We start from the raw sequence: 72,089 nt of genomic DNA on the forward strand, positions 1-72,089 counted from the left end.
GTTGCTTTTTCTTTCTAGCATTGCCTCTTTGTGCTTGCATCAAGCCTATGCCTGAACCAACTCTCAAGAGGGAGCCTTCCAACACCAATGCTATTAGACAGTGTTGCTATTCCTTCCACCATATGCTTCTCATGAGGATATTTGACCCCTCTTATTCCAGTACCTTTCCATCTATGCCTAGTTTATTCTAAGTCCAAAACTGAAACACAGCATACACTCTTGCATGCCATTACTGATAACTCATACATTAGGTGGGTTGATTGAAGTTTGCTTACTTTAGCGTTTGGAAAAAATGAAAAGCTTATTGATTGGAAATAAAGCCACTTGATTGAATGTTTAAAGACTTTGTAATTGCTCAAGGCAACATCCTGGGCTCTGGGGCATTAATAAACATTCTACTCCACTTGGAATATCAAACTATGTAACATTAGCCAACACTCACTTTCCCCTTGCTCAGTTACTGCTAATACCTCATTGCTTGTTGTGGCTCTTTGACACTTGATTGGATGATTTTGTGCCATTGTCTATTTGTTTGTTGTTAAATTATTTTTTCATCTAGGTTTCCAAACAATTATAACTTCAATGAAGGTAGTACAAGTCTCATTCTCCTTTTTCCCTGAAGGACCCAGTACAATGCTAGGCACTTGGATTTCATTCATTTGAAATACATTGAGTACCTACTATGTGCTGTACCCTATGCTAGAAACTGAGTATATGATAGCGATATAGAGAAGCTTACATTTTAGTAGGCAGATTAAATCATTTCTACATTTATAATTGAGACTGAGGGCTATTGGTAGTGGTGATAGTAGGGGGATTAGAACACCCTCATAGTAGGTTTGGGGTAGGGGCTTTAAGACCAAACCCACCTGTGGGTATTATCTTGAAACTTGACTTTTGCAAACCATGAGCCCACAATTTGATTCTTTTTATAAGTAGGTTGGATATTCTCTAGTTTTATCATATTTGAAAAGCTTTTCTCTCCCAGCTTCATCATATTTCATAACTCATAAAATATATGTGAAAATCAATGACATTAGATCACTGTGTCTTAAGTCTTAAGAGTTTTCCTGTCTTCCTAATGATGTAGTGAATCAGAAAATAATTAAAAATCATTTAGAGTGCAACCTCCCTTTCCCTCCCCCTGCTCCACTTCCCCCCTCTGCCTGCAAGAAACAGTATGATTTATGTCTTTCCCTCCACCCTGATTGCTCTTGATAGCACAGGGACATCTTCACTGATGGGAGCAATGCCAGCACCAGCAGTACTCTCAGCCTTGCTCAGATTCTCCCATGGGACAGTGAGTGGACACACAATTGCTATCACTATGGGGAAACTTCCACCTTTGGAATCACTGCTCATTTTTTCCAACAGCAGCAACAACCACAAAAAAATCACAGCTGATATTTACGGGATGCTTGCCCATCCATTTTTTCATTTGATGCTCACACATGCCTTGGGGCACAGATATTACTTTTATTTTGATTAATATCAGCAAAGTATGACTCAGATAAAGCCACTTTTCCAAGGTCACTCTTCTTATGAGAGGGTAGAAACAGGATTATTGCCCTAAAGCCATTTCCTTTACCTTCTACTCTGCCTTGTCCACAGAGAGGAGGGTGGCAGAAGAAATAAAGGTGAGAGAAAGTTAAGGGAGGTGGGATAGATTTTGGTAAAATTTTGTAGATCTAATCCCATGAGGAGGGATTTACCATATTCTCCAATCCCTCATTCTACATAAGCCAAGTGAGAATATGGGTTAAAATATACTCATCCAAGTCAAATTGACTTAAGCAATAAGAACTTTATTGGCTAACATATATCTACAGGGAAGACTAGTTTCAGGGACTCTGCTGGCATCACTTGGCCTCTGCTGGCATCACTTGGCCCATATTAGATCACATGCCTATTCCTCAATGACCACTGGAAAGGGCATGGTTGTTAGGGGGTCAAGTAATCTTTAGACTGCTCAGATTCATACTCGGAGCCAGAAGTGAGGTCAGCTTGCCTGGGAGCACTTGGCCTGCGTGTTTGGGTAGAAGGTGGATCTCTACAGTAAATATCCCCTAGAATGTTTGACAGAGAAGATTCTGTAATTACTGAATTTGGTCACAGAGGGCAGAGCTGTTCATCAGTATAGATCCTGATTCTCAACCTTGGCCTTACAATGACACCACCTAAGGAGATTTTTAAAATACCATGGCTGAGACCCGCCATCCCTAGAGACTCTAATTTGATAGGTCCAAGGGGGAGCCTGGCGTTGGGGTTTTCAACATTCGCTTGCCAGGTGATTCTAATGTGAGGTCAATGTTGAGAACCATTCTTCTAGATACTTGCTACTCCCAAGTGTGGTCCATGGACCAGCAGCACTGCACTCACTTGGGAGTCTATAAGATATGCAGAACCTCAAGCTCTATCTGGGACCTACTGAGTCATAATCTGCAGACTAACATCTGCGCAGGTGATTCACACGACACTAAAGTTCATGAAGCACCAGTGTTATAGATGATCATGCTCAAGGCCTTGATCATGCCCCATGTCTTTACCCTGGTTTTCAGATCTAGTTTGCAATTTATTAATTAGTAATCTTGGTGGGTAGTCCTCACAGATCTACTCAACTTCTTAGTTTTCCTCAGAGGGAAACCTTGCAAATCAATTAATGATATGTATGATTCAGGATCACTTGAGGATTTTATTATAAATTTATATGCCTTATTCCCACTGTAAAACAAGTGAAATAGACTCTCTGGGGGTGAGTTTGGATCATGTATATCCTAAGCAAAAACCATCTTCAGGTTCAGATACAGTCCGGAGTATGGTAAAACACTGTGTTTTCCCAAAGTGAAAACCAGAGAGAAAATAACCCAGTTGGGGATTTAATGATTATGTGAAAAAGAAGGTTTTAACTCAACTCATTTCTAGATGCTTGCTTTTCAGTCGGCTTGTGGACTTGGCCACTGAAGACCTCAGCAAAGAGAAGAGATCAGAGGCCTCAGGCTCTTAGGCTGACTAGAAGAGGGGTGGTGGGGATGATGGATGGGGAGCTGGTGCCATAGATAGTTGCAGCATCAGCCCATCCTGCCACTTCCCAGAGTAATAAATCCTGGAGGGAACACCAATACATTCCTGATAGCAGAGAGAAGTCACTCTTTAATGTGGGCCTGATAATGTCACTGAGCTCAGTCTTCTTAAATTTAAATGATTAGCAATGACCAGGCTTGCTCCTGCTTGATGCATCGCTTAACCTGGTAATCGGGAAATCTATTCCACTTGCCTACTTAGATTGATGATGCCACGTTACACTGGGGCTTGCTTTCTCCCTGTAATGGGGGAAGAGCATGTTAGGATGCATTGGCCTTGAGCATTCTGGACTCAGTCTTCCTCATGAATTTGATTAATATCACAGGCTCCCTGAGCACATCTCAGAATTGCTGAATCTGGCATCTCTGGGAGGACTATGTTTAGAGAGCATTGAGATGTTACTAATGGAGTCTGCCATTGGATGATTCTATTCATTTCCTGACTTCTGGACTTAGTGAGAGTATTATTTTCCAAGAATAAAAAAAGTATGTTTTTTGGTTGGGCCCTATCTAGTAAGGAAAAAAACTAAATCCATCAAAGTAGGACTGGCCCCCTATATCTACCTGTTGTGTTAGGTGAGGGAGTCACAACTTGTGGGCATGAATATCTTTAGGGATGCTGGAGTATTGTTTGGTGAAGCTCAAAGCTGATTGTTACCATAAGGTCCCCTATTTCCTGTGCAGGTCCCTATCCTACCAGAAAGGACAACTTTTTCAGTGGTTTCCACTATTACGTGACACACTGTTCACCTCGATCTATGGCGCTGAGACCTCCGTGGGGCTGCCCTTGCTTAGAGAATTTTGCAGTGCCAAAACTCAGAACTGATGCTTTGTCTTGCCTGAGGAGCTGAGCAGTTCCTTCTCAGCACTCCCCTTCTCCTTCATCCTATGCTGTTGAGAAATTTCACTGCTCTATGCCCTTCTTTCTGGTGATTCCAAGGGACGGCAAAGGACTGAAAATAGCGTTTCTTCATGAAAGGGACTTTTTATTAGGAAATACCAATGGGAGCCACCGGCAGACCCAAGGACGAGGCTGGAAAAGCAGGAAAGAGGGACAGGAAGTTAAAGTGACAAATGAAAAGGAATAGAGGAAAGTGCCTGAAAAAGGAAGAGGCAGAGGACCAGAACCAATGATCTCCAAGGTAAGGTGATGCCCAGATTGTGATGGTGGACCAGGGAAAGAAAATGGAAATCAGAATGAAATCCCACTTAACAAACAGAATTAGTAAATATTTCTTGCTTACGTGCTATGTATCAGGACTGTGCCAGGTACTCATGATACAGAGCTGAGTAAGCCTTGGACCTGTCTTCAAGGACTCCTATTAAGGAGAATCAGTCATGCCACAGAGTTACAAAGCAGGGTGACAAATGCAGCTGCACCAGTGAAGCACAGGATACCAAGAGAAAATATTTCTTCAGGGAGATGATATCTGAGTTGAATTCTGGTATAAGACCGGTTTTCCAAGCTGATCTGTGGGTAGGAAATGAGAGACAATGGAGCATCTGCCTAAAGTAATGATTCTGCAGATAAACACTATTCTATTAAGTCTGTTTCTCCTTCAGAATCAACAAAGAAGTGAGTGGATAGATACATTTTTCAATTCCAAACTGGTGTTTCACTCCAGTTCGGGCTAGATTATATCTCATTATGTTATTTGTATAATACTGAAAACTCATTCACACCTTACTGTTTGTTTATGTATTTATTTTTGATTAAGCCATCAATATCTGGTTCATACAGAGTTCTCCGACCCTTGAGTTAAAGCATACCCAGAGATCCCAGCTTAGAGTTTCTTATATATCCTGATTTTGCAAATCCGCATGTGCTTGTGGATAATAATTCTAAAGTCTGAGTTCATTTGGAGCCAGATTAGCCAGAGACACAAGCTAAGACTTTTATCTCTACCCCCAAACAGGCTATTTCTTGGGCCACTAGCCCATCCACTCATCTGTTTGCTTTTAGAAAGTCATTTGTGTACAAACTGTGGACATTACCAACTGCAGATGCCACTACCTCCCCTTGTTGCATTTCTTCTTGGGGTATGGAGGAAAGCCCCACTCTAGAAACTGCTCAGCTCCTCGGACAAGACAAAGCATCAGTTCTGAGTTTTGGCACTGCAAAATTCTCTAAGCAAGGGCAACCCCACGGAGGTCTCAGCGCTGTAGATCGAGGTGAACAGTGTGTCACGTAATAATGGAAACCACTGAAAAATACATGGAGAAGAGAAACATATATTCCCATACTGGAGGAAGATTGAAGGGTTAGAACCCAGGAAAAATATCATTTTAGAGGAGAAGCATTTTCTTGGCTCCATGAATAAATCATTGACCAGACAAGCCTCTTCTCTTTTGCTTCCTTTATTTTGAAGCCAGTAAATTGCCCCTGATTTGGAAAGGAAGTGAGAAGCACCCTCAGTGCTGCCTGCCTCATGCTGCAGACAAATGAGGCAGTCGTTTTAACTTTTCATGAAGATGTTTATTAGGCTCTTGCACTCTTCTGATCTAATGCTTCTTTGTTTGTGGCAGTTCATTTTTTTCCCCCTTGTAAAGCATTGAACAAGTCTGCAATAGCCATTCTTACTTTGAACACTCAATTTTTTTTTTTTTTTGGTAGGCTGACCCAGTCTTAACCAAGAAGATGGGTGTCACATAGATTTTTTTTCTCATGTTCTAGAAACTAACCACAGATTAGCCCATTTTAGGACAGCCTGTGTGAGTGAATGAATAGTAAGGTCCACATTAGTAACCCAGTGGGCCAGAGAGCTGTCATGTTCTACCACTGCCACCAACACCAGCCCAGCAGGGTCAGCCGAAAGAACCAACCTTCTTTCTAACCCCTCCTCTAGGTAATGCCACTGTTTGTCATCAGAAATGAAACACTGTCTTTGGGGATTATGTAAACTGAAATATTGTTTTAGTCAACAAATGTTTATGATACATTTTTTATTCTGTGTTATAAATGTGTTTCTATCCCCTTTTGTCTTTATCTACCTGGCTTATTTATGGGAATTACTGTTACATGTTTTCTGAGCCATTGAAATACAGCTGATCACATTCACTAACATATTCCTGTATTTTTCTTCATTGAAGATACTTAACTGCAGCCACATATTTCTGTCAATTTTGAGCTTCCAAGGAAAATAATTATTTCTTGATTCAAAATGCTAAGAAAGCTTTCTCCTGCCAATTTCTGGTGTTTTCTTTCATTCCTTTGCCATGAGGTAAGTTGTCCAGGTGACTTATTGCTCCAGAGAGCAGCCAGTGTCGTCATTGCCTTTGCAGCCCCTGGGACATTTGAGATATAACTCCATAGCCAGTACTGGCATAAATAGCATTTCATTATTATATTAGTCTAGTACAGAATATATAGCCTTACATGGCAATGTTCATAAACCTACCACAAAGTGACTAGAACTAATAGAATGTATATATTTCCATTTCCTTTTTTAAAAAATTATTCATATACTTGAATCTACATAGGCTGAGTCACTTCCAAAGTCCAGTCCACTGGATCCATGCTGATTAAACTTTGGGGGTCATCCTGATTTGTGGCCCACAAGGGAAGAACAAAAATTTAATCATTCCTGGGTGGTGTTTATAATGTCAAGAAGACCTTTATAATTGATTTTGATGAAAGTCCATTTGAGAGCCAAGAATGAGTGTGCTGGTCCATCTGAATCCATGATTTGGGATTTGAATTGGTTTGTTCTCTGTCACTCAGGAACCCACTGAGATGGAAAACTGGGTGTGTGTCACCAACAGGGCAGCTGGGTATGGTTGTTCAGTTCATATACTGCCACTCCAAGAGGGGTATTAATATAGTCTTTGTTACAGAGGGCACTCCCCAGAGGTGTGTAATGCACAGCACACGTGGTCATTCATGAGAACTCTTCTTGGAGAATACTTTCCTTTCAGAAATAAATGCACATGCTATAACTCATTTAGCCTTCTAAATGGTACTTTCCTCTCTGACTTCTAGTACTAGCACATGCTAATTAATATCTAATGTTCTAGTCAGATGCCTCAAATTCACAGGCTATATCTACCCCCACACAAAAGTTCTGCTTTGTCCACAAAATATTAAAAACAAAACAACAAAAACCCTAGCTTCCATTCCTTTAAAATGAGGAGATTTTATATTAAAATTCCAACTTGCAGCTTTGCTTGATCAGTTCTGGCAATGTGTCAGCCTTCCAGTGAGGCAACCATTCACTCAAGCTTAGGATCTGCTGTTCCTTAAGAAAAGGCCACAACCTTGTCCCAACATGCCCTATTATCTCAGTCCTAGCCGGGCTCTCTAATTTGTGTTATTTTGCCTGTCTCCTGTAGGCGTGTCAATATGTGACCCCTGTGTCACATATCTCCAAAGGATGTTCCCACCATTTTGGCCTTGGAACAATTTATTCTCATGAGTGGGGAGCATTTGCATCATTTCTTTAAGCAGCTTTCAATGTCCTCAGGATTCCAGAATTCTTATTTGCCTCCGCACAACCATGATGGGAGTAAGTGACCTAGATCTACTGTGAACCAAATGTCAAAAACACCTCCTCTGCCCTGAGAAGCCTGGTGGACTCCAGCCTGCATCAACTGTGACATCTCAGCGCTGCTGTTGGTCTGTAAACCAGCCTTCCCTATAGCTCTTCTTTACCTTCTAAAGCCTTTATTATCATCAGGTTCTATTCTGGGTGGAGTGGAGTTTTAGTCTCCACAGTGAAACTGAGCGGGGCCACCACACTGGGAGAGTGGTGTTCTGAGGATAAAAACCAACAATGTAGTGCCTTCTGCTTTAATGAGTTTATCTTTGTTTCTCCTCTTCAGAAAATGAAATGCCCTTGCCCCAAATTTCTCTCAGTGTTGGCTTTGCAGGGCTCCTCTCCTCGTGTTCTGGGCTCATTAAATTAAGTTTCTGTTGATAACCTTTGGCCAGACCCATCTTCAGGAAGACTCTAATGCATGTTAATAAGCCAGACTTTAAAGGCAGCAAAGATCTCCAGGCCCATGGTCCCTTTCATGCCTCAGCGGCTTCTATGGCAAAAGGATGACACGACTTTTATCAAGGCTTTGGCTACATTCATATCTCATGACATAGATTTTTTTTGAAAGCAGAATTTCAAAGAGTCCTCTTTATCACCATATCTTTAGTCTTTCTTAACGGTTCATATGGATATTTCCTTAGAAGTTGTATAATCAAAGTCATAAAGTCATTTGTACATTTATATAATTTTTTATCTTCAGGGGCTCAGAGTTGGGAGAATTGTGTCTTTAAAAGCAATTGCTGATAAAAAGACTAACTTCAAATCAGCTCTGACCTTTTGTTCAACAGCTCCTCCTGTTACAGAACACATTCAAATAGCTATTTAGATATTGGAGGGGAGAAAAATCCATTGATTTTCATAGTTAGGGGGGTTGGTTGTTTCTGCAGAAAGGATTGGTGCTGAGAGGGGGTTTGGGCCCTGCTTTTCTCAGCCCACACTCTAATTGAGGCTCTGAGCCCTTATGCCTGTGGGGTGGCACAGGCTGCTGTCGGGCCCTTTTGCTTTTTGTGGCTCCAGCTGAAGGGTTTGCTTGGAACAAAGTGCCCACAGGTATATGAATTTGTCTGGGAGCAGGAAAAGGACAATTTCAAGAGCTCATTAGACCTGGCATTTGCTGGGAAATAAGAGAATGCATGTCATGGGAGTTCCCATGCTGTCTTAGGATCCAGGAGTTCTGGCTCCCAGGCTCTCACCTGGAAACCTCCCAAACTATGTGCCCTTCTTCTGCTATTTAGAATGTATAATTCAGCAAACTGTTTATTGGGTTCCTGCCGTGTACCTGGCACCATGATCTGCACTCTTACATATATTATCTAATTTCATGCTTTACACTCAGTGAGGTAACTGTCTTTATCCATGTGTTATGTAACGAGGAAACAGATTCAGAATGGTTAAGAAACATACCCACAGTTCGTCACCTTGAGAGTGGAAGAACTGAGACTTGTAACCAGGTCTTTGCAGAGTCCAGTCTTTTCTCTATCAGAGTGTGTCTTGCCGACTTCTAAAATAAGCAGGTATCCTCTCAACACTCATGGCCTGCAGCCATAGGCCAGAGGAGCATGTGCTTTGGATTCATGGAATTTCTTATGAACAGCTGGCTACTCTGTATTCCATCCCTTGTCAGAAAATCCTTACTGACATATCTACTAGCCAGCAACCTAAAAAATGTTTATAAACTGCCTAGAACTGTGCCTGGCTAATAGTAGCCATGCAATAAAGCACTATTATTACCAGCTGCTTTCTGGGTTTATTAAGGAACTTGCACAAAATGCTCACAGTTCCTTTAGCAACTTTGAACAAGTACTAGATACTAACTGGCTTATGATTTATTTTCCTCTTTAACTAGTTAATAATCATTGATTAGACAAACCATTTTTCCACTTATCATATTACAGGCTAAGCTCTTTATATATTGTTTTATTTAATGCTCTTACGACTTCTGAGGGAAGCATCATTTCCTCAATTTAACAGAGTGGAAAACTCAGAGAGGAGTATTCCTTTGCTTACTCAAAGTAAGCGGGAGTGCTGAGATTCGAAACCAGACCTGTTAATTCTAAGCACGTTGCTCCCTCTACCCTTCCTCTCAGTGATCAACAGCTTTGCCAGGAACAGGCTCTGCTCAGATTCCAGCATCTGCCACAGGGCTCAGAGATTTTTGTTTACCTTAAGCCCGGGGCTTGGGTAGTAGAGTAGTGATTTTCCAATTTTGCTGCACATTAGAATCACCTGGATAGAGGAAACTAAAAAATCCTAATACTCAGATCATACCCCACACAGATGAAATCTCTGGAGATGAGAGCCAGAAATGTGTATTTTTAAAAGATCCCCAGTTGATTCCAATGAACAGCAACTTTAGCAATCTGCTGTCCTAGGATCTTGGGGACCCCGACCTCTAGAATCCCAAGTCATTTTGGATAGTTGTAGACCAGTGCATATATCTTCAAAACTACTGGCTGCTGGGGAGAGAAAGAACTGTGCTGAATCTAACAGGTATCCCTCCAATTGGAGTGCAGGCCCATGAATTCGTCGTTAAGTTCCCAAGCACTTACTCTCTGTTAAAGCTTTAACACTCTGCTGAAGGTGGCCCTGACTCTATCAGGCAAAGCCCAGAGGTGTAAGCAACAGCTGTCTGCCAAACAAAGCTGCCCTGGAGTTTGCATGGCAGACCATGTCTTTACTACCATGAGCACCATATATATGAAGAGGCGTGTGCTTTCACACATTATTCACAGCCATCTGCCCTGCTCTCATACACAAGTTCCAAATTCTCCTTTCTTTTACCGACGGTCACCATGTGGCCTTTGCTGATGATTTATACATCATACCCTCCATTAACCGATGGGAAAGATACTCATGGTAATTTCCTTCCATCAAGTCTCATTCCTTATAGGCTCCCAAATAATTTCACAAAGTATGGTCTTTTGGTTAAGTTGTTAATGAAGCGAGCTCTAATTAACATTAGGGATGTCCTTCATACACACTCTAAGAGAATGGCAAGATCTTAAAAAGCTCCATCATCATTAAATTAGTACATTATTATCGCAGCAGCCTATGTGTGCTCTAACTTTTGATTTAAAAATTATCATGGTGGGTTGATATGTTGTGTTTATCTTCCGCTAATTGAACGCTACCTTGCATTTAATCACGGTAAATTGGCCTTCCCTGTAAATAGATGTAAGGAATTTTAGCGCTTGTTAAATCTCAGTAGCTCTGGGAGTGATGGGAAAGAATGGGGAGGAGACTATGGAGGAGGACTGGGACCTACCTGGCACCATTAGCCTCCACTGTGCAGGGTTTGCTTCAGAGGGTTGAGTTGCAGCTCTCTTCAGGTGTCAGCGATGCAGCTAAATGGCCAGGTTTTTGGTTCTGGGTTTGGTACACCCAGGAAATCTAGAAAAAGGTAGTAATGGCCCCAACCACACACAGATAAATCCCTTTTTGAAATAGAGCAATAAATAAAAGGGCTCAGGGAGATGCCAAACTTCAGAGTCACTCTTGTCAGTGTCTCTGCAGGAGCTGCCAGCTTGGAGAGCCTGCTGTGAATTTGGCGGTGACAGGAAATGAACAGGTAAGACCCAAGCTGATGGCCACCACATTGTGTCCAGGGGGAGATGGTTGATTCTCTCTGGAATGGAAAATGGGATCAGAATGGAGTTTTCCAATGGGAGAGGAGTTTGGAATGAAAATGTTAGTCTTTACCATGCCAAAACAGATTTGATTTTTATCTTTAATATAGTCCCTGGTTGCCTTGACTGACTTCCACTCTTCTGCATTGGCTCACATTTGCTGTCTTGGTGGCCATTTCTAGCAGAGCCTATCCATTCCCTAGCCATTGCACCTGAACGTCTCTTTTGCTGCAAGCTTTGCTCCAATCAGCTGCTATTTGCCTTGATCCTGTATAATAACTCTCATACATTTTAAACATCTTAAAGAAATGGTCACCTTTCCATTGGACTCCAGAAGTCAGCTAATAATAGTAATAATAGTATTACTATATAATATAAATAGCCATATTTATTCAATGCTTATATGTGCCAGGCATGTGCTATAAGCTTTATACATCTTTTCTCATTTGGTGCTTTCTGCAAACCTCTGAGTTAGAAATTATTAGCACTGTAATTTGACTAAGGTCAAAAAGAGGGCAAGTGCACTACTATGAACTCAGGTTGTCTGACGTAAAATAACCTGCATTTAAGGACTATTTTATACTGCTACTTTCAACTGTAAGATGCAATTCTTTCCTCCTCTCAACCTACCACTTTATCTTATATTTCTTTTTCCTTATTGTTATCACCATCATCAAACATTCGCTAAGGGCTTTTCTAAATAAAAGACACAAGACTCTGCACTAAGAAGATGCAAAATATATAATATAATCATGGAGCTAGAGAGGCTAATGGCCAAGTCAGGAGGGGGGAGGGGAGTATCATGTTTAATAAGTTTTTTTAATTTAAAAAGTCATGCATTTTGACTTTTTAAATGTCACACACTTCTACTCCCAAAAATATATCTTAAAGGAATAATGAGAATTTCAGCCTGAATTTTGTGTACAAAATCTTTATCAAATATTTATAATAGTGAAAAACTAGGAACAATCCAAATATCCTTCAATGGGAGAAACATTTCTCAAACTTTTGCAGAAAATGAGCTCCAAGAGATACTTGTTTAAAAAACAGTCCAGAGTGAATACTATCTGCTATACCCTCATTTTGAAGAATCAAAATCCACATGGGACTCTTTGAAGACTTATGGAATCCAGAATAAAAAGAAATATGTTAACTTGGTTTAACCTGTTAATGTATCTTTTATTAGCATCCCAAAAAATTACAGTTAGAAAATACTGAGTTACACAGAGACTTGAATATTTGTATATTGGAATAGTATGCAGCCGTTAACAACCAAGTTTTCAAGAAATATTCAAAGATGTGGGATTGTGTTCATCATACTCTGATAAGTGACAAAAATAGGATAGGAAGTTATACACAGTTGGCCGGGTGCAGTGGCTCATGCCTGTAATCCTAGCACTTTGGGAGGCTGAGGTGGATGGACCACCTGAAGTCAGGAGTTTGAGACCAGCTTGGTCAAATGGTGAAATCCCCTCTCTACTAAAAATACAAAAAATAGCAGGGCATGGTGGCATATGCCTGTAATCCCAGCTACTTAGGAGGCTGAGGCAGGGGAATCACTTGAACCCAGGAGGTGGAGCTTGCAGTGAGCTGAGATCGCGCCACTGCACTCCAGCCTGGGCAACAGAGTGAGACTTGATCACAATAAAAAAAGAAAAAAATTGCACAGTTTTAATTTCAGTTTTATAGTGAAAAAAGTGGATGGGGGAAAGAATTTAAGGATTAACCAAAATGCTAACTAGTTATTTCCATATGGTAGATTTATGGGTAACTCAAATTTTACTTCCTTTCTGTATTTTCCAAATTTTCTCCAACGAAAATGTTTTATAAAGAGAAAAATGTTGCTTTCAAAAACATATGTAGAGCAATTAAAAAAAAAATACATGGCAGTATATGCTAAGTGGTCTAGCTGAGTTGGTTCAGATCAAAAAAATTAAAGGAGTTCAGAGGAGGAGGAGAGCTAAGACCACCCGATCTGTATTTTGGCTGAGTCTCTCACATTTCTGCATGAAGTCTTCCTCTGAGCTAAGCCAAACTGTGTTACTTCTCATTTTCTCTATATTCTCTTCCCATTCCTACTTTTGTGCCATTGCTCAGACTCTTCCCTTGGCCTGGCCTTCACTTCTCCACATCTGCAGTCCTATCCACACTGTCAGGCTTTGCAGAAAATGCCAATTCGGATAACACCTTCTCCAGTTGCCTCACGCCCTCTCCCTTCTCTAACATTTTTATTTCTTTTATATTGTACCTCTTATTATGGTTGCTGATGTACAATGTCTTATCTCCTTACTCAGCGTTAAAGCTCCTCGAGGGCAGGAACCACACACTGTCCTTTGCAGTAGACTGAAGACACACAGCCTTTCAACACCTGTCTCAATAATTCATGTGCAGAAAGTTCGAACTGAAGTGAGCTTTGAGGGAAGAATAGGACTCAAGTGGAGACAGAGTGTTCCAGGAAGGGGGAGCAGCATGAGCAGGATCTTGATGTAGAACCTGTGTGTCATGTCTGGGGAGAGGTGAGTATGCCTGCTGGCATGGCTGGAGGTGTGGGTCATGGAAGAGTTGGGAAATCAACTTGGAGACAAGGAATTGGAGACAGATTGCTCAGGAAGGGTCCTAAACAGGCTACGAATGCTGGCCCTTCTTTTGTAGGAAATGTTTTCATACTTTACCTTGTGTAAGAACCACTAGCAATGCTATCCAGAAGTGGAGAGCCCCTGAGCCTACACTCAGAAATTGTGATTTAGTCAGGGAATCTGGGCAGCTGAGAAGCTGCCTTGTTGATAATAATCAGAGGAAAATCTTTGGCAGAGGTCTGAGTGCCAGGCATGAAGGAGCACAGCTCCACTGGCAATGGGAGAAGCAGAGGGATGCCACAGGAAAGGCAGCGTCATCGTCCTTGTCCTGGGGCATAGCAGAGTGGGAAGAGGGAGAAGGACAGCAGGCAGGGTGAGGCCCCATGCAGCCCCAAGAACATGCAGGAGTGAGGAGTACACTTCAAAGGTCAAAGCTGCAGTGAGCTGTGATTGTGCTACTGCACTCCAGCCTGGGCACCAGAGCAAGACCCTGTCTCAAAAAACAGACAAACAGAAACCAAACAATTTCGCAAAAGCTCCCTGGATTTCTCAGGCTCTGTTTCTCCCTAAGCTCTTCTGGTGCTGGAGCATTGAGTCCCTCAATCAGGTAGTATGTAGACAGGAGGTAGGGGCCACTCCCAGATGCCGCCCCTTCGTTGATCAGGCACAGCTGTCCTCCGTGGAGAACTTGATCACATTGAGTTTGGTTTTTTCCCTCAGTCTTTGCTTTGGGAGATTGGGCTCCCTTGGTGATGCTTGTGGAGAATTTTCCTGCTTCAATTGAAACCAAAATTCAGATGACCTTGTGGGGTAAATATCCCCATTTCACTTACCATATGTTTCTCCAAGACAGTTATGGAAGATATTATGGGTTTATTTGTGCATTTAGGACATACACAGAAAGGACAGAGACCCAGAATTGCAGGACTTCTCTGCGCCTCTTCCAGGATGCGAGTGCGGCATATCGAGGAAAGGGAAGCCTGCTTAGAAACAGGACCAACAACAGAAGGCTCCAGGTAAAGGTACTGAGGAAGGGGACTAGAAGGAAATAGTTGCTCCTGAGGGGAACAACTCAGAAGCTGGTTGTATCTGTTAGAAAGAGAGACAAATCTAAATGACTAAAATTTCAAAAGCATCTAAGGCATCCTTGCCCCATCAATGGAGTTTCTTGCTACTGTTATTATTTAATATTTATCTGCATTAAGTTTTTGCTTACCTTTTGCAATCCTCATAGTGATGCCCTGAGTTAGGTAATACTACTACCCTGTGCAAACACTGCGCAGACAAGGAGACTGAGGCTCAGCATGGCGAAGCCTTTGCCGAGTGCACACAGCTAAGATTCCTGGAGTGAAAATCTGGGATGGGGGTGGTGAATAGAAAAAAAGGGGAAGGATAAAAAACTCTTTAATTAGGATTCAGTGATCTGTGGAGATACTAATTTTTATCTGCAACTGCAATGTGGTACGTCACCAGAAAGGACCAGCCAGGGCTGTTCATCTGCAAACCGGAATGGAAGTAGACACAAAGGTGGGGGAGCGAAAGACAATTAGAGACGAGTGAAAGATTCTGAAAAATGTTGAGGTACAATAAGTTTTTACTAAATAAAGGCTCTTTGCCTTAAACTCGTCCCCTAGAGTAAAGGAAATGCCTGGGTTTTCACCCCATTGTAATAAAAACAGTTTTTGCATCCTGCCATATTGAGCCTGCTTTATACTGAACCAGCCTCTAGGAGCTGACAGAAGGTAAACTCACAACTGCAAAGGTGTGTCTTAAGATGGCAAAACCCCTCAACCCTTTTGGAGTGAAGTTTATTTTCAGCACCATCCCCATTCTCAGAAGCCCTTGACTTCTGCTCCCCACTGTGTATTTAGGAGATGAGGAGGGAAGGAAAACTCTCTTCTTGTGGGTTAACCTGAGACCCTAGTAGAGCTTCCTAACCTGCCCTCTCAGGTCCATGTTTTCTACTTGAACTCCTGCCTTTCAATCACATAGTGCTCCTCTCTCTCATTCATTTATTGAAAACTGAGTTGTACAAGCCCCAAGCACAGTGGAAGGCATGACAGGGATGAATGAAAAATAGCCTCTGCCTCCTGAAGAGCTTCAACCAAATGAGGAAAATAGGCATGTTAAACAGTTGCAATGCAGTGCAATATATGCTATGATATTACAAGATTCCATGGGGACTCAGAGGAGAGAGTCATTAGCCATGTGCAGGGGAGCTATGACTCAGAGGAGGATGTCACAAACTGGATCTTGAATGAAAGGAGTTAGGATTGCCAAGAGGAGTGGGGAGAAGTGCCCTTTCTGCAGAAGAAATGGCATATACTGAAGGGATGAGGTTTGAAGGAGAAAGACGTGTTCAAGAGCATATTTTTGCTCATGCAGAATGCTCACTTTGTTATCTGGACATACTCATTACTTAATATCCAGTAGTTGTTTTTATTGTTGTTGTTGTTTGGGGCAGACTTGGCACCAGGTTACCAAAGGCCTTGTAGGATTGGCTGTGTGTGTGTGTGTGTGTGTGTGTGTGTGTGTGTGTGTGTGTGTGTGGAGACAAGTGAGGGTCATTGAATGGTTTTTCTGTGTTTCCTAATTGCGTTTGGTGGGTTTCATAATTGCATTTGCTTATTTACATACTCAGGCAGCAAAGCCAAGAATGGGTTTTCGAGAGCAAGATTGGCACCGAAAAGTCAATTGGAGAGGCTTCACCAATCCTTCAGAAAGCAGTGCTGAGGGCTAAGAGGCAGAAAGGATGGAGAGAAGTGGACAAATTTGAAGAAACTAAGAAATTAAGCTAACAAGAGTCAGTGACTGATTGGATGGGAGGTGAAGAAGTCAAGATCACTCTCAGACACTACAGAAGTTGGGGCTCCCATGACTGAAGTTATGAAAAACAAACTGTCCTATCCATGGATAAAAGACTTGCTTGAGTAAGCAAGGGAAAAAAAAATATGAGCCAGGAATTCCTGGCCCCTCTCTCTTGTGTGCACTGCCTCTGCTGGCTGGAACACTGTGTTTATACTTAAGAGCTCTTTGACACTCTCCAAACCATGGGTTTCAGCAAGACCACCCAGGGGAGAGCTCAGAAAGCAATGGGATGCTGTGTTAACAGGATGCAGAAGTCTCCAGGCAAGAGAGTGTTTATAGTTTAGCTTTGCCCTGTGCTTGATCTAAGATACTGCCTACATTTGACCTTGTTCCAGCTCGACTCTGACATCATCTCCTGGTCCTTATTGACCTTTCCGCTCAGATCAGGCATGGAGGAGGAGGCAGAGGGAGTTGGGTGCCTCATCTGCAGGGGAAAACAGAAAGTAAGAGTGATTTGTAGATCAAGAGATAGCCTGACTAGGGCCACCTAAATTGAATTCCCAAATGGAAACTGGGAGTCCGCTTGAGAATGCAGATTAATTAACTGTAATGTTCAGTTTGCTCGCCATCTGAGTGAACATGATGGACGGCTCTGAGAGCATAGCTTGGCAGGGCTGTGGTGCAGGAGCTGAAAATTCATCTTTCATGAGGAAGCACAGGGTCATGGACTCAAACCAGGAGCACAGGCACCTGCCTTTGCGACCTGGCAAAGAGAAGGTACACAGAAAAGGGGAGGGGTTGCAAGTATTTCACTCTTGGAGTCTATGAAAGAGACAGGAACTGGAAGTAGAGAGTGGGAAGCCCTCGGAGGTTTTTATGCCTGTGATATAGCAGAGCTTGGAGTTTGAAGAGAACTTAGACAACATTTAGTCTGATTCCTCCATTGTGCAGAGGTCACAAGTTGTTAATTGGCAGAGCCAGAACACAAAACCCAGTCTTTCTGACTCCAGTGGCCTTAGAATATAAGCCCTGTGCCTCCTGCCCAGACTCAGGAAGTGGAGAGCTGAGCAACAATCTGGTTGATTTCATCAGGATCATTGTCCGACCCAAATAACAGCCTTCCAATTCCTCAAAGACAATTATTTTCCTTTAATAGCTGACTCTTACTCCTCTGCCCTCTGAACCTAGTTTCCCTGCTGGAAATCGTTTAGATTATATTCATAATAAGAGGACCAAGTAAAAACATAGGAAAAGAGAGTATTTTCTCTTAGTTGTTCTGTTTTTCTTTCCCCTAGTCAGGTGGTATTTTCCTGTCAAATGTCAGGGCCTCAAATAGATCAGTAGCTCTCCCCATCTTCCTAACTCTCTGTTACGCAACACTCTGTATATGGGCCTTTCCCTTTCCACACCGTTCGTGTCAAAGTTTACCTGTTCAAGGGTTTCTCTCCTCTGAGATCATTGTTATTGTGAAAGAGATACCTAATATCTGCCAAGATGTTCATAATGACCAATGATGCCTTAATTCGATCACTTTCATATGTTTTTTAAAAAAATTTTTATTTAAAAATCAATATATGATATTGATTTAAAAAGAGAAATAGTACAAAAGAGAATACAGTAAAATGTTAAATGCACACCCCAAACTCCAAGTCACAATTTCCAGGCCAGAAATTATGTATCTTTCCCAAACTAGTTTATGCACACACAAGCATATAAATGTATATTTTAAACACATTTAGAACCACACCATAGTTACTCTCCTGCTACTTGACTTTTCCATTTAATGAGGTGTCCAGATTTGTTTCCACATCAGAATATATAGGTCTAGCTTTCCTTTTTAACAGCTTCCTTGTCATTTCACTGTGTGGACGTACTATAATTTAGGATGATAGGCATTTAGGCTGTTTCCATTTTTTTTCTACTCTTACAAATGATTTTTAATATTCTGATGGTAAAGTACATTTTCTGTAAATACTTTTGCATTGAAGCTCCTTAAACTTATCAGGGGGAAAAGTAGCTCCTCTTATTGAAGCTGGTGGTGCTGGTGGTATTGGTGGGCTCAGGGGCTGGTGTGTCCTGCTCTTTCTGGTGCATGTCTGAGGAAATGTTCAGGGAACTGCTAAGCATCCTGGAAATTTGGTTCGAAAGCCTTTGATGTAATTGTATATTTACTTTGGCAATGGCATTTATTTATATTTAAAAATAAGGTTTCTAAAGAATGAATTGCAAGTAGAAGAATTTGGGGCACTACACTAAACTATTGTTGGAGATGACTTTGAGTGATGGAGTCTTTCCTTATGCTTCTTGAATTAAATTGTTCACTAAACAGTTTAGACCCTGGTAGGTAACTCTGCACTTCCCAGTTCGAAACCACACCAGGGACACTCAGTTCACCAATGGGAGGCCAAATAAAAGAGCTCTAAGCTGGGAATAACGACTGCAGGGCTCATGCCTCTGTCTCTGTGTGAATTACACATCATCTTCAAGTCTTTGTTTCAAGATGAGTAAAATGGCCAGAAAACTCTTGCCCCTCTACCAGTTATCATAGAAAATATAGGTAAACTTCTTGGTATTCTAGTCCATGACATGCAGATATAAAACATGATTCTCATTGTCTTTCTTGATCCTTTAGATAATGGGAATTTAGGAGAGAAAGTTAATTTGGAGATGGAAAGAAAGATGATGAATTAGACTTTGTATATATCAAGTTCTTAAGAGGATTTTTAGGTGTAGTTCTTGGATTCAGGAGTGAGATCATAGTTGGAGCAATAGCAGCAGAAGTCACGGTGGAGTCAATACATAAATGAATAAATGAATGCCTACCCAAATGAATAGAGGAGAGGGAGGGCAAAGGGCATCCAATTTTTGGTCAAAATAATCACGATTTTTCTTGCGCTTAGGAAAAAATATCTTTTTTTAATGTACATTTGATTCATTGCTTTTATCCCCTGCAGAATGGCTTAATTTCCCCAATAGTCCAGAGGACTGGAGGATTTCATCTTGTTTTCTGAGGCTCAGAATCCTAGCATTGCAGTTGTGCTAACTGAATCCTAGGGCCTTAGTCTTCCTCTGATTAACTTTCCGAGTGACTCACTTTCTCTAGCGTTGGGATCTGCCTTGCCATTGCCTGTTTCTCTACACTTAAATTTCCCCAAGCGTGATCCTAAAGTCATCCACATCAGAATCACCAAAGAACTTATTAAAGTTGTGTATTATACTTAATCATTAAAAAACTCTGTAGATGATGACTGACACTCTCCATTTTTAATTAGGACTCAATGTAGTTCTTATACACAGCAAACAACTATTGTCCCACACAAATAAGGGCTGAAATTCTTATTCCTGTCTCAGACCCAAGACCTTTTAATCATCCCATAGCTGACTTCCTGTCTACCTGTCTGCTTGTTTCGATCTCCATGTGGAGACTGATGCTGTCTGTTGCCATAGCTTCCAGATAAAGAGTGCCGTCTGCTGGACTGGACTTCTTACTGAGATGTGTGGCTGGATGTATCTTTCTCCTAGGGGCTGGCTCCATCTCCATTAGCTTGTTTTCCTAGGTTCTGACCCTGTTCAATTGGTTCATTTCCCATCTTGCTGATTAGGGTCTTTAAAAAAGTGTAACACTGCAGTCAACATATGTAAGCAATTATTATGTACCATTGTCTCATTTAATCATTGCAACCCCAACAGGTATTATTATTTTGTTATGTTTGCACATATGCTCAAAAGAGTTAGAATATGACTGTTAATTTCCTGCAAGCATATATCATGGTGATCTTTCTTGCCATGTCCTTCTAGATGGTCACATCTGAGTCCGTCCATCCCATCAGATCCACAAATCCAGCTTCAGGTTGCTTTCTGGGCAGCTCCATAAAAATGCTATTGGGAATTCTTCATAGATAGATAACCAGAACTGGCCCAGGCAAGAAGCTGGCATCTGTGAAATTTGAAATTGATTATGGACTAATAAGGAGTCCTAAGTCAGAATGTCCAGGAAATCCAAGTAAGAAGAACAGCAGACAGGCTATTGGCAACAGGGAAGGGTCCCCAGTTGTAGAGCTCTGAGCCTTGCACCATAACTCAGGAACTGATGGAAAAAGCTGCCAAAATAGTGCAGCTTCCCAGTTCCAGAGTTAGTCACATGGATAAGAGCTCACATCCAGGGATATAGTTATCGGAAGAGCAGTGCCCAATGATGGAGCTTTAGAAATAAGTCAAAGACAGTGTGATCAGACTTCAGCCTCCAGGACAGATCCATACTGGCCCCAAAGACAACTGAATGGGGAGTTGCAGAATAAGGGGCTGGAGCTCCTTAAATCTCTACTAAGTTCAGTGTCTGTGGGGTGGGGAGAGAGTGTGGTTAGTAGCCGCAGTTACAGAAAGCATCAATAAGGCTGCGAAGACTGGGACACAGGAAGCCTAGGTCAGATGCTTTGCAGTTACAACAAAGCAGGGTTCTTTGTGTTTTGGAAAAATCCACAGCAATTTCTTGATTTGCTGGGATTTAAAACCAAAATCAATTTGTATTAGATTAGCTGCATGTCATTGTAGGCCAGGCTTTCAGGCTCCACCAGTTTTAGGTAAATTGAATTGGCAATTCAGTATCCTATTCAGGTCTGAGGGTCATGCGGCTGACTCCAGGAAAAACATCAACAACAACAGAAAAACACAAACAAAAAACACACAGATCAGACAGGCAGGAAATGGAGCCAAAGGGCCATGACTTCAGAGGTTCAGACCAATAGCAGAAGGAGTCCCTCAGAGGCCATCTTGTCTGACTGCCTGCTTCCAGAAAGGGCAAGCTCAGAAAAGTCCAGACAGCTGGGAGTTTAAACTATGTTAACCGTTTGCAGAGGAAGAGGGCTGTGCTTGATGCTGATTCAGAAATTTCCTGATATAATACTATTGCTAACTACTGCCAAGCACATTCAATACGTGTAGTATTTGACTGTGCTCTGTTACAGGTATCACTTCATTTAAGCATTACCAGGTTTGAAGCAGGTACATCATTATCACTACCATGCATGAGGAAAGCAAGGATTAGAGAGGCTGAGCATATCACCCAAGGTTACCCAGCTAGTAAGTGGTAGAGCAGAATCTGAGAATAGTTCTTTTGAGGTCAACCATTTTTCCATGTCACACTGAAATTCAAAGACAGAAGCCTGAACCCCTCTGCATTCCTTGCAGAGACACTTTCCCTAAATCTATCTTTTGTCTTTTATGCCTCTCATCCTTTCAAGAAATTCATTTTTTTGTTGTTTTTCTGTCCAGAAAATATTTTATTTGGTTTAAGATTATTTTAACCGTAACAAGTAAATATTTTCTAAACAAAATCTCTCTCTTAAAACGTTGCTCTATCCCATTCCTAATCCCAGGGAAAACCAACTCAACTAGTTGGAGGCCTTTGAACAGAAATTTCTTTATGATACATATGATATTCAGTGTGAAATTCACTGTCTTTTTCCTCTCTCCTCTACCATCCCAAGTGCATGGGGAGGCAAGATTTCAGCACTAGTAAATTCAGAGCCTTCTTCTCCCTACTGTCACTGCCCGTGAGCCCATCAGCCCATCCACAGGGACATGTATGCCACTATCGTCAATTATTACTTCTCAGGCACCCACTGGGTGCCCGGCGCATCAGAGAAGAAATGAATTGACTCTGCTTTCAACAATCACCCTGCAAACAGCCAAATAATTTTGATGTTCTTCAAACAGATTATAATTAAAAAATTACATGCTGGGAGAAAAATTATAAGCATTTAATCAGAAGAAAGGGTCAAGCTGATGTAATTAGGGAGGGAAATGTGCTGGCTTTTATCAACAGAGCCAGTTTCATCACTATCCTGGTGAAAGCAATCGGATTTGAGGCTAAGATGTTTCTATCAAGTTACCTTTGAATTGAGAAAATATAACTCATCTTGTGTGTGCAAAATTGTCTTTAACCTCAGTGCTCCTCTCTGAGGTCACTCTCTTACAATCTATTTACATGGCCACAGCTTGCTTCCCACTGTGGATCTCAGACCAATGGTGACCTAATACGTAAATGCATTTAAAAAGCAGTTAGCCCCAGTGACAAACTTACCAATACAGGATAAGAGAAAGCCCTCAGATGGTAACCACTGAGGTATCTGCCAGAAAGAAAATCTGTTTGTAAGCTGGAGTGCTTTTCAGAGAGTCGAATCGTTCAATGAATCAGAAAATTGCCTGGGTCTGGGAGCCATGAATGAGAGACCATGGAAATCCAAGAAGAAAACAAAATAAGTAAATGTGATTTTTTTTTCATTGTCTCCTCTAACAGATCTCAAGGCTGGCTTTACAGCAACTGGATGTGTAGGTTGCACATGCTTAAAGAAGTCTTGTACTTCTTCTCTCTGGCTCAAACTGACTACCTATTCTATGAGTCACTGAGATGGAGAGAAACTTAGCTTGCTGCCCTCTTTGGTGGAGGAAGCCCTGCTCCTCCACCCAGAAGCAGGGAGACTTTGAAAGAGAGAGAGAGAGAGAGAGAGAGAGAGAGAGAGAGAGAGAGAGTGTGTGTGTTTGTTGTGTGTGTGTGATTACATTTGTACTCTTTCTCCTCAAGGATAAAGAGGTGACTTAGGGTCCTCTCTCAGTTCTAGTATAGGCAGCATGATGGGGAGAAAAGCATTCCTGGAACGGGAGGTAAGGAGTTGAGTTCCAATCATCAAGAATTGTTGCCCTCCCTGGAATTTGGCAATATATTATATATAATAGTAATACTTTGATAATAACAATCCCAATCTCTTTTAATTTTATAACACTTCATGTCTTCAAAACTTTTATATAAACTATTTTATGTGAGGCTTATAACCATGTGAGATGGTTAGGCATATATTTTTACATATACTTGTTTTAACCTGAAAGGTTGTTATTTGTCACTATTTAAAAGGTGCGAAAAAGAGGTTTGGGGTAATAAGTGACTTTCCCAAAGTCACACTAGCAGATAGGAAGGGCTCAAACACAAATGAGATTTCCAGTGCTCTTTTCAAAATCCTGATGTATTGCTAGAGGGTAATGATACCTGCCCTACATTACCCTTGTGGGCCTCAAAAGAAATAATGCTTTTGAAAGTACTTTGAAGAATGTAAACTCACTGTATAGTTTTAAGTTTCTACAGTCCCCGATGGGGACTATGTAGCTGGGTTCAAAACCAGTGACATAAATTCCTAGTTCCACCATACATGCTGTTTTCTTTTCTGAAAGCAAATGCTAAGGACAAGGCCTCATCCAAAGATGAATTCAGAGAGAGAGAGAAATACAATAAAAATGACAAATAGATATTGGACAAAGACATAAAGTAAACATGGCAAGAAAGCAAATTGTTGCTGCCCTTCTCTGAACAGAGAGAAAATGCTGAGCAATGACCAAAGAGAAGACTCTGGAAGGATGGAGACCAATGCCAGAGATGGAGATGGGATCTCAGAGCATGCTCCAAATTCGCATAGCTTATATTGACTGTGACAGTTCAAGAGATGATGAGCTGGAACTGTTGATAGCTGAAGACAGGAAATGGAAGCAGAAGACCACCTCTCCTAGGATTATGTTCAACAGCACAGAAAGGTCTGGCCCAGGGATGAGCATCAGAGGAGCACAGAGGGAGTCTATGGGCATAACTGTTTGGACATATGTGTGCATACATATGTATCAGCTGCACACCTAACCATTCATCCAGTTATTTGTATCTTTCCATTCACCTATCATTATCTGCTGTGAGCTGGGTACTGGACTAGGTACTAGGGTTGCAACGATGAAAGACAAGAATCCCTGTTCTCCAGAAACTCATCGTCTAGTAAAGAAGAAAAAGAAGTAAACAAATGTTCACTCATATACTTGTGCCACAAACCAAGTAAGGGCAGCTGCTATGGGTGCTCAGATGGAGGCCACCAAAGTCAGAATGGAGTGAGGGTAGGAAAGGGGAAAGAGAAAGGGGCTAGAGACAGGAACAGCTCCCGTGAGGAGCATGAATTCCATTACTAGTTACACCACAGCATTTAGGGGCTTGCTTTTGGAATTTCTATGAGACGTTACACAAAGTTCAAATCAGGAGCTTTATCCAACTCAGCCTGTGCTTTTCAGTAGAAACTTCTCCTTCCACTTTGCCCCTGCCACACAGAACTCTGCTTTACCAATTAAAGGATTATTACAGTTTTCTCTGAGTGCTCCTCTTTGCCACTACCCACTAGTTCCAGCATCTTCTAAGACTCAGGATTTCAGGGTGTCTGATCTGTCCACTCTGAGCCAGCCTACCCATCACGTCATTATCATCATCTGATCATCCCACTCATGACACCTGTTTTGGTGCTGAGGAAAAGAAGAGAATGTTTTCTGTTTGGCTATTGACTACCGTTTTTTACTTCTGGTCAAAGTCACTCTAAATTTACAGCTACATTTTCTACCAGAATAGCAAAGGGCAGCTGGTTTCAGCTCTAGTATCTCTCTGCTTGCACTGCCTCTGCTCTCTAGCATCTCTTATCAAGAATGTCTCTTTTCCTTCCTTTGTCTCTTATCTCTGATCTAGGGTATCTTTTATGGACTCTTCCTCTGCAGTTTGGATTTCCTATCATAGATTCTGTTAACTCGCCTGTTATGCTATTAGAGATTCATCCTGAGTTCTTTTATACTTTGTCTGAAACTGACTTTCTTCTCCTATATCCTCAGTTTGATTGGCGAAAATTGTTAAATATTCCCAATTCTGCCCTTATCTGGCTCAGTTGAAAGAACTGTCATCTCTGGACTAGTTTAGCATTCTTTATAATACTCTCCTGTAGTCTACTTACATTCATCATATATTGATCTTCAGCACACATTTAAACGATTAATACTCAATATTTATAGTGTAAGAAAATTTCACCTTCATGTAGAAGTGAGTTGATTATCAGTTTGCCTAAAAGCAATTTGGCTAAAGCAAATTATCTTGATAATCAATATTGTAGTTTGCCTAAAATTCAACTCTTATAAAAACCCTCTTTACATCATTTTAAAATGTTTTATTTTATAAAAACGTTTCTGCCACATTTAGTAGTTTTTTAGGTAATTTTAAGCAATTGTCCAAAAAGTATTACTAACCTAATTTTGTATTTTTAATTAGTATGGATTAAATTTGCATCATTTTACGAATGGTAGGAGTGTTTGGAATCCTTGTGAATAGTTTTTTTAATATTGATTTTATTTCTGGATACCCAGGATTTTTACCCAGATTTCCTAAAGACTTTATTTTTCAAATTTTTTTCTTCAATAAATATGTACAAAGTCTGCATAAGACTGATTTTTTGTAACTTTTTGTTACTGATAAAAAGCTTCAAATTACCTATCTTTCTCCATTTCTCTATCATGAAGGGAGAAGAACATAATTTTCTCCAGATTCTCATCCTCATCCTAGTTCTTGTTACCAGGTGTTCTCTTTGTCATGTGTTATTTTGGGGCCTAGAGTAACTCCATAAAGAGGAACATACTGTTGGCCAATTTGTGGGAATTAGGCCAGATGGACCTGGACTAAAAGTATAAATCACTTAGGGCCTGGGAAAGTCATGAGATCTGTTGTATATGTGTTGAGATTTTAAAAAATTAAATTAACTAAACATCCAAATTCCTTTCTAAGAGAGATTTTTTAGACGGATTTTTAAAAGCAGGTGTACAAATTCTCATGGCTACATTGTTCCACAGGAACATTTTAATGGGGTCATTTTTGTCCTACTTGTAACATATCAGAGGAAACCTGACATTTGTTTTACTTAAAGCTCTCTTACATTGTGTTGATCTTTCAAGTGATTCTCAATTTCCCATAAAACATTTTCCAGATTCACCAGGTACCCTGTAACTATACACAGATGAGTCAACTTTCTACAGTTCCTGTTTCTGTGTGCATGCAGTCAAATATATGAGAATTCAGAAGGAATGGTGAGTATATACCTTGGTCATGAAAATTAATCTTTTTGCATTAGAAAAATATTGAATTAATGAGCTTGAAGATACAGCTACAAAAATTGGCACAGTGATTTGTAGAGAGACAGAGAGATGGAAAACGTGAATGAGAGATATAAGGAGGAATAACTAAGATAGTTCAAAGTCTGTGTAACAGAAATTCCAGAACAAAAAATAATGGTGATATAATAATCAAGGGAAATTTTCCAGACCTAAAGGAATATAGTAGTCTGCAAATTGAAAAAGAATTTAGAATCCAAAGTGGATACATTAAAAATCCTACATCTAGGTACATTGGAGAAGAATTTTAGAAGAAGAATTTTAGAACAGCAAGGAAAATATCTTAAAACCAACTAGAAAACCATTAGATCATTTACAAAGAAGTTACAACTATATTGATGCCAATATCCTGTCAGCAACAAAAGATGCTGATGAAATAATGCTGATGAAAATAGTATAATACTGATTCTAAGTTAATTTATAAATTTGATTTAATTCTAATAAAAATTCCTTCTTTATTTTTTTAAAAATTTGATAAATTTATTTAGAAATGTTTATCAATATATTTGACAAATAGTTAAGCCAACTCTGAAAAATAGTAAAGAATGGAGATTTTCGTTACACAATGTTAAGCACCCTCAAAGCCATATGAAATGAAAACCAGTGTGGTGCTACTATAAGAAAAGTCAAATAGATCAATGGAAGAGAATAGAAACTCAGAGAGCCAAGGATACTTGGAAATTTGATAGACAGTAGTGGAGGCACTGAGAATAAATGTGTTGGCAAATGTGGCTCATGAATGAAGAAAAATAAGACTGATTACTACCTGAAAACATATACACAATAAGGACTTCCAGGTCACTTAAAGATTTACAAGCACAAGGTAAAACGATTAATTTAATCATGGTTATCTTTGTGACCTAGGAATTATTGCAAACTATTAAAATTTTAGGAATGAAATTTATAAAGCCAAAAATTGAGAAATTTGATTACACAAATTTTAATAATTTTGTTTAAAGAACGACACCATTGCAAAGTTAATAGGCGACTGATTATATCAAATATACCAAAGAATTAATATCTAAAATATATCAGAAACACCTATAAATCCACTAGAAAATTACTGAAACCCAAGAGAAATTGGACAAAAGGTATGAACAGGTAATTTACAGAAGACAAACTCATTTATTGATTAGATAAATGAAAATTATTACTATGATATATTGCTTAATATACATCAGATAGGGAACTATTAAAAAGCCTGGCAATTCTAAGTGTTGGCAGAGATGTGAGAAGCAATAGACCAGAGGCATACATAGCTACATTGATAAACCTTACAAACATGGTCCAGGAGAAAAAAGTAGTATACAGAAAGAAGTCTAGCACAGTATCATTTATGTAAGTTAAAAATACATGCACAATAATTATTAATGTTTTACAGCAACACATAAGAATTAAATAATACACAAAAAACAAATGACAGTGGACATGGGAAATGAGAGTGAGAAATAAGAATAATGGATACATATATTGCATAAATGCATAAAACAATATAGCAGCCTTTAATGGATTAATAGTAATAGTATGCCATAAACCAAGATGTACTATTAGCTCATTTCTCTGCACTGAGCTTTATTTATTTATTTTTTCTAATAGGGTAACAATTACATGAAGAGAAACAAAATTAATAACTATTTTTAAAAATGAAAGGGGCTAAAGAACACTATAAAGGACAGAAAAAAAGCATAAAAGAACAAATTTTTTTAAAAAATGGTAATTTGAAAGCCCAAGATACAATGATAGAAGTATGTCAATAAGTAAGAATAACACATATAAATGATTTAAATGCTCCTGTGAAAGACAGATTTTTCAGAAAGAGAAAAAAATCCAGTTATTTGCTGTTTGCAAGAGACAATACCTAAGACACACGAGACAAAATAATTGAAAGTAAAAGAGAAAGAAAGATATTAGACAGAATGCTTACCAAAGAAAGGCAGTAGTAATAATTTTCTAATTAATATTATTTTAAATTGACAAACCATAATTTTGTGCATTTACAGGGTACAAGGTGATGTTTTGATACATGTATACAATGTGGAATGATTAAATCAGCTAATTAACATAGCCGTCACCTCACTTGCTTATCATTTTTTGTAGTGAGACATCTAAAATTGACTAAGTTATTTTAAATATGTGATACATTATTGTTGACTAAAGTCATCCTGCTGTGCAATATATATCAACACTTAATAATATTTAAAAAGCAAGGGGTGGAGCAAGATGGCCGAATAGGAACAGCTCCAGTCTCCAACTCCCAGCGCGAGCGACACAGAAGACCGGTGATTTCTGCATTTTCAACTGAGGTACTGGGTTCATCTCACTGGGGAGTGCTGGACGATCGGTGCTGGTCAGCTGCTGCAGCCCGACCAGTGAGAGCTGAAGCAGGGCGAGGCATTGCCTCACCTGGGAAGCGCAAGGGGGAAGGGAATCCCTTTTCCTAGCCAGGGGAACTGAGACACACAACACCTGGAAAATCGGGTAACTCCCACCCCAATACTGCACTTTAAGCAAACAGGCACACCAGGAGATCATATCCCACACCTGGCCGGGAGGGTCCCATGCCCACGGAGCGAGGCTGGGGGAGGGGCGCCCGCCATTGCTGAGGCTTAAGTAGGTAAACAAAGCTGCTGGGAAGCTCGAACTGGGTGGAGCTCACAGCAGCTCAAGGAAACCTGCCTGTCTCTGTAGACTCCACCTCTGGGGACAGGGCACAGTAAACAATAACAAACACAGCAGAAGCCTCTGCAGACGCAAACGACTCTGTCTGACAGCTTTGAAGAGAGCAGTGGATCTCCCAACACGGAGGTTGAGATCTGAGAAGGGACAGACTCCCTGCTCAAGTGGGTCCCTGACCCCTGAGTAGCCTAACTGGGAGACATCCCCCACTAGGGGCAGTCTGACACTCCACACCTCACAGGGTGGAGTACACCCCTGAGAGGAAGCTTCCAAAGCAAGAATCAGACATGTACACTCGCTGTTCAGCAATATTCTATCTTCTGCAGCCTCTGCTGCTGATACCCAGGCAAACAGGGTCTGGAGTGGACCTCAAGCAATCTCCAACAGACCTACAGCTGAGGGTCCTGACTGTTAGAAGGAAAACTATCAAACAGGAAGGACACCTACACCAAAACCCCATCAGTACATCACCATCATCAAAGACCAGAGGCAGATAAAACCACAAAGATGGGGAAAAGGCAGGGCAGAAAAGCTGGAAATTCAAAAAATAAGAGTGCATCTCCCCCGGCAAAGGAGCGCAGCTCATCTCCAGCAACGGATCAAAGCTGGACGGAGAATGACTTTGATGAGATGAGAGAAGAAGGCTTCAGTCCATCAAATTTCTCAGAGCTAAAGGAGGAATTACGTACCCAGCGTAAAGAAACTAAAAATCTTGAAAAAAAAGTGGAAGAATTGATGGCTAGAGTAATTAATGCAGAGAAGGTCATAAACGAAATGAAAGAGATGAAAACCATGACACGAGAAATACGTGACAAATGCACAAGTTTCAGTAACCGACTCGATCAACTGGAAGAAAGAATATCAGCAATTGAGGATCAAATGAATGAAATGAAGCAAGAAGAGAAACCAAAAGAAAAAAGAAGAAAAAGAAATGAACAAAGCCTGCAAGAAGTATGGGATTATGTAAAAAGACCAAATCTACATCTGATTGGGGTGCCTGAAAGTGAGGGGGAAAATGGAACCAAGTTGGAAAACACTCTTCAGGATATCATCCAGGAGAACTTCCCCAACCTAGTAGGGCAGGCCAACATTCAAATCCAGGAAATACAGAGAACGCCACAAAGATACTCCTCGAGAAGAGCAACTCCAAGACACATAATTGCCAGATTCACCAAAGTTGAAATGAAGGAAAAAATCTTAAGGGCAGCCAGAGAGAAAGGTCGGGTTACCCACAAAGGGAAGCCCATCAGACTAACAGCAGATCTCTCGGCAGAAACTCTCCAAGCCAGAAGAGAGTGGGGGCCAATATTCAACATTCTTAAAGAAAAGAATTTTAAACCTAGAATTTCATATCCAGCCAAACTAAGTTTCATAAGTGAAGGAGAAATAAAATCCTTTACAGATAAGCAAATGCTTAGAGATTTTGTCACCACTAGGCCTGCCTTACAAGAGACCCTGAAGGAAGCACTAAACATGGAAAGGAACAACCGGTACCAGCCATTGCAAAAACATGCCAAAATGTAAAGACCATCGAGGCTAGGAAGAAACTGCATCAACTAATGAGCAAAATAACCAGTTAATATCATAATGGCAGGATCAAGTTCACACATAACAATCTTAACCTTAAATGTAAATGGACTAAATGCTCCAATTAAAAGACACAGACTGGCAAACTGGATAAAGAGTCAAGACCCATCAGTCTGCTGTATTCAGGAGACCCATCTCACACGCAGAGACACACATAGGCTCAAAATAAAGGGATGGAGGAAGACTTACCAAGCAAATGGAGAACAAAAAAAAGCGGGGGTTGCAATACTAGTCTCTGATAAAACAGACTTTAAACCATCAAAGATCAAAAGAGACAAAGAAGGCCATTACATAATGGTAAAGGGATCAATTCAACAGGAAGAGCTAACTATCCTAAATATGTATGCACCCAATACAGGAGCACCCAGATTCATCAAGCAAGTCCTTAGAGACTTACAAAGAGACTTAGACTCCCATACAATAATAATGGGAGACTTCAACACTCCACTGTCAACATTAGACAGATCAACAAGACAGAAAGTTAACAAGGATATCCAGGAATTGAACTCATCTCTGCAGCAAGCAGACCTAATAGACATCTATAGAACTCTCCACCCCAAATCAATAGAATATACATTCTTCTCAGCACCACATCGTACTTACTCCAAAATTGACCATGTAATTGGAAGTAAATCACTCCTCAGCAAATGTACAAGAACAGAAATTATAACAAACTGTCTCTCAGACCACAGTGCAATCAAACTAGAACTCAGGACTAAGAAACTCAATCAAAACCGCTCAACTACATGGAAACTGAACAACCTGCTCCTGAATGACTACTGGGTACATAATGAAATGAAGGCAGAAATAAAGATGTTCTTTGAAACCAATGAGAACAAACATACAACATACCAGAATCTCTGGGACACATTTAAAGCAGTGTGTAGAGGGAAATTTATAGCACTAAATGCCCACAAGAGAAAGCAGGAAAGATCTAAAATTGACACCCTAACATCACAATTAAAAGAACTAGAGAAGCAAGAGCAAACACATTCGAAAGCTAGCAGAAGGCAAGAAATAACTAAGATCAGAGCAGAACTGAAGGAGATAGAGACACAAAAAACCCTCCAAAAAATCAATGAATCCAGGAGTTGGTTTTTTGAAAAGATCAACAAAATTGACAGACCACTAGCAAGACTAATAAAGAAGAAAAGAGAGAAGAATCAAATCGACGCAATTAAAAGTGATAAAGGGGATATCACCACCGACCCCACAGAAATACAAACTACCATCAGAGAATACTATAAACACCTCTACGCAAATAAACTGGAAAATCTAGAAGAAATGGATAATTTCCTGGACACTTACACTCTTCCAAGACTAAACCAGGAAGAAGTTGAATCCCTGAATAGACCAATAGCAGGCTCTGAAATTGAGGCAATAATTAATAGCCTACCAACCAAAAAAAGTCCAGGACCAGATGGATTCACAGCTGAATTCTACCAGAGGTACAAGGAGGAGTTGGTACCATTCCTTCTGAAACTATTCCAATCAATAGAAAAAGAGGGAATCCTCCCTAACTCATTTTATGAGGCCAACATCATCCTGATACCAAAGCCTGGCAGAGACACAACTAAAAAAGAGAATTTTAGACCAATATCCCTGATGAACATCGATGCAAAAATCCTCAATAAAATACTGGCAAACCGGATTCAGCAACACATCAAAAAGCTTATCCACCATGATCAAGTGGGCTTCATCCCTGGGATGCAAGGCTGGTTCAACATTCGCAAATCAATAAACATAATCCAGCATATAAACAGAACCAAAGACAAGAACCACATGATTATCTCAATTGATGCAGAAAAGGCTTTTGACAAAATTCAACAGCCCTTCATGCTAAAAACGCTCAATAAATTTGGTATTGATGGAACGTACCTCAAAATAATAAGAGCTATTTATGACAAACCCACAGCCAATATCATACTGAATGGGCAAAAACTGGAAAAATTCCCTTTGAAAACTGGCACAAGACAGGGATGCCCTCTCTCACCACTCCTATTCAACATAGTGTTGGAAGTTCTGGCTAGGGCAATCAGGCAAGAGAAAGAAATCAAGGGTATTCAGTTAGGAAAAGAAGAAGTCAAATTGTCCCTGTTTGCAGATGACATGATTGTATATTTAGAAAACCCCATTGTCTCAGCCCAAAATCTCCTTAAGCTGATAAGCAACTTCAGCAAAGTCTCAGGATACAAAATTAATGTGCAAAAATCACAAGCATTCTTATACACCAGTAACAGACAAACAGAGAGCCAAATCAGGAATGAACTTCCATTCACAATTGCTTCAAAGAGAATCAAATACCTAGGAATCCAACTTACAAGGGATGTAAAGGACCTCTTCAAGGAGAACTACAAACCACTGCTCAGTGAAATCAAAGAGGACACAAACAAATGGAAGAACATACCATGCTCATGGATAGGAAGAATCAATATCGTGAAAATGGCCATACTGCCCAAGGTAATTTATAGATTCAATGCCATCCCCATCAAGCTACCAACGAGTTTCTTCACAGAATTGGAAAAAACTGCTTTAAAGTTCATATGGAACCAAAAAAGAGCCCGCATCTCCAAGACAATCCTAAGTCAAAAGAACAAAGCTGGAGGCATCACGCTACCTGACTTCAAACTATACTACAAGGCTACAGTAACCAAAACAGCATGGTACTGGTACCAAAACAGAGATATAGACCAATGGAACAGAACAGAGTCCTCAGAAATAATACCACACATCTACAGCCATCTGATCTTTGACAAACCTGACAAAAACAAGAAATGGGGAAAGGATTCCTTATTTAATAAATGGTGCTGGGAAAATTGGCTAGCCATAAGTAGAAAGCTGAAACTGGATCCTTTCCTTACTCCTTATACGAAAATTAATTCAAGATGGATTAGAGACTTAAATGTTAGACCTAATACCATAAAAACCCTAGAGGAAAACCTAAGTAGTACCATTCAGGACATAGGCATGGGCAAAGACTTCATGTCTAAAACACCAAAAGCAACAGCAGCAAAAGCCAAAATTGACAAATGGGATCTAATTAAACTAAAGAGCTTCTGCACAGCAAAAGAAACTACCATCAGAGTGAACAGGCAACCTACAGAATGGGAGAAAATTTTTGCAATCTACTCATCTGACAAAGGGCTAATATCCAGAACCTACAAAGAACTCAAACAAATTTACAAGAAAAAAACAAACAACCCCATCCAAAAGTGGGCAAAGGATATGAACAGACATTTCTCAAAAGAAGACATTCATACAGCCAACAGACACATGAAAAAATGCTCATCATCACTGGCCATCAGAGAAATGCAAATCAAAACCACAATGAGATACCATCTCACACCAGTTAGAATGGCAATCATTAAAAAGTCAGGAAACAACAGGTGCTGGAGAGGATGTGGAGAAATAGGAACACTTTGACACTGTTGGTGGGATTGTAAACTAGTTCAACCATTACGGAAAACAGTATGGCGATTCCTCAAGGATCTAGAACTAGATGTACCATATGACCCAGCCATCCCATTACTGGGGATATACCCAAAGGATTATAAATTATGCTGCTATAAAGACACATGCACACGTATGTTTATTGCAGCACTATTCACAATAGCAAAGACTTGGAATCAACCCAAATGTCCATCAGTGACAGATTGGATTAAGGAAATGTGGCACATATACACCATGGAATACTATGCAGCCATCAAAAAGGATGAGTTTGTGTCCTTTGTAGGGACATGGATGCAGCTGGAAACCATCATTCTTAGCAAACTATCACAAGAACAGAAAACCAAACACCGCATGTTCTCACTCATAGGTGGGAACTGAACAATGAGATCACTTGGATTCAGGAAGGGGAACATCACACACTGGGGCCTATCATGGGGAGGGGGGAGGGGGGAGGGATTGCATTGGGAGTTATACCTGATGTAAATGACGAGTTGATGGGTGCAGCACACCAACATGGCACAAGTATACATATGTAACAAACCTGCACGTTATGCACATGTACCCTACAACTTAAAGTATAATAATAATAAATAAATTAAAAAAAAATGCATACAAATATCTCCAAACTAAAAAAAAAAAAGCATTTTTTTCTAAGATATGATCCAGTGATTCCTGTCAGTTTGATATTATAAAAAATGAGGATAATATTTTCTAATATTTCCTGACGTTGTTTCCTTCTCAGTAAGTACATCCCTGGAAATGCTATGTTGGAAGGAGAAGCTATGACACAGAAAATATTCCTGAAGACAAAAAAATAAAATAGGAGTTTTTGCAAGGGTAGAGGGCAAAAGAAGAAAGACAAAAAGAGAGCTGCTAATATCATTTTCTGCCTACCTCACATGCTTAAGTAGAAAGAATTCTAGATAGTTTAGGAGGAAGGTAATCCAAGGAGCTTAGGTCCTTATAAGAGATCTTATGCCCGGCTGGGAAAGCATCTTCTAGAAGGCCTCCCATCACCATGTACTAGCCACTGCATAGAACCAGTGGCATGGCAGCAATAGAGAAAGGATGATCTGGGACTGGTTCTGCGGAAATTCCTCACCTTTCATAGGGTTTGATATTCCCAGTGGAGGCATCAGAAGTAGCTGAGAAATCAGAACTAGCCTGCCTACTGAAGGGACACTAAGGTAAATATCATGTTGAACCTATGTCAGGGTGGAGAAGAAAAGCCTAAGTCAGCAAATGTAGAACTTGATTAAGCCTCAGAGGACCCAGAGAAACAAGGCAAGCCTAGGAGAGGCCAACTGAGCCCAAGAAGTACTCCAAATGTCACCAGCTTTCCTAACTCTGCCAGAAATGACAACAGGATGAGTGATGAGCCACTGCGAAAAAAGCCTTGTCACAGAGACCAGCAAGGAATCAAAAGGACCTCGCAAGGGCCTGTGTGAGAGCTAAGCTCCCCACCCTCACACTGAGAAAGGGCTCAGCAGTCTCCCCCTTGAGCCCACAAAGTATCTTGGGAATTTGCAAAGAAGGAAACATCTCTGAAATAGAGATGAGCTCTGTAGCCTCAATATTTATCCAAAAGGAGAGAGGCTTAAGCCAGAAGAGACTGAAATACGTTAACTTAGTAAGTTTACATACTATCTAACACCTTGTGGATAGAGGTTATGAGAAAGTTCAAATCAGTTACAGAGGAATTTTTGTACATCTGAGTGTAGTGTATAAATTTGCAACCTTACCACATTTCCAAACCTGTTTCACATACACATTTTAAAAGAAGTATCACATTTCAGACCCACAAAGAATTTAGCCATTCAACATGAGCAAACATAATTTGCATAAATTTCTGCCTTACTATGGAATGACAGATCCTGACATGAATTCATATGTGTAACACAGTACATTACATGTGACAAGTATCAAGAGCACAGGGCAAATGTCCTCAGGCAATAGCGCCCTCCTCTTTCCAATGAGATGTGAACCCTGTAAACCAAAGGGCAGTGGAAGTGAAACCCATATACTTATCTTCCAGTTCACAGACTTTTTCAGTGCAGTAATATAGTTATAGTCCTTTTAAGTAGAATTTTTGAACTAGAATTCCAATTCAGCCTTGAGAAGAACCTCACATTAGGACAATATCAATAGGGAATAACTTAGGACTTAGCTCCTTTTTTTGACTCCATTCCAGATTTATTATTTATGAGATGTAAATATCAGAAACGTGGAATACTGAACAGATTTTTTAAAACCTGAAGCAAAAGACAGCATGTATTAAAAATGGAAAAACAATGTCCAATTCTGGCATCAGAAAATCATATTAGTAATCCTGTTACTAATCTTGTATTAGTAATCTTGTTATACTTACAATTAAAACATTTTATCTTCAGAAGCTCATAGGAAAAAGGAGGTAATATTAGCCCATTTTTTAGGAAAAATTTTTGTGTTTAAATTCTTAGAAAATATTACTTCAGAAGCTAACTAACCTAGAATGTGTATGCCTATAGACAGTATCAATAACACAACAAAACAGGTACGAAAGAAGTCTGGAGTTTCTGGCTGATCAGTGGTCTCAGTCCATAAGAACCAACAGTTGCTCTGGTTGATTTTTTTTAATGAATAATTGCAACAACTTCAAATTTCAATGCTATTGACATTTATTAGAAAACCTACCAATTTATTCAGCTAATGGCAAGATGTCATATGTTCCTGTAATAGTAACCACCTGTACCTTCCCTCAAGTGACTTCATGTTTTCCTGAGGTCCAGCTGTAATTATAAGATTTTCAGAAGTGGAAAGAGTCTTAGAAAAGATATAACAGCTAGAAATCTCTACATAGAAATAATTTTTTTGATTTATAAAATACTCTATAGATTTCTATTCCCTATAGCAAGAGATGGATTATGGCTAATACTCAGCTAACACGGCTACTCACAAACTGTATGTGATATACACTAAAGAATAATCACTTGATTCATTTATTTTCCCCCGAAAGCTTTTGAAGCATCCAGCACTCACCTTTTGGGGCAATTGCTCTGAAATCAGTGACATAATTGGTTCCTTGATTTTTCAGTTACAAAAGCCAGTTATTAAATGAAGATGGAATTTCAGTTGCCAGTATTATACTTTTATAGATTTTGTATATTTGAGGGAATTGCTAATAATTTTGTGGCATACATTTTTAAAAGTCATTCTTTATTGTTCTTATACGTGTGACATTCAAAAAATAAGAAAGCTTGAACTTGCCTGTTCCTTCAGCTAGGGAATAACCACTTTTGAAACAGGTGCCAGCTAGGAATGTATTTTAAGAGTTAGTGGAAAGGTTGAAGAAAAACACATAGCACAATTGGATAGAAAATATTGGGTCAGACATAAATGATCATGCTTACTTTACACATTTGCTTACATTTGCACTAGTTCTGACTTCTATCTTACATCTCAAGTTACTTCAGAAGTAGCTGAAATATATTGAAAATAAATTTTCAGTAGCTCAGGATAAACTGTATCCAGGCTGGATACTTTAAATATTTTAATTTTTTTGAAAATTCATGTATGGTAAGTCACATTCACACTCCAAAATTTATAGTCCCTAAGTTGCAGTAATTCCTGCTTCGGCTGCTGACTTACAGCCCTGACAATTCCTTTTTTTTTTTTTTTTAATGTCATGAAACTTAACACTGCTGGCTCTGGCAGGAAGGTAAGACCCACAATTACTTTCTCTTCCACATTTAGTATTCACAAATTAGATTGTGATTAAAAAATTGCTATGGATGTGACTTATCACATATGGGAAAGAAACTTACTAGGAAAGAAACTTAAATACTAGAAAATATCAACTATGATTACATATAGAAGAGAAAGGAGATGATACTCATTTATCCTTTTGAAAGCTATATTTAGCTAGGTGACATTATCAGAAAAGTACAAACGGGTATCTCTGGAGGGTTACTCCATTTTACTTTGTTTAATTTAGAGCAGCAGTCTCCCATCATGGTCATTTCCAATTTCTAGGGCTGGTGATCACATGAGAGATAATATTACACTCCTTTTACTGAGTGTAAAAGGAAAAACATAAAAAGAGTATATTTTTGTTTTCATATATCAAGGGGTTTACTTGGTAATTAATATTTTCTATAAATATTCATATTCCAAAAACTATTTCTTTTCAGGTCTAACTTCATACGCTGGGACTTTTTGAGCTGTAAAAGTATGATAAAAATGTCACTGTATGAGGAAAAAAAAATAATAATAATATTTAAAAAGCTTTATTGAGATTTAATTGATGTATAATAAACTGCACACATTTCAAATGTGTAATTTGATGAGCTTTGACGTACATATATACCAATAAAATCATGACCATCATCAAAATAGTGAACGTACCCATTACCTTCAAAAGTTTCCTTGAGTATCACTGTAATGTCTCCCTTCAGCCCCTCACTGTCTGGCAAACATCAATCTATTTTTGTCACTATAGATTTGTCTGTATTTTTCTAGAATTTTCTAGAAAATGTAAGAATGTTGTATATAGTCTCTTTTTTTCTGGCTTCTTTCACTCAGCATAATTATTTTTGAGATTGATCCACTATTATTAGAATTATTAATTCATTGCTGCATAATATTCCACTGTAGGATATAGCACAATTTGTCTAGCCATTCACCTGTGAATGGGCATGTGGGTTGTTTCCAGTTTGAGGTTATTACAAATAAAGCTGATAAGAATATGTATAAATTTTGTATGGATATATACTTTCAATTTTAGGGGCCAAATGCCTTGAAATGGAATGGCTAAAACATAGGTAGGTAAATGTTTGATTTTTAATAAAATGCAAAACTGTATTTCAAAATATTTATACCATTTGACATTTCAGGTAGCAGTGTATGAAAAGTTCCTTCATTTTCTTGTCATCACTTGGTATGATCAGTTAATTTTAGTCATTCTAATATGTGTATAGTGGTATCTTATTGCATCCCTAAGAACAAATGATCTTGAACATCTTTTCGTGTGTGTTTGCCATCTCTCTCTCTCTCTCTCTCTCTCTCTCTCTCTCTCTCTCTATATATATATATATATATATATATATATTCTTTGATAAAGTGTCTGTTCAAATCTTTTGCTCTTTATTTAGTTGTTTTATTGTTATTGAGTTTTGAGAGTTCTTATTGTAAAACAGTTTTGATAATTACCAATACCAAAAGAAGATTCCCATTTTGTGGGAGGTAGCAAAGATCATCATTATGCCAACTACCAGAAATGGATGTCCCTATACTTATGTCCATGGCATCGTGGGCTACTGCTAAGGTCCACCATGCATGGGTGACTTACTTGTCTGAGTTTGGTGAGACAGAATACACTCACATGCAACGAGGTAGGTAAAGTGGGTTTATTACTTAAACAGCAAGGGACAGAAGAAGTCTCAGATCCATTGTGAACCGGTCCTCAAAGGCTCAAGAAAGCTGCCCAAAGTGGATGAGGTCTCGATTGTGGGTGGAGCCCCCAAAAGACAGCACACCCCTGATTATATACTTCAGGAACCACGCGACTTATTAAGTGAAGCTTTGAAGGACATCCTACTTCTAGGGGAGAAAGGAACAAAGCCCAGGCTGTCCCAGAGAGTTCCTCCTTAAGTTAAGACATTACATATCCAAGGATGATGAATAGGAACAAAACCTAGGCTGCTTCAGGCAGTTCTCCCCTCTCTCAGGATACTACATTCCCAAAACATTCAACAGTTATTCTTGAGAACTACAAGAAAGAAAGAAGAGAAAACTAGGTCAGTCCAAGGCCGCCCAAACAACTGTCTTGCATTTTTATATTCTACATAAAGTCCTTCATGTTTTGCAAATATTTTTTCCTAGTCTGTGGCTTGTCTTTTCATTCTCTTAGTGGCATGTTTAGGGCAGATTTTTAAACCTTTAATAAAGACAAATTTAACTATTTTTTTTCTTTTAAGGATCATACTTTTGGTGTCATATATAATAAATCTTTGCATCATTCAAAATTTTTCCCTATGTTTTCTTCTAGAAGTCAATTATCTTTTAAAGAGGTTTCTTAAAGGAAGAAAATCTTACATATTTATCCATTTACTTATAGCCAATTTTAATATAGTCAATTATCTTTTAAAGAAGTTTCTTAAAGAAAGAAAATCTTACATATTTATCTATATACTTATCCATTCCATTGTATAGATTAATATTTTGTATAGAAAGAAAATCTTACATATTTATCTATATACTTATCCATTCCATTGTATAGATTAATATTTTGGTCAAATATCATTTTATTTTTGTCTGAGTAATATCCTGTAGCTTTTCTTATAATATGAGTTTGCAGGTAATGAATTCTGTTCGTGTTATGTCTTTGAAAATCTCTATTTCACCTTCATTTTTGAAAGATATTTTTTTCTGGGCGGAATCGTGGACTGGTGATTTGTTTGTTTGTTTAGAATTTTTGTATGTTAAAGATGTTGCTCCACTCTCTTGCTTGCCTTGTTAACTATAAGACATTTGCTGTCATCTTTCTTTCCTTCCCTGTATGTATTTTTTTCCCCTGTGGATACTTTTAAGATTGTTCTCTTTAACATTTGTTTTAAAAAACTTTAATTATAATGTGTTTTGGTGTCATTTTCTTCATGTATTTTGTGCTTGGGGTTTGCTGAGCTTCTTAGATCTGTGGGTTCATAGTTTTTTGTTTCAGATTTGGAACTTTTTCACTATTATTTCTTCAAAGAATATTTGAAAAATATGTTCTCTCATCTCTTGTCTTCCTTAGAAACTCCAATTACATGTATTAGGCATGTAATGCTCAAATTAGTTATTTGATGTTTTGTTCATTCCTTTTCTTTTCTTTTTGTATTTTATTTTGGATAGTTTATGCTGCTATGTTTTAAAATTCACTATTTTTTCCTGCAATTCTAGTCTATCATTAATCACATGTAATGTATTCTTTATTTCACACATTGTAGTTTTCATTTATAGAAGTTCAATGTGTATCTTTTTCATCTTCCATGACTCTACTTACTTTTTGTTAAGTATAGTTTACTTATTGATTTTTTGGTATAACTTTATGAGGTAGTCGCACAATTTTGTTACATGCAAAGATACATAGTGGCAAAGACAGAGCTTCCAGGGTACCTATCACCTGAATAATGTACATTCTATCCATTAACTTTGTGAAAAATATAAAATGGTTATAATAATTGTTTTAATGACTTTTCTGCTAATTCTAACACTTGTGTGCTATTCTCAGTTGGTTTTCACTGACTAATTCGTATCCTCATTTTGAATTGCATTTTCCTACCTCTTGTCATGCCTTGAATTTTGTTGTTATTTAAAAAAATAATTTCAACTTTTTTTTTAAGTTTCAAGGGATACCTGTGCAGGTTACTTACAGCATGCACCATGAGTATATTGTACAATGCTGAGGTTTGGAGTTCAAATGATCCCATCATCCAGGTAGTGAGCATAGCACCCAATAAATAGTTTTTGAGCCCATGTCCCCTCTCTCCCTTCTGCCTCTATCAGTTCCCCATGCCTATAGTTCCCATGTTTATGTATACATTTGCCCAATGCTTAGCTCCCACTTAAAAGTGAGAACATGTGGTATTCAGTTTTCTGTTCCACGTTAATTCGTTTAGGATAATGGCCTCCAGCTGCATCCATGTTGCTGCAAAGGATGTTATTTCATTCCTTTTTTATGGCTGTGTAGAATTCTATGGCATATATGAACTTCTTTTCTTTATCTAATCCCATAGTGAATTATTTATCTAATCTGCCATGGAATAAAGAAGTGGGCACCTAGCTTGATTCTGTGTCTTTGCCATTGTGAATAGTGCCACAGTGAGCATATGAGTGCATGTGTCTTTTTGGTAGAACAATTTATTTTCCCATAGGTATATACCAAGTAATGTGATTGCTGGGTTGAATGGTAGCTCTTAAAAGTTCTTTGAGAAATCTCCGAACTGCTTTCCACAGTGGTTGAACGAATCTACATCCCCACTAACAGTATATAATCATTTCCTTTTCTCCAGAGCCTCACCAGTATCTGTTACATTTTAACATTTTAAACATGTTGAGTTAATTTTTGCATATGGTTTGAAGTAGGCACCTATCTTCATTCTTCTGGATATGATTCAACAGGTATCTCAGCACTATTTATTGAATAGGGAGTCCCTTCCTCATTGCTCATTTCTGCTGGCCTTGTCGAAAATCAGATGACTATAGAAGTGTGGCTTTATTTCTAGGATCTCTATTCTGTTCCATGGATCTATGTGTCTATGTTTTTGTACTAGTACCATGCTGTTTTGGTGACTGTAGCCTTATAGTATTAGAAGTCAGGTAATGAGATGCCTCTAGCTTTGTTCTTTTTGCTTGGAATTGTTTTTGGCTATTCTGACTTTTTTTTTACTCCATATAAATTTTATAAGATTTTTTTCTTAATTCTGTGAAAAATGACATTGGGACTTTGATAGAAATAACAATGAATCTATAGATTGCTTTGGGCAGTATGGCCATTTTAATGATATTGAGTCTTCCAAACTATGAGCATGGAATATTTTTTTCATTTGTTTGTGTCATCCATGATTTCTTTTAGTAGTGTTTTATAGTTCTCCTTATAGAGATATTTCACCTTCTTGGTTAGATGTATTCCTAGATGCTTCATTTTCCTGCAGCTATTGTAAATGGGATTGTGTTATTGGTTTGGCCCTCAGCTTGAATGTTACTGGTGTATAGAAATGCTACTGATTTCTGCATATTGATTTTATATCCTGAAACTTTACTGAAGTTATTTATCAGTTCTAGGAGCTTTTTGGTAGAGTCTTTAGGGTTTTTTGGTATAGAATCATATCCTCAGCAAAGGGAGATAATTTGACACTTTTTTCCCATTTGGATGCCTTTTATTTCTTTCTCTTGCCTGATTGCTCTAGCAAGGACTTCCAGTACTCTGTTGAATAGGAGTGGCAAGAGTAGGCATCCTTGTTCAGTATGATGTTGGCTGTGCATTTGTCATAAATGAGCCTTGTTATTTTGAGGTGTGTTCCTTCAATGCTTAGTTTTTTGCAGATTTTATCATAAAGGGATGTTGGATTTTATCAAAAGCTTTCTCCATGTCTATGGAAATGATCACACATTTTTGTTTTACATTCTGCTTATGTGGTGAATCACACTTATTGATTTGCCTATGTTGAATCAACCTTGTGTCCTAGAAATGAAGCCTACTTGATTGTGATGAATTAACTTTTTAATGTACTGCTGGATTCAGTTTGCTAGTATTTTGCTGAGGATTTTTGTGTCTATATTTATCAGGGATATTGGCCTGTAGTGGTACAATTCAGCTGTGAATCCATCTGTGGCTTGTTTTGATTGATAGGTTATTATTATTATTATTATTATTATTATTACTGATTCAATTTTAGAACTCAATATTGGTGTGTTCAGGATTTTGATTTCTTCCTGAGTCAATCTTGGGATGTTGTGTGTTTCCAGGAGTTTATCCATTTCCTCTAGATTTTCCAGTATGTATGCCTAGGGGTGTTCACCATAATCTCTGAGGATCCTTTATATTTCTGTGGGGTTGGTTGTAATGCCATCTTTGCCATTTCTGATTGTGCTTATTTGCATATTCTCTTTTTTGTTTGTTTGTTAATGTAGTTAACAGTCTATTGAATTTGTTTATCTTTTCAAATAACCAACTTTTGGTTTCAGCGATTCTTCATATGGTATTTTGGGTCTGAATTTTGTTCAGTTCTGCTCCAATTTAAATTATTTCTTTTCTTCTGCTAACTTTGAGGTTAGTTTGGTATTGTTTTTCTAGCTTCTCTAGATTCTTTTCTTGTCTTCTCTAGGTGTGACATTAGACCATTAATTTGAAATATTTCTAACTTTCTGATGTAGGCATTCAGTGTTATGAACTTTCCTCTTAATGCTGCTTTTGCAGCATCTCAGAGATTTTGGTATTTGTTGTATATCTGTTTTAATTTATTTCAAATAATTTTTTTGTTTCTGCCTTAATTTAATTTATTTAATTGCCATCTAATTGTGTTGTTTTGAGAGATCTTCTTGATATTTATTTCTATTTGTATTCCACTGTGGTTTCAGAGTATAGTTGGTATGATTTCAATTTTTTTTGAACTTACTGAAACTTGCTTTATGGCCACACATGTGGTCTATCTTACACTATATTCTGTGTGCAGATAAGAATGTATATTCTTTGGTTGATGGGTGGAGTATTCTGTAGATATCTATTAGGTCCAATTGCTTATGTGTTGAATTTAAGTTCAAAATTTCTTTGTTAATTTTCTATGTTAATAAACTGTCTAATGCTGTCAGTAGGGCATTAAAATCCCCCATTATTATTGTGTAACTGTTTACATCTTTTGTAGGTCTAGAAGTACTTGTTTTATTATTAATGTGGGTATTCCAATGTTGGGTGTGTTCATATTTAGAATAACTAAGCCTTCTTGTTGAACTGAACTTGTTATCATTACATAATGTTCCCCTTTGTCCTTTTTTACTGTTGTTAAAGTCTGTTTTATCCCATATGACAATAATTACCCAGCTCTTTTTTATTTTTTGTTTGTTGATAGATCTTTCTGCAACAAATCAAAGGCTTTATTTTGAGCCTATGGGTGTCATTGTGAGTGAGATGGGTCCCTTCAAGAAAGATAGATGAGTCTTGTCTTTTTTTTTTTTTTTTTTTTTTTTTCTAGCCAAGTTGCCATTTTGTGCCTTCTAAGTGGGACATTTAGACAATTTACACTTAAGGTTAATATTGAGATGTGAGGGTTTGATCATATTGTGAACTTGTTAGCTGGTTTCTTTGTATTTTCTAATGTGTGGTTGCTTTATAGGGTCTCTGGGCTATGTACTTTACTGTGTTTTTGTGGTATCAGGCATTGTGTTTTTATTTCCATGTTTGGAACTCCAGTAAGGATCTCTTGTAAGTCTTGTCTAGTGGTAATGAATTCCCTTAGCACTTGATTTTCTAGAAAATATTTTATGTTTCCTTAGCTTATGAAACTTAGTTTGGTGGGATATGAAATTCATGGTTGGAATTTCTTTTCTTTGAGAATGCTGAAAATAGGCCCCCAATCTCTTCTGGCTTCTAAGGTTTCTGCTGAGAAGTCTACTGTTAGCCTGAAGGGGTTCCCTTTGTACGTGATCTCACCTTTTTCTCTAGCTGCCTTTGAGATTTTTTCTTTAGCATTGGCGTTGGACAGTCTGGTGACTATATGCTTTTGGGGTGTTCATTTTGTATAGTATCTCCAGGACACCTGTATAATCCAGGTGTTCTCTGGATTTCTTATATCTGGATGTCTACCTCTCTATCAAGATTAGAAAACTTTTCTCGAATTATTCCATCAAATATAGTTTCTAGTTTGCTTACTTTTTCTCTTCTCTCAGGAATGCCAATAATTCACTGGTTTAGTCATTTTACATAATCCATATGTCTCAAAGATAATTCCATATTTCTCAAAGATTTTGTTTGGTTTTTAAATTTCTTTTTTTAAAAAATTATTGTCTGACTTGGTTAGTTTAAAAGGCTGGTCTTAAAGCTTTGAAATTATTTCTTCTGCTTGGTATAGTCTATTGATAAAGCTGTCAATTGTGTTTTGAAATTACTTAAGTTTTTCAATTCCAGAAGCTCTGATTTATTTTTTTAAAGATGTTTATTTCTTCCTTCTTTTCCTGGATTGCTTTAAACATTTTTTTGTGTGTGTGTTGATTTTCAACCTTGTCCTAGATCTCATTGAGCTTCCTTGCAATTCATGCTTTGAATTCTTTATCTGTTATTTCTGCGTTTCCATTTTGTAAGGGGCTATTGCTGGAGAACTAGTGTGATCTTTTGGTGGTGTTACTACATTCAGATTTTTCATAGTGCCAGAGTTCTTGTGCTGGTTTCTTCTCATTTGGAGATGTTGGCATTTCTAACTTTTATAACCATTTTTATGTGAATAGGATTTTTTCTTTTTCACTTTTTCCCTGTAATATTATTATTATTTTAAAATTTCCCTTTTCCTTCTCCCCACCAGGGGATGTGGCTTTAGAGAATGCTAGGTGGGGTCTTTTGGTTTTGCTTTTATAGCTGTATGCACTTCTGTCAGCAGGTTTTATATTGGACTAACCTACAAGCCAGTAGATGGTGCTTATGGGTAAGAGCCAGCTGTGGCCGATGTGGCTGGGTATACACTTGATTCATGTTTACTGGGAGAAGCTCTCTGCTGCCTCAGGCAATGAGTTGATCTGGATCTGTGAAGTACACAGTGGTCTGAGTTTCCTGCTCAGCTCTGGAATAACAAAAGGGGTACGGGGAGGCAAAAATGTAAGGGGAGAGACCAGGTATGTTCCCCAATGGCAGGCACAAGCACCAGTGCTGTGGGAGAATATAATGAGCAGCCACCGAACACCCAGACGTGTGTGTAGATGTGGAGCTGGGAAGCCTCCTTATCCCTAAGTACTCTGCATGGGGAGGGGGTGTGGCCTAAACTGCGAATTCAGGAGACTGGGTGCTTCAGATACCTAGAGATTTGCCAGGGCATGAAGTGGGGAAGGGCCTGCTGTACCAAGGTATCTGCACAGGATGGGCGAGGTGTTTCAGGCTGCTAATCCAAGTGAGCTGTTACTCTGAATGCCTGGACATGGGGCAGAGAGGGCCCTGCTGCACCATAATCTATAGGGTGGCTCAGGCTTCTAGTCCAGGTGAGTGGGTGCTTTGACTGCTTGGAGAGCTGCATGGGTGTGGAGCAGAGAGGTCCCCGCTGCATCATAATCTCTGCATAGGAAGGGTGGGGTGGCTGCTGGTCCAACTGAGTGGGTGCTCCGAATGCCCGGTGATCTGCTGGGCGTGGAGTGGAAAGAGCCCTCCTGCACCAGGATCTCTGTATAGGAAGGGTGGGGCAGCTCAGGTTGCTGATGCAGGCGTGTAGGTGCCCCAAGTGCCTGGAGCTCTGCCTGAGTGTGGAGCAGATAGGGCCTCATGGCACCAAGATCTCAGGGCAGGCCAAGTTCTTGGAGCCAAGGAGGCTTCCCAGCTTCACATGTAGGCACACCTCTGGGTGCTCAGTGATTGCTGAAGATATTCTCTCGCAGCATGCTGCAGGGACACATGCAGACAGGTTCCAGGTCACCAAGCTGGCCCTGGCAGCAAGTCTCATTGCCCAGGAGAAACTGGGCCCAGGTTTGTGACATGGGGTGCAGGGGCACAATTCCAGCACCTACTGCTGAGGTGCTTTCCATAGCTCTGTCTATAGAGGCTCCTACTCTGCTCCAAAGCACAAGTTCCCACTCTCTGGCTTGAGACTAAAATGCCTATGTGGCCACACTGCTGAGTTACCAAATGATGACTTTGTGTGTGCCCAGATTAAAACTGCTCCTGCTCCCAGTCTGGGAAAATGTCTGCAGCTTTTCCTAGTGTCTTTTCCTCTGAGGATCTCCAAGCCTGTCCCCAAGTTAGCTCTAGGTCTTGGGAAAAACAAAGTGTTCTCCCTGGCTTGGGTTGCTTGGATCCCCAGTGGACAGTCACAGAGGGTAGCTCTCGGCCTCTCCCATGTTCTGGGGCTGCACTCGCTTTTACCAGCCGAATGTCTTCACGGGGGCTTTTGGCTGGTGTTCTCTTCCCCAGGATCTGGGGTGTCCCATTTCCATTTTGAAATAAAGCTCACAGAGTCAATTTTTATGCACTATCTTGCTATTTCCAAGTGGCTGAGGCATGTTAAAAGCCTCTAATGCCATCTTAGAAAAAAAATGAAACAAAACAATTTTTCTTTCTTTTTTTTTTTTTTTTTCTGATGCCAAGTACTACACATTTATTTTGTTGGTTCTTAGATACATTGTACTCTTTTAAATTGTCTTGAGCTTTGTTCTTGAATACAGTTAAGTTACTTTGAAACAGTCTGGCTCTTTTGGGTTTTGCTTTTAATCTTTGTTAGAAGGGACCAGAGTGGTATGTGCAGCAGCACTAAGGATTCTCTACCACTGAGGAAAGATTCCTTGGAATAGTTTATCCAAAGACCCATGAATCATAAAACCTTCTAGTTTGGCTGGTGGGAAAGGAAAGGAACTATTCTTTGACCTATGTGAGCACTGGTTACTGTTCCTTCTAATCCTTTCTGAGTGGCTCTTTCTTCAGCCTCAGGTGTTTATCTCACATGCTCGCACTTAGTCTTCAGCTGAATACTCGAGTGGCACCCTCTAAGATTGCCAGAGTTCTTTTCTGTAGTTCCCTTCTTTTCAGTATTCTCTCCTGTGCACCCTAGCCACCTGGTTCTCAGCTGACTTTGAGCTCTGTTTACTCAGGGAGTCTGCCAAACTTTACCTGAGTTCTTCCTCCATGCACCACATCCTGGAACCTCTGTCAAGACCTAAGCTAGACCAGTTGCTCACTGCATTTGTTTCCCATCCCTCAAAAGTATTCTTCCTGATCTGCTATCTAGTGACTTGAAAATTACTTGCTTTTTTGTTTGTTTGTTTTTAGGAAGGAAGATAAATCCAGTCATCGCTACCCCATCTTGGTGGGAAGCAGAAGTCCTGGTGTTATCAATATTAGTAAAAGACAAAATAGGCTTGAATAAAAATATTATTAAGAATAACTAAGGTCATTGCATTAAAAACTAAAGAAGCTATTTACCAAGAAATATGAAATCCAGAATCTCAAGGAATTTCTCTCATAGAATCCAAATTCTTTAATCACAATACAATAAATTTTAAAATCATGAACAAAAAGCCTTATGGAATCTCACAAAATCTTGATATATGATAGGTTACTTTGGGGACATAAAAAAACACACTCATGTTTGAGGATAAAAGGATTAATACTAAGAATATATGAAGAACTTGTACAGATTGATCATGAAAGTCAATAGAAAAATAGGCACAAGATTTAGCAAACATTTTGTAAAACAAGAAACATAAATGTTTAATAAACATAAAAGACACTCATTTTCCCAGTAAGCAGGGAAATGTTAGAGCAACAGTAATTTGGCGAAATCTCTAGTATATTTGACAGTTAGAACACATAATTTTTTAACACCTCCCTCCTCTATACGACAAAATTATTTTCAGTAACAATTATGAAATGAAGCTATATGCGATTTTGAAGGCACTATATAATTCTACATAGACACAGATGTTACATCACTGCCTCTGGTTTTGTTTTGTTTTATAATCTTTGTTGAACTTCACTGAGTCAATGTTATTATGTTGGGTCCCTACTTCAAATCTCTTTACAAAATTCATAATAATTATGAGCCAATACAGTCATGATTTCAAGTTCCTCCATGTTCCTGCTAGAATGAGAAAAAAACACAACTATTTATTCTACAGTTTTATATGTACCTAATAGTTTGAATTTGGATCATTTGATAAAAATCGCGTATAATGTTTAATGTACATCACTGTCTAATAACTAATTAATAAATTTTAATAAAACCCATTTTTCTTAATTCATACTTTAGTTTTAAAACAAGATGAATAAATTTCAATTTTAAAGACATTGTTCAGATTCAGCATGGCATTTTATGCATGAACTAAAATTGGCACTTGTCAAAGAAAAATATTAGACCTCCCAGTTTATACTCTGACTCACTGTTTTAAATATCAAACACAAATAACTACTCCAAATGGTCACATAGAATGACAAATCTGAAATGACTCAAATTCTCTTTCTTTGCTTTTTCAGTCATAGTGCCATCCTTGTTTATTTCAAATCTACTGTTTAAACACAGGAAGATGTGGTGCCACAGGGATTGCAGATAAGGTTTGAGCAGAAGCCCAAGCAAACATTCAGGCCATTATAGACTCACTCTCAAAATGAAGGTAGAAGCCGGGTGCGGTGGCTCATGCCTGTAATCCCAGCACTTTAGGAGGCCAAGGCAGGTGGCTATCTTAAGGTCAGGAGTTGGAGACGAGCCTGGCCAACATGGTGAAACCCCGTCTCTACTAAAAATACAAAGATTAACCAGGCATTGTGGTGGGTGCCTGTGATCCCAACTACTAGGGAGGCTGAAGCAGAAGAATCGCTTGAACCCGGGAGGTGTAGGTTACAATGGCAGAGATCACCCCACTGCACTCCAGCCTGGGTGATGGAGTGACAGCCCACCTCAAAAAGAAAGAAAGAAAGAAAGAAATGAAGTGAAGGCAGGGGTTGACTATATAACTGGGAGTACTCCAATTTAACTTTCATGTAAAATATAATGTTTGTTAAAAGACAAGGAACAAATGTGCTCATTTAAAGCTTACACATATATTACTAATTTTTAGTAATAACCGTCACAGGGAAGTTTTTTTCTCCTGGAGAATAGGATAGATGTTGGTAGTTCATTGGAAATAATCCAAAACTGATGACTTAAAGTCTGTGGATACCAGGAGTTAGATAAATGGCTTGTCTGAGAAGAGTCGTTCCACAGCCAAAAGGAACAAGCATAGTCGGGCCATCGGGACAGCAGTGCCAGCGAGCAACAACAGCCGCGGCTCTGATGAGCCAGTGACTGCAGCAGCTCTGGCAGAGAAAGCTGTAAAGTAATTAGTGCATCTGAAAATCCATTTAGGCATCTAGTTATATGACATCTCCAGATGGGGAGAGCAGCATTCTGATTCTGAAGGACACATATTTTAAGTGGATTAAGAAAGGAAATTATTTTAAATGTAGGAAGGTATAATTAACCCAAGGACCCTGGCTGCCGTAAGATATTGTTGAGGGGAAGGACTAACAGAAACTCAGAGCCCATTAGGCCTATGGCTGAATACATGGGATGGCCCCATCTCCGTGGGAGTATTGTTCTGTGAATGAATTTTAATTTGTGGGACAACAAAGCTTTGTGATCACAAGCCCCATGCAGGCTTGTGATCTTTCAGATGAGGACTTAATAAAAGCACCACCTATATGTAGATGCACCTGTATACGTATGCTTAACAAATGGCTATTTCTTTGCTCTAAGATATTTGGAAATCATCTTTGGCTTTTCATGTAGGACTGGAGACAATGTCAGAGCAAAGTTTGCAGAAGTACCAGTTACAGACAACTGCTGGGGTTCCAAAAACCAGGTGTGGAATAAAACACAGTAAAGGGAAACTCTTCCCTGAAGAGATTAGGGACCATTGAGTACAAGGGAGGTTTGTGGCAGGAAATAGAGAGAAAGCCAGGAGAGTTGGGAATCAGAAAGCATACTTGTAAGCCCATGTAGGAGAGCTCAAGGGTTGGAGCAGAGTGAGAGATTCTAGAAGGAAGAGGAAGGAAATGGACACCACACAAAAGGAAAGTAGCTGGGAGCAGTTGGACATCTCAGTCCAGAAGAATGAACACAAATGAGTTCAGTGAAGTTCTCTTAAGATGAGCATCTCTGGGCCGAGACACAGTTGACCAAGGCAGAGGGGATTGTGGAGAAGACAGCAGCCAGTGAGGAGGAGGGGAAACAGGTAGACAGAAGCTGGCCTAGGTGCCACTGGCTGGATAGCATCTTTGTCTATTGACTATCATTATGAACCTTCCTTTACCACTTTCCTTCTATCCTTGTGCTTATCATTGCCTGGCCTTTCATTTTCATCTCTCTGTTTATCTAACAAAGTGAGCAGAAATCTTTATCCATTTTGTTTACTATGTCCCCAACACCCAACAAAACAGTGCTTGGCATTTGTTGAGTGAATAAATGAACAAACATTGCACTGACATAGCTCAGTTGAGGTGGAGGCTGACCTACTCGTGGATCAAGGGTCAGAGCTGACAATGACAAAATCATTGCCAAGCTAATTCAATGTATTTGTGGTACGGATTTGGCCCATTTCCTTTCAAAGTAACGTGGGAATTGGATAGAGACAGGTCTGGGGACCAGGCCAACACACATATGCTGCTCGTTCTCCTTTCTGGAGCTATTTCCCCAGGGTTAACATGTGGCTTAATCCCAAGAAATACTTCTTTTTCCTTTAGGTCTCCTGACGTGTAGATGCCCCGGGAGGATAGATTCTGTGAAGAGACAAATCATTAGATGGAGACATCAATGAGAAAGTCTCAAACCAAATACCTTACCCATTTGCTGATCTGTATTTCATTGCATTAATAGGTACTCTGTTTTTGCAAAAAAAAAAAAAATTGCTGAAGGAATGGAAATCTCTCTGTCTAGTATAGTTTAGTTCTTTTTTATCTCCTTTTTACCCTCAAGTAACACTGGACATGGCTACAGCTGTAATACTCTGTTTTGAGGTCACCTCATTCTTGTTCTGAGACAAACAACTAGACCAGGCCACTCCAGATAAAACAGGAAAAGCTGTTCTTTTTTCACAAATTGCTAGAGGCATGTTTAATAGAAATCTAAGGAAACCTAAAGAAAGGCTTAGAGTTGTTCAAATATTGCAGGGCAGCTGTAGGTACTTTGTTGTTTTGTTTTATTCTTCATATTCATAGAAAGAATCTCAAATCAGGCAGTAAGAAAACAAAACTATAAACCATAGAGAATATAAGAAGTGGTAGAAAGACCCTATTATGGGCATGAGACATAGTAGGATCTGGCAATCTTTGTAACTTCCCTCCAAGGAGGAGTAATATGGATTTGGCTTTATCCTTTTTACTTTGAAGTATAGTCCCTTCATCGCCTTGACTGGGCAGGGTATCCTGAATGGTGCAGTACAAATATTAGTGCAAACAAATCCAAGTCAATAGCTGTGTGACCTTGGGTAAGTCACATAGGCTGTCAATTTTAGTTTCCTTTCCTTTTTTTTTTTTTTTTAATCATTTGATTATTTCAAATTTTACACCAATTGGTCTGTAAGATCATCTCTCTCCCCAGTAAAGAAAATCTTGTCCTATGTATAAGTCTTATTTTCTTGGAAGGAAACTGAATGGTAATTTAGAGGCAGTGAGATACAGGGGGAAAAAAAGACAAGCTTTAGAGTCATAAAAGCTTGGTTAGAATTTCGACTCTACCTCTTATTTGCTCGGTTATTTTTATGCCTAAAATGAAGATAGTGATATCATTTAAATCACATGATTGTTGTAAGAAGAGATCAAACATACTATCACAAATGAAAATACCTAGCCCAGGCCTTGACATAATGAAGGAGCTTAATAAATAGACAAGAGCCAAGTTGTCAAGGCACTGGGGAGCTGGGCAGGGTGACCACACTGCAACTGTTGCTCCCAAGTCAGGGCTGACTAATGCTGGCCCAGCCCTGGACACCCATGTGGCATGCCCTGACAGAGCAGGTGCACTCCAGAGACCCCCCTCGAAGGCCTCTGGGTGGGGACGGTCTAGAGTTAACAAGGGATCCCTCCAGAGTGTTGAACTTCAGGTCCAATCTTTAAATAACTCTTTAAGAAAGTGTTCTGGGAGCAAGGAGGGGAGTTGGTGGGGGAAGGAAGGTAGAGATGGAGAAGAGGGAGATAGGAAAAGCACTTTTTGAGATCATGTTTGAATAAACAAGAACAGAATTCAAAAAAGTAAATTTCTATCAAAAACCACTCGAGAAACATGATGTGAATTGGCCGTGTCTTGTTCAATCGAAAAGTTGATCAGATCACTGCTTCTGTCTGATCAAAAACAAGATGTACACCTGAGAAAAATGAACAGTCTGCTGATGAGTGAAATGGTTTAAAATGGGGGTTTGATTTTGATTAGTTTGTCTTGCTGTGCTTCAGGGGGAGCTTATGCCTTCTCTTTACAATGACCATGGCTCCCCTCGGCTACCCGGGCATGATTAATATTTGAGGTCAGAGTCTGGCCTGTAGATTCTAACCCAATTTTACATTAGCATTTTTAAGACTTCCAGGCAAATGAATACTCATGTGCACGTAGGGGTTAGATATGCACATGAGTGCTCCAGAAATGAAGGTAAAGTAACATGGAAGGATTGATGTTTGTAACTTCAAAGTCAAGGGAATTCAAAGCTAAGCCCCAAAGAGCTGTGGTGAGTCACCAAGGCTACACTGGATTAAGATACCAAGATAGCCCCTCACCCAGGAATAAAAAGCAGCACTTTTAGCCCAGACAACCTGGGAAAAATTTATTCTGGAACAAGATCATCCCAGATGCTTCTCCAAGCCTCCCAACAAGTAAGAGATGTGCCCACTCAAGCAAGACTTTCTCTGGAAGTAGCAGGTAGCTGGATGCAGGGAGTTGCTAATGGAGACTATTTTGCAGCCTCATAATTCAGGATATTGGCAAGAGTGGACACCGATTTTTTTCCTTCTCTTTCAGAAAAGCTTTCCCCTTTGAACAAAGCCTGTATTAATCAGAACTTCAAATCACACATGGCAATCAATTGAGGCTGTTTAGGGCATTTACAGTAATTGATCTGCTACAAGTTCTTCACAAGTGGATTGCACTATACATATACATGCACTTTTCAAAAAATTCAAAAGCCATTAGGATGTTCTCAACTTCCATCTGACAGTCTGAGGGCCATTGACTAGATGTGATCCTAGAAGTGAGCTGTGCCAGCAGCAGGGCGCATTTTGATTAGACAGGGAAAAAGAATTTCCTCTGAAAGAGAGTTGTGAATTCTGGAAATGAGGGTTGAGGAAGGCTGAGCACACTTTATCATCATAATTATGAAAGTTGCCACAATGTACCAGATAATTCACAAGCAGTTACTATATCATCTAATGCTCATGAAACCAAATAAAGATTTCAAAATTCTTCACCCTAAGATTGGACAACTGAGGCTAAGCAGGCAAGTGCTTTGCCCAAAATGGCATTTAAATAAGTGACAGAATTGTGATGTGAACTCAAATTTTAGAACATAACCACTGTGCTCCCACCCCCACCTGCTGTTCTCTATGCCACATTGCCTCTCATTTAACTATTTGGGTGTCTGTTTCCCACAAGATTTTAGGGTAGCCCTGCCTTGAGGCTGAACACAGAAGAAAAACATCTTTGATCATATCTAGCTGTGAATTTGGTTTTTGGGGTTTTTTTTTCGGTTTTTGTTTGTTTGTTTTCTGACAGAGTGAGACTCTGTCACCCACGCTTGAGTGCAGTGGCACAATCTTGGCTCACTGCAACCTCTACTCGCTGGGTTCAAGGGATTCTCCTGGCTTAGCCTCCCAAGTAGCTGGGACTACAGGCATGTGCCAACACACCTGGCTAATTTTTGTATTTTTGGTAAAGCCAGGGTTTCACCATGTTGGCCAGGCTGGTCTCGAACTCCTGACCTCAAGTGATCCACCTGCATTGGCATCCCAATGTGCTGGGATTACAGGCATGAGCCACTGTGCCCAGCTAGCTGTGAATTTTTAAGTCTTCCCTTCTTTAGTATGGAGTAGGTGTCTTTGTAGAAGAAAGAGTCCAAACAAAAGCTGATAGGTGTTCCTTCCAAACAAAGGGCTGAAAGATGGAGAGTTTGGGAGCGGGGAGCACAGGTAAAGCAATGACACATCTAAGTAGGTGAGTGACCTGGAGCAGTGAGAAGCAGCAGCAAGGAAGCCAATGTTCCCTGTTGGCTCAGATTCAGGGAACACAGGTAGAACCAGGCGCAGAGGCAGCCACATGCAGTATGGGGAATACAAGTGGCTCAATCATATAATCTTATCAATTTTTCTAATACTTTCTAATACTAAAAAACCACTTTGGCAAACATTCTTAGGGAATTCCCCAGCTGAGAGTTCTTCTTGTCCTCACCCAGAACCAGCTGAAATCACTGGGCCTTGGTTCTAAAGCCCAATACCATATTCCTGGTTCTAATCTTTTCTGATTAACAACTCGTTTTCTTGAGGGTCCTCAAGTATCTGTAATCATTCTATGTTACAGCTTACGATATGGATGGCAGATTCTTAGGAACTTGATGTCAGAACCTAAGATTTAACCACTACATCATATGGCCTCCTATGTAGTGAGGAGCTGACTGTCATTAGACTAACTTCTTGTAGACTTTAAGTCAAATTTTTCTTCCTTCCTTTTCCTCTCTGTCCTCAAAAGACAACCAACTTAAAAAGAAGCATGAAACTAAAAATAGATCATAGACTCAAATATTTAACTTAAAACTATAAAACTTCCAGAGCAAATGTAGGAGAAAATGTTTGTGACCTTGGGTTAAACAAAGATTCCTTAGATATGACATCAAAAGCATGATCGATAAAAGAAAACATTGACAAATTGGATGTTCAAAAAATTGAATACCTCTGTTCTTCAAGGGACACTGTTAAAAGAATGAAAAGAAAAGTCACAGAATAAGAGAAAATATTTGTAAAACACAAAAGATATGTATCCAGAATATATAAACACTGTCCAAACTCAATATAATAAGAAAACAAACAACCCAATTTTAAAAATGGCCATTTTTTAAAAAGGATATTAGAGAATGATGTTAAGAAAATGCAAGTTAAAACTGTGGTTGAAATATCACTATACAACTCACAAAATAATTAAAATTTAAAAAGGAATAAAAAAAAAAACCCTGACAATTCCAAGTGCTAACGAGGATGCAGAGCACCTGGAACTCTCATGCATTGCCGGTGGGAATCCCCATTGGTACAGCTATTGGGGAATACAGATTTGAACTTATAAAGTGTTCAAGTCGCTAATCATCAGGGAAATGCAAATGAGAACCACAGTGAGGTATCATCTCATCCCAGTTAAAAAGCAAAAGATAAGGATGCAGAGAAAAGGGAACTCTCATACACTGTTGCTAGGAATAAATTAGTATGGTAAGTAGGGACGACAGTAGGAAGGTTCCTCAAAAAACTAAAAATGGAACTACCATATGATCCAGGAGACCCACTACTGGGTATTTATTTAAAGTAAAGGAAATCATGTCAAAGAGATATCTGTACCTCCCCCTTGTCCCACCACTCTGGTTTATTGTAGCATTATTCACAATAGCCAAGACACGGAATAAAACTAGGTGTCCAACAACAGATGAATGGATAATGACAATGTGGTATATATACATAATGGAATGTTATCTGACCATAAAAAGAATGAAATTCTGTCATTTGTAGCAACATGGATGAGCATGGAAGACATTAGATTAAGTAAAATAAGCCAGAAACAGACAGTTAAACACTGCATATTCTCACTCAGATGCAGAAGCTAGAAAAGTTAATCTTATGGAAGTAAAGAATAGAATAGAGTTTACTAGAGGCTGGGAAGGGTAAGAAGAAAAGGAGGATACAGAGAGATTTGTTAAAGAATACAGAATTAGGCCGGGCGCGGTGGCTCACGCCTGTAATCCCAGCACTTTGGGAGGCCGAGGCGGGCGGATCACAAGGTCAGGAGATCGAGACCATCCTGGCTAACACTGTGAAACCCCGTCTCTACTAAAAATGCAAAAAATTAGCCGGGCAAGGCGGCAGGCGCCTGTAGTCCCAGCTACTCGGGAGGCTGAGGCAGGAGAATGGCGTGAACCTGGGAGGCGGAGCTTGCAGTGAGCCGAGATCGTGCCACTGCACTCCAGCCTGGGCGACTAAGCGAGACTCTGTCTCAAAAAAAAAAAAAAAAAAAAGAATACAGAATTACAGCTAGATAGGAGGCTTGAGTTTTAGTGTTCTGTAGCACTGAAGGATGACTCTAGTTAACACTAATATATATTTTCAAATAGCTAGAAGAGAGGATATTGAATGTTCCCAACACAAAGAGATGACAAATGTTGAGATAAGGGACATGTTAATTACCCTGATCTGATCACTATACATTGTATATATTGAAATATCACTATGTCCTCCATAAACACATACCATTATTACGTGTCAATTAAAAATAAACCCTGCAATCCCACTGTTGGTTATTTACCTAAGAAAAATGAAAGCTTAGGTTCACACAAAAACTTGTATGCATATTTTTAAAGCAGCTTTATTCATAATTACCCCAAACTTGAAACAATGTAAATATTACTCATGGTGAATAAAAAAAAACAACCAAAACTCTGGTTTAGCAATAAAAAGGAACATGCTACTGATACACGCAACAACATGGATGAATCTAAAATGCATTATGCTAAGAGAAAGAAGCCAAAATTGTAAAGTTAAATACAGTGTAATGCTATTTTTTTTTTTTTTGACATTCTGGAAAAGGTAAAACTACAGAAAACTGATCAGTGGTGGATACGACTGAGGCAAGGGGTTAGGGGCTGATGATGAAGGATCACGGGGGGATTTTTGGTTGTTATGGAAATTTTCTATATCTTGATTGTGGTGGTGGGTATACATGGATGTACACATTTGTCAAATTATGGAATGATACACAAAAAGTGAATTATACCCCAATAATAGGAGGAGGAGGAGAAGGAGGAGAAGCAGTGACAGCCGCCAAAGTAGCAGCATGAAATCAAGCAGAGCTCTCTTGAGCAGAAGGAGGCCATCATTGCAAGTTAGATCTGTTAACAATCTGGAGGGTGGCTGAGCCAGCATTTTCACCAAGTATGAGGCAGACTCCTCAAACCTCACCATGATTTTCTTTTGTCTTACCCCCCAAAGTGTTAATACACATAAATTGTCAATAAAAAGAACTTCTGAGAAAATGCAGACGGAGCAACAAATAATTCAAAGCATTAGTGCTGCACTACCTGCATTAATGTCTGGTTGTGGAGGGGAGAGCTACAGGTTCCCTGACATTTGCTTTTATAGATAGAACTGGGGTTTCTAGGACCTACAATGGCAAGAGGGAGAAATAAATGTCCATGAACCTGGTCTGATAGATTCTCTATAACTTAAAGCAATGGCCTCTAAATTATCCATCCCCTATGCCAGGCAAATGCCATTTCCTTTTCTTTTATAGCTTTTGACTTTTCTGTTTAAAGGACACTTGGTATTCTTTCCTCCGCAGTTGCCAAGTGAGTCGGGTGGAGGGATGAGGGAAACAAGAAAGAAGATAATTCTCACTATTGCTGATGGGTGAGATGAACAAGATGCAAGAAGCATCTTTGCATCTGCTAGGAAGGGTACAGGCTCCAGGAAACAGGGATGCGATGGGTGGCAAACAAAAAGCTGCCAACTGGGCCATTTGGCATTCTTGGGGAGAAAAATTATATATTTATTATTTGTTTGTTTGTTTGTTTATTTTTGAGATGACATCTCACTCTTCTCACCCAGGCTAGAGTGCAAGTGGTGTAATTACAGCTCCCTGTAGCCTCAACTTCCTGGGCTCAGGAGAATCACATTTTTAAAGAGGCAGTGTATGAGTGGCAAAAAGTTGGGTCTCTAGAATCAGGAAGATGTGACTTCAAGTCCTGGCTGCTTATGTGCTCTATGACTGCTCCAAGCCCTGATTTCTTCATTAATTGTTGTGGATGCAATAGTATCTACATTACAGAGCTGTTGCATGGGTAGAACATATAAGTATACAGATCTTAGCACAGTACCTGGCACATGGCTATGCTTAATAGCTATCTAAAGTATTTTTTATTGCCAATTTGATCTTGACAGTGTAGATCCAGGAACATTAAACAAAAGGCTGAATAATTACCCCGGCAATCCAAATCAGGTATGCAGTCAACCTGATTGACTGATACCATAGCCTCCTTTTGTTTTCTTTTTCCCTGTCACTAGCATGTTTAGGGCTTTACCTATTTGCATACACATTTAGCAAACACAATCTGGCAGTTAGTCTGAATTGCCTAAGTACAAACTATCTTCCAGTTTCATGTTTCTGGGCTTAGACAATGAAATAAAATGTGCAAAGCTCTTCCAGCTACTTATGCTAGACTGTCCCAAGAAACTTGTCTAAATGCAAAAGTGGCTAGCTTCTTTACATCTGCTAGGAGGTCAGGGTGGCAAGTAATACCATGAAGTGCCTACTGAAATTCTCTTAGAAGCTGCAGGGAGCAGGGGTTTAGATATGAGTTTAGGAAATGAGACCTAGAGCCCCAGGCCCCAAACTCTGTGCCAGGGTGCCCTGGGGTGCCACAGTAAACTCACAGGGGCGTCTCAGGATATTTTTACCTTTCTAAGGAAACACAGTGATACCTGACATCTATCAGACACTGTGCAAAATGATAGCTAGAAGTAGTCCACCATTCTAGCATTAGATCACTCAGCATTTCTTTTGGCGAGATCATGGTTTTGCAGAGCTAAATTATTGGTTGTTGTGATTAAAAAACAAGCACTATGCAAAAATCAAGGTGAAACAGGAAGTGGGAGAGGTAGTGTTTATCTAATTCCACGGTTTGAGACATCGTGCAGTGCCCGACAGTACATCTATCCCATTAGCAAGTAATTGTTGTTATTCAAGAAGGAAACTAAATGTTATTTCTCTTTCAATTTATGTATGTTATTATTTTTAAATGGCTACGATGTTGTTAAGACATAAATACCCGTGGAGTTTTTTGGACCTAACTACTTAATAAATAGAACTGTTAGGTATTTCTTTTGGCCTATAGGACTGTGAAAACACTTTCCTAAAACATTAACGGTGCTGTGAATGAAAAAGGTTTGAGAACCTCTCCTGGAAAGTACCCTGAAGATGCTGTATTATACATTGGCTGATAGTGGTCCCTGGCCCAAGGCCTGGGAACAGCTAAGTATGAGTATGCTAGATGACCACAGAATGTTAGAAATGCAAAAGGCCTTTAAAATCATCCTGGTTAGCACCCTCAGGCTCACAACCTGAGTCCTTGAGATGCCTTGCCCAATCCTAGTTTTCCTGTGTCTGGGTTGCAAGAGGAGGGAGAAGGGAAAGACCAATGTGTGGGCAGCAGTGGAGAGGTGCAATCCCTGGAAAGCAAACAGGGCTGACTCAATAAGAGAAGGTGACATCGATTCACGAAAATCACACACCTGCTGTGTCTTCTCCCATCAGTAGGGTGGGTGGGCTGTGGATCAAGAGTAACCTGAGGGGGCTTTAAGGGTGTCTTAACACAGACAATCCTGAATTCTTCATAAGAGAGAGAAAGGCGGCAGCAGGATTTTGGCACATGGGGACTATGCTGCTGTGTTCCAGTGTCTGGCTCCAAGAAGCTCTTGCCTTGTTTGTTTGTTCCTCAAGGGTAGGCTGGGACATTCATATCACAAGAAATCACCTCTATCTAAATTAAATCTCCCCTGTCTCAAAGAGGCAGGGCTGGGATCTACAAGGGGAGTGGTTTGGGTTTTGTATTCTTGCGTGCTTAGCATTAAGTCAGCATCTGCATCAGTAGTACATGGCTGAACAGGAGTGTCTGTGGCTGTTTGGAAAGGGGAGGTGGGTTGGGGTGGAGGGTGGTGGGGGCTTGTGGCAAGAAAGGCAAAGGATTCAGAGCCCTGGGACACGTTGTCAAGGTCAGGTGTAGAGGTGCTGCAGTTTACCTAAACGTTAGGAGATGGGCTACCTGTCAGATAATGCAAACTCAGTTATATCTGTAGGGATTCTAGAGGTCAGCAGAGCTCAGCCTGGTTATCTGTTTGCAAGATACAAAGCAATATCCAGATAAATTGCTAATGAAAGAGAGCTATGTAGAGCTCTGTTCAGCCACCTAGAGACTGGTGTATGGAAGAGATGTATTTAGAAAGTTCAGAGCTTAAAGGAGACAGACTGGTGTGGTGGAAATAGTTCTGGTCTAGGAGTTAGGCATTGAGGGGCGTTAGTCCTGTTCAGCTGCTAATTAGCTGTATGACCTCTGGTAACTCAGTTTGCTTTTTCAGACATCAGCTCCCCATCTGCCCACACACAGGGCTGCTGAGAGGCCAGGGTAACATAATAAATGTGACCATTTATCAAATGCTTTCTAAATGCCACATGCAGTTTCAAGCACTGCACATACTCTATCTCATTTAACCCTTACAGGCCCTATCTGAGGTAGAGATTAACATAATGTATAATCGAAAGTAGAGATGAGGAGGCTGAGGTCATGTTGGTGGAACTCATGTGCTCATCTCTCTGAGCACCACAGCATAGTTGGGAGGCTTAAGTGTTCCTAAGATTCAGATTTAGTCGATCTGGTGTGGGGTCCATACACTTGCAATTTAATAAGTACCTGGGTCATTCTGATGTGAGTGGTTCGTGAAGTCCAGTTTAAAAAATACAATTGTCCCTACGTATATGTGTGGTATTGGTTCCAGTGTACCCAGATCTGCACATACTCAAGTCCCACAATCTGCCTAGCAGAACCCACGTACACAAAAAGTCAGCCCTCCATATGTGTGAGTTTTGCATCCTGAGATACTTTATTTTTGATCCACCTTTGGTTAAGAAAAATATCCCTATATACATGGACCTGTGTAATTCACACCCACGTTGTTCAAGGGTCAACTGTGTTTCCCTAAGCCATATTGCCCCACTTCCATGCTGGAAACCATAACGTGACTTACCCATACGAGGAAGGTGTGGACAAGAGGACACTCTGGAGTTCAGAGGCCACCAAATGTAGGTTGAGAGAGGAACATCAGAGAATGTGTGTCCTTCTGGGCTTCCAGATCCTGGCCATGGTCTCAAACTGTCACCCTTGGAAGCCTGTAACATGTGCAGTGAGGCTACCAGGGCAGCTTGGTGGTTGAGTTGCTCTTCTGTGCAAGAAGGTAAGTAAGGCCTATGGTTCCTACCTACCCTGTCCATCATTAATTACCTCATTTCATATGTGCAATCATTTTAGGATTTTTGCCTGTAGTATATTCTTTGATCCTTTCACAACCACTTTATAAAATGTATAAGATTTCCCTATTTTATAGAGAAGGAAATTGAAATTCTGAGAGGATAAATGCCTCACCTCAGAGGTCTGGTCTCACAGCTGGTAAGTGGTGGGGTGTGGACAGGAACCCTAGTCTCCTTGCATTAAGTCAAGTGCTCTTCTCAGTACCCCATGGCTGTTTACCAATGACTTAGCCCCACCATAGGCACAATGGGGCCACAGAAGGAGTGGGAAGCAGCATCCTTGCCCTTGAGTAGTTTATAATTTAGTTGGATGATAGGAGTAATGCAACCAGAGGATAATAGAGTGATCTGGCTGACCCAAAGAGAGCCAAGAATAAATGCAGCCATTGAGAACCTTTCATAATCGGACATATGTCTGTGTTTGTGATTCAGAAACAACACCGACTGCACCACATTCAAAGGTGATATTTCCTTAGGCTGGACAGGATTTAGGTCTCCTCTGCTTATAATCCTTCCATGGCTCCCCCTGCTCATAGAATGAAGTCCAGAGCCCATCTCTCTATCCAGCCTCATCTCATGTCATACTGCCCTTCTCTGTGTTCTTACAGTTTCCCTTGTCTGGGGTATTGTTGTTCCTTGCCATGCACCTGTCCCTTACCTGTCCCTTTCCTCCATCGCCTCTTTTTTCCAAAAGCACCTCCATCACCTCACCTTTTCAAAGAGAGGTGATGGGGAAAAGGGACAGGTGCATGGCAAGGAACAAGTACCTGTATCCATTGTTCAGGTCTCAGTTTAAATCTCCTTTTCTCAGAGAATCCTTCTTTCCTATTCCCTCACACTGAGATGGGTCCCCAACCTGTTGTATGGCCACATAGCATCCTGGATGTTTTCTGTGAAGCACTCATCACAAATCTAATTGAAATTTAATATTTGTCTCCCCTACTTCAAGTTCCATGGGCCAAATATTGTGCCTATTTCATTAACAACTATATCCCTAGTACCCAGTGACTGGCACATAATACAGATTCAAATATCTGTTGCACCAATGAATGAACTAATAAATGGGGGGACAGGTGGGTGGTTGAAACACTGAATGAGTAGTAGAAACTAAAAGATCTGTGTTTCAGGGATGCAAGCCAGTATACAATGCTCATTTCAGTTCAGTTAATTTTTACTGGCAGTGTGCTAAGCGAAGAACAAAAAGATGAATAAGACCTGGTTCCTTACAATCAGGCTTATAAAACGAAGAGATGCAAACAAAAGATAGTAGCAGGGGTGTCTTCTTTTTGAAAAATTGGTATATTTAGCTTTCCCAAAGGTTAGAGCCCACAGCCAAATGCCCATGGTTAAGAATTCTTTCCAATGGCCTGCATTGAACCCCTTCAGGATATAAGAGGAAAAAGGAGAGGTCTTCAGAGAGGATATTTGGAAGGAGGCAAGGTCTCCAAACCCAGAGGCAAGTCCCATGATATCTGGTACTTAATAATTTTTGTATTGCAGCATTTGTACCATCTGGGAACTTGTTGGAAGTACAAATTTTCAGGCCCTAACCTAGATTTGCCAAGTGAGAAACTCTGGGATGGAGGGACCCAGCCATTGGTGCTGGAGCTGCCGCGTATAAACCCCTGAAAACAGATGATGCACATTCCTTTCTAATGCTATGGTCATTAAGGTCATATTGGTAGTTTGAGTCTGGCTGTTGTGAGAGTATTTGCACCACAGAAATTGGCAAATGCAAATTAGATCTTTTCTTCCTAAGAAAGCCAATTGTTAAAAATTTACCAGTATTTCATTTGCCCAGAAATCCATGTTTTAACAAGCCCTCCAGGGGATTCTGGTATCTTCTAGTTTTCCCTTTCCCAATGCTAAGGGCATCCAAAATTCAGGTTTGTGTAGATTTCATGAGCCTGAGCTTGGATGCCTCCAGAAATTGTTTGTTCCTGGTTATGACATGAGTATTAGCAAGGGAACAACTGTTCCTCCTCCAGGGATCTCATCTCCTGCTCCCCTTTCTTTCACCCCATAAAAAGGAGGATACTGAGGGTGAGAAGTGACTGTAGAATGGCTGTTTTTGTCCCCACACCCAATGTTGTTGAAAAAAGGCCTGATTTGCAAACAAAGATTATATAGCTGTGAATCTCAGCAGGCTAAAAAGAGCCCCGTTCTGTCTACAATAGCAAATTGAGGCCTTTTTAAAAAAAAAAAAAAACAAAAACAAAAACAAAATTCAGAACAACTCTGGATGACAGTGATTTACTGAAATAACCAAATCCTGAATTCTGCCTATATCAGCACAGTGCTCATCACACACCTGCATATGGTCCCTCAGAACAGACTGACATGCATTAAGCAAGGAAAGATGAATACAGAAGTAAACAAAAGTTGCTGTGAGCAGTTACATCTCCCACTGCTGCAGAGGGCTGAGGGTGGGGGGTAGAAAGGCTTCTATCTTTTAAAACAAAAAATGGTTCATCTGTTTAATCAAATGTATTATTCATTGAACCAGGTATATTGGCTAATGAACCAGATTGTTCCCCTAATGAGTCAAGCAGATCACCTGCTGAAAACATTTTCAATACTAATTCATTCCTCAGCTGTGTTCCATCTTCTAAAGGCAAGGGGTTTAACCTGGGCCTTGGCTCCAGCCCCAACCAAGGCTTACTCATTTTGTGGCCAGTCTTGATCAGAAATAAAGTACGTACTTACATTATGGAGGAGCGAAACTTCAAATTTGACCACCTGTTTTTACACTTGCTGCCATTGTTACTTCCAGGGTTTGCAATCCAGACCCCAAGAGAGGGTTCTTGGATCTCAAGCATGAACAACTTTGGGGCAAGTCCACAGAATAAGCAGAGTAGCTCCAAGGGCTGCTGGTTGACTATTTCTATGGTTTTATTTTATCATGTGCTAAATAAGGGGTGGATTATTCATGAGTTTTCTGGGAAAAGGGTGGGAAATTCCTGGAACTGAGGGTTCTTCCCCCGTTAGGACCATATAGGGTAACTTGTGGCCTTTGCCATGGTATTTGTAAACTGTTGTGGCTCTGACAGGGGTGTCTTTTAGCATGCTAATGTATTATAATTAGCCTATAATGAGCAGTGAGGACAACCAGAGGTCACTTTTGTTCCTATCTTGGTTTTGGTGGATTTTGGTCATCATCTTTACTGCAGCCTGTTTTATCAGCGGGATCTTTGTGACTTGTATCTTGTGCCCACCTTCCATCTCATCCTGTGACTAAAAATGCCTAACCTCTTGGGAATACAGCCCAGCAGGTCTCAGCCTCATTTTACCCAGTCCCTATTCCAGATGAAGTCACCTTGTTCAAATGCCTCTGACACCGTCTGTAATAATTTGTTGCCAGGAAATAGAAGTGGGTGTTCATTTCATTGATTTTGTAATACAATACCTGGTACTTAGTTGATCCTTGTAACGTTTGCATGTGTGGACAGAGAAGATGTGTGTATCAGTCCATTTTCACACTGCTGATAAAGACATACCTGAGACTAGGAAGAAAAAGAGGTTTAATTAGACTTACAGTTCCACGTGGCTGGGGAGTCCTCAGAATCAAGGTACTTCTTACATGGCAGCAGCAAGAGAAAATGAGGAAGATGCAAAAGTGGAAACACCCAATAAAACCATCAGATCTCGTGAGACTTATTCACTATCAGAAGAACAATATGGGGGGAACTGCCCCCATGAATCAAATTATCTCCCACCAGTTCCTTCCCATAACACCCGGGAATTATGGGAGTAAATTCAAGATGAGATTTGGGTGGGGACCAGCCAAACCATATTATTCCACCCATGGTCCCTCCAAACCTCATGTCCTTACATTTCAAAACCAATCATGCCTTCCCAACAGTCCCCCAAAGTCTTATTTCAGCATTAACCCAAAAATCCACAGTCCAAAGTTTCATCTGAGACAAGGCAAGTCCCTTCTGCCTATGATCCTGTAAAATCCAAAGCAAGCTAGTTACTTCCTACATACAATGGGGGTACAGGTGTTCGGTAAATACATCCATTCCAAATGGAAGAAATTGGCCAAAACAAAGGGATTACAGGGCCCATGCAAGTCCAGAATCTAGCAAGGCAGTCAAATTGTAAAGCTCCAAAATTATCTCCTTTGACTCCAGGTCTCACATCCAGGTCATGCTGATGCAAGAGGTGAGTTCCCGTGGTCTTGGGTGGCTCCACCCCTACAGCTTTGCAGGGTGCAGCCTCCCTCCCAGGTGCTTTCACAGGCTGGCATTGAGTGTCTGTGGCTTATGCATGCAAATGGTGCAAGCTGTTGGTTGGTCTACCATTCTGGAGTCTGGAGGATGGTGGCCCTCTTATCACAACTCCACTAGGTCATGCCCTAGTAGGGACTCTGTGTGAGGGCTCTGACTCTACATTTCCCTTCTGCACTGCCCTAGCAGAGGTTCTCCATGAGTGCCCTGCTCCTGGGCAAACTTCTGCCTGGGCATCCAGGCATTTCCATACATCTTCTGAAATCTAGGTGGAGGTTCCACAATTCTTGACTTCTGTGCACCCAAAGGCTCAACACCATGTGGAAGCTGCCAATGCTTGGGGCTTCCACCGTCTGACATCACAGCCCAAGCTCTACATTGGCCTCTTTTAGCCACGACTGCAGTGGCTGGGATGTGGGGCACCAAGTCCTTAGGCTGCACACAGCACCCCCTGCCACTGGAGAGGCTGCTGTGAAGACCTCTGACATGCCCTGGAAACATTTTCCCCATTGTCTTGGGGATTAACATTTGGCTCCTCGTTACTTATGCAAATTTCTGCAGCCTGCTTGAATTTCTCCTCAGAAAATGGGTTTTTCTTTTCTATCACATTTTCAGGGTGCAAATTTTCTGAACTTTTATGCTCTACTTCCCTTATAAAACTGAATGTCTTTAACAGCACCCAAGTCACCTCTTGAATGCTTTGCTGCTTAGAAATTTCTTCCACCAGATACCTTAAATCATTTCTCTCAAGTTCGAAGTTCCACAGATCCCTAGGGCAGGGGCAAAATGCTGCCAGTCTCTTTGTTAGAACATAACAAGAGTCAACTTTGCTCCAGTTCCCAACAAGTTCCTCATCTCCATCTGAGATCATCTCAGCCTGGACCTTATTGTCCATATAGTTATCAGGCTTTTGGTCAAAGCCATTCAACAAGTCTCTAGGCAGTTCCAAACTTTCCCACATTTTCCTAAATTCTTCTGAGTCCTCCAAACTGTTCCAACATCTGTCTGTTACTCAGTTCCAAATTTGCTTCCACATTTCCAGGTATTTTTTCAGCAACACCCCACTCTACTGGTACCAATCTACTGTATTAGTTCATTTTCATGCTGCTGATAAAGGCATACCTGAGACTGGGAAGAAAAATAGGTTTAATTGGACATACAGTTCCACGTGGCTGGGGAGGCCTCAGAATCATGGCAGGACGTGAAAGGCACTTCTTACTAGTGGTGGCAAGAGAAAATGAGGAAGATGCAAAGGTGGAAACCCCTGATAAAACCATCAGATCTTGTGAGACTTATTCACTACCACAAGAACAGTATGTGGGAAACCACCCTCCATGATTCAAATTATCTCCCACCAGGTCCCTCCCACAACACATGGGAATTATGGGAGTAAAATTCAAGATGAGATTTGGGTGGGGGCACAGCCAAACCATATCAATGGATAAATAAATGAATGATTGAATGAATAAACAAATGTTTTTAAAAATGTGGTCTTACAGATTTTACTTTTATTTGCAGGTCCGATTTAGTTTTTCTATTAAGGCAAACTCTACCTTGCCTCTCTTAAGGAACTGCGGAAGTTTTCTGCTGACTTTCTTAATTCTATGGAACCATCAGGGTTATTGCTCTAATATCTTCAGTAACTATGGTTGATGTATCAGGCTGAGAATTTGAAATACACAGGGCACTAGTTTTCCATTTTGTTTGCCTTAGAGGGGAAAAAGATGAAAGCTCTTCAGGGTTTTTACTTTCTTGTTGCCAATCCTGAGTTGAGGAAGGTGCTCTTACCCATTATTCTAGCCATCCAGGCCACATTGCTCCTAATTTTATAAAGAGATCCATAGTGTATGAAATCCCCATACCACTCCAGACAGATCGGATTTTCATACCCTCAAGCCTCATAGGAAACTGGGGGCACAGGGGCCATATGGAGCACATGCTCTATGACAGATATTATACTATGGGCTTTACATAAATGAGCTAATTTAATCCTCTCAACAAGGATTGTGAAATATCACATTTTACAGAGAAACAAATGGGTTTGGGGGGAGTTGAGTATTATAACTTGTTCAAGATGACATAGTTCAATAATAATATAACTGAGATTTGAATAGACTTCACATTCTTTTTACTTTTCCAAATTGCTTTTTGGTCCTTGAGAATTCTAATTATAGAAAAACACAAAAAACTAATATGCACCTGTGTAAGAATATAAGCAAAACTTTAATACAGGTTCAGCTGTGTTAAAAAGCAAAAGTCAGGTGAGCAATGAGCAAGGAATGTTACTGCTGCCTAAGTAACTTAGTGGGTTGTTATGGCTTTGCCGACAAATGATACCACTTCCTAGATTCATGGGCACATGCTGAGATGCCTGGAGTCCTCCCTGCTGTTGGGCTTTCCTCCTTGCCTTATGCCAACTGTTAACAATTTTCCTAGTTACATGATATGACCACTAATCCCATTGTAACTATTACTACTGCTAAAAACTAGCCTCTAACATTTATTGAGTACCTACTATGCTATGAAATCTGAATCAACTTCCTTTTGATTAGTGCTTTCATTGTGTATTTGTTACCATCCTTTGCTTTTAACTATTTAGATCTTTATATTTGATGTGGATTTTTTGAAGATAGCATGTATTTGACTGTTTCCTTTTTATTAAATCTGACAATCTTTGCTTTTCAGTTGTGATGTTTAGACCTTTCATGTTCAGTGTAAATATTGATATGGTCACATTTAAATGTGAAGTCTTGCTAGTTGTTTTCTATTTTCCAATCTGTTATTTGTTACTTGTTTCTTTCCTTTACTGCCTAATTTTGAATTGAGCACTGTATTGTAATTCCATCCTATTTTCACTCTTGACTTTTTAGTTATTCCTGCTTCTAAATTTTTGTTAGTGGTTGCTTTATGGTTTACAATGTACCTTGAATTTATCACAGTCTGTCTTAATATATTATACCACTTCATGTAAGCTTAAGAACCTTTCCAGAGTCGTCTTCCATTATTCTCTCTTCAACTCTTTGTCCTATTGTTTTCATACACTTTATTTCTGCACATGCTATAACCCACTAATTATACTACTTTTGCTTTAAACAGCCAATTTCCTTTTAAAGTGAATGAAATAAGAAAAATAAAGACTTTTATGATTACTTTTATTTTCACCATTTCTAACACTTTTTGTTTCTTCATGTAGGTCTAAATTTTCTGTTTGATATCATGATCTATCTGTGGAGGGACTTATATTTCTTGTCGTGCAGTTCTACTTTCAATGCATTCTCTCTGCTTTTGTTGGACTCAAAAAACCTATTTTGCATGTGTTTTCAAAAGATATTTTTGCTGGGTAGAATTCTTCGCTGATTATTTTACCTCCTTGTCCAATTACTACTGAGAGAATGACAGTAAAATTCCTAGCTAAAATTGTGGATTTGTCCATTTTTACTGTATTCTGTCAATTTTCTGCTTCATGTGTTTGTATGATTTGCTCCTAGATTGCTATGTCTTTTGGTAAGTTGACACCTTTATCTCTAGAAAATATTTTTCTGACTCTGGTAATTATCATCAACTTGAAACCTACTTTGTCTGATATTAATATAGCCACATCAGCTCTCATATGCTTAGTATTTGCAGGGTGTATTAGTTATCTATTGCTGTATAACAATATTACCACGCACTTAGTGACTTAAAGCAAATTGATTTTTCAGTTTCTGTGGATCAAGAGTCTGGTCATGGCTTAGATGAGTCCTCTGAAAGGTTACAATCATGATTATTGACCAGGTGTTTTGCTGGCAGTTGACTGTAGGACAGAGTCCCTCAGTCCAACAGGATGTAAATAACTGAACTTTGCCAATAACCACTTGAGCTTGGATGTGGATCCTTCCTGTCAAACCTGGAGATGAGAACCCAGTGCTGGCCAATAATAATTGCAGTCTTGCAGACAACTCATCTAAGCCATGACCAGACTCCTGACCCACAGAAACTGAATATTCAATGTGCTTTAAGCCACTAAGTGTGTGGTAATATTGTTATGCACCCATAGATAACTAATGCACTATGCAAACACTAGGCATGAAAGCTGATGTGGCTATATTAACATTAGACGAAGTAGGTTGTCTAGAGACAGAGAGAAACATTTTCTAAAAAGAAGAGAAGGTATAAGCTGAAGTAAATAATATTTACTCCATGTGTTAGTCACTCTCAATTCCTAGCTGATTGCTGGCAGGAGATTACCCTCAGCTCTTTGCCATATGGGCCTCCCCAGCATGCCTGCTTGCTTCATCAAAGCCAGAAAGAGAGTCTTCTAGCAAGATAAGTGTTCCATGATTACAATGCATAATACTGTAAGTGACATCTCAACTTTGCCATATTCTATTGATTAGAAGCAAGTCATTGGTCTTGTCCACACTCGAGGGGCAGGGATTACACAATGGTATGAATATGGGGCATCAGGAACTGTGGAGGCCAATTTAGAATATGCTCATCCCATATGGTACACTTTTCTCTGCTCTTTGACTTTCAACCTGTGTCTTTATGTTTAAAGTGTGCTAGTCATAAACAGCATACGACTCACTCTTCCTTTGTTATCAAGTCTGGAAATCTCTACCTTTTAATTGGAGCATTGGTTCATTTCAATTTAACTTAATTATTGATATGTTTGTATTTGTCTATCATCTTGCATGTTTAAAAAATTTTGTTCTATCAGCTTTGTGTTACCCAACTCCCCATTTCCTACCATTTTTTTGGTGAATAACAGCATTTTTAGTTTTCTACTTTATCTTCTCTGTTAACTTTTTGTATTTTTTTTTGTATTATTTGTGTGTATGGATATATAGTTGGGTAAGAAGTTTTAATATGTCTTTTTATCTTATCAGAATCTGTCTTTTAAGAAAATTATGCTATTTTTTAAACAATGTAAAAACCTTGGAACGATATACTTCCAATTGCCATTCTCCTGCCTTTTGTGTTTCTTTTATCATCTATGTTACCTTTGCATAGATTAAAACCCCTCAATATATTGTTATAGTGTTTAAATAGTCAGC

Source organism: Macaca fascicularis, chromosome 1 (genome assembly GCF_037993035.2).
Source record: "Macaca fascicularis isolate 582-1 chromosome 1, T2T-MFA8v1.1".
Lineage (NCBI taxonomy): Eukaryota > Metazoa > Chordata > Mammalia > Primates > Cercopithecidae > Macaca > Macaca fascicularis.